At 42.7% G+C, this 72,089-nt stretch overlaps 2 protein-coding genes across 2 annotated transcripts; both read right to left on the bottom strand.

Moving 5' to 3' along the window:
* Positions 1-1,532: 1,532 nt before the first annotated feature.
* On the bottom strand, positions 1,533-2,447 carry LOC117500004 (protein ANTAGONIST OF LIKE HETEROCHROMATIN PROTEIN 1-like). The gene is made up of 3 exons (XM_034152718.1): positions 2,363-2,447; positions 1,648-2,277; positions 1,533-1,556 (listed from the first exon to the last, which is right to left on the bottom strand). Exons 1-3 carry the CDS (start codon positions 2,429-2,431, stop codon positions 1,533-1,535), a joined length of 723 nt encoding a protein of 240 aa, XP_034008609.1. The 5' UTR covers positions 2,432-2,447.
* A 33,068-nt stretch (positions 2,448-35,515) lies between these two features.
* Positions 35,516-63,848, bottom strand: LOC117500005 (NXPE family member 3-like). Its single transcript, XM_034152720.1, is given in 7 exon segments — positions 35,516-35,968; positions 35,971-36,062; positions 36,539-36,745; positions 56,310-56,377; positions 57,438-57,686; positions 58,438-58,496; positions 63,462-63,848. Coding segments are annotated over 7 exon segments (1,515 nt in total).
* Between the last annotated feature and the right edge of the window lie 8,241 nt (positions 63,849-72,089).

Genomic DNA, 72,089 nt, shown 5'->3' with positions numbered 1-72,089 from the left:
TTCAGATGCCTCATGAGGGCTGTTCAGATGCCTCATGAGGGCTGTTCAGATGCCTCATAAGGGCTGTGCAGATGCCTCATAAGGGCTGTTCAGATGCCTCATGAGGGCTGTTCAGATGCCTCATGAGGGCTGTTCAGATGCCTCATAAGGGCTGTGCAGATGTCTCATGAGGGCTGTTCAGATGCCTCATGAGGGCTGTTCAGATGCCTCATGAGGGCTGTTCAGATGCCTCATGAGGGCTGTTCAGATGCCTCATAAGGGCTGTTCAGATGCCTCATAAGGGCTGTTCAGATGCCTCATGAGGGCTGTTCAGATGCCTCATAAGGGCTGTTCAGATGCCTCATGAGGGCTGTTCAGATGCCTCATGAGGGCTGTTCAGATGCCTCATAAGGGCTGTTCAGATGCCTCATAAGGGCTGTTCAGATGCCTCATAAGGGCTGTGCAGATGCCTCATAAGGGCTGTTCAGATGCCTCATAAGGGCTGTTCAGATGCCTCATGAGGGCTGTTCAGATGCCTCATGAGGGCTGTTCAGATGCCTCATGAGGGCTGTTCAGATGTCTCATAAGGGCTGTTCAGATGCCTCATAAGGGCTGTTCAGATGCCTCATAAGGGCTGTGCAGATGCCTCATAAGGGCTGTTCAGATGCCTCATGAGGGCTGTTCAGATGCCTCATAAGGGCTGTTCAGATGCCTCATAAGGGCTGTTCAGATGCCTCATGAGGGCTGTTCAGATGCCTCATAAGGGCTGTTCAGATGCCTCATGAGGACTGTTCAGATGCCTCATGAGGGCTGTTCAGATGCCTCATAAGGGCTGTTCAGATGCCTCATGAGGGCTGTTCAGATGCCTCATAAGGGCTGTGCGCGTGTCTCATAAGGGCTGTTCAGATGCCTCATAAGGGCTGTTCAGATGCCTCATAAGGGCTGTTCAGATGCCTCATAAGAGCTGTTCAGATGCCTCATAAGGGCTGTTCAGATGCCTCATGAGGGCTGTTCAGATGCCTCATGAGGGCTGTTCAGATGCCTCATGAGGGCTGTTCAGATGCCTCATGAGGGCTGTTCAGATGCCTCATGAGGGCTGTTCAGATGCCTCATGAGGGCTGTTCAGATGCCTCATAAGGGCTGTTCAGATGCCTCATAAGGGCTGTTCAGATGCCTCATAAGGGCTGTTCAGATGCCTCATGAGGGCTGTTCAGATGCCTCATGAGGGCTGTTCAGATGCCTCATAAGGGCTGTGCGTGTGTCTTGCCCCCCAGCCTCGGCAATGGCTGGCGCTGGCCCATCAAGCTGGGTCGCCGGTAAGGCAGTCCATTCGTCCCTGTACTCATCATCATTACTTTCACAAAGGTTATGTAATATGCAACATGCTGCCACCTGGATTTTGATCTTGTCCATCTTGCAGTCGTTTCGCTTCATCAGGCACCACCACCTGCCCTTCAATCTGCCAAAAGCGTTCTCCACCACCACTCGTGCTCGGCTTGTTTTGTGATTGTACACAAGTTGCTGGGGTGTGAGCCTTCCTTGGAAAGGTTTCATCAGCCATCTTTGCAGGGTGTAGGCTGAGTCACCAAGGATATAGTAACCCACATCATGTCCACCAATATTCTTTGTTACATGAGGAAGTAGACCACCTCTATCCACACAACTAACCAGTGATGACAAGCTGAACACCCTGCTATCATGCATGCTCCCTGGTAAGCCAACAAAAACATTCCAAAAGAGGCCTCTACCATCCACAACACCCTGCAGGATGACCGAGTGCCAGCCTTTGCGGTTGAAATACTCGTTGTGGTATTCCTCTGGTCTCAGAATGGGGATGTGTGATCCATCTACTGCACCTACACACTGTGGCACACCCCATCTGCGCTCAAAATATAACGCCATCTCCTCTAACTTCTCAGCGTTCGGCCATGGCATGAACTCAGGAAGGAGTATGCTCACAACAGAGGAGCAGAACTCCTGCACACAGTAACACACTGTAGATCTGCCGACTCCAAACAAATGAGAGATGGTCCTGTACTCAGAGTTGGTCGCAAGTTTCCACAGTGCTATGGCGATTTTTTTAGCCACAGGGACACACTCCCGGAAGTTGGTGTCGCTTCTCCCCAACGTTGCTTCCAGGCGACTACAGAGGTATTGGAAAGAGTGCTTGGACATTCTGAAATCTTGGATCCACTGCACATCGGTGTACGTCGGCACCACGTTCTCCCACCAGGCTGAGGTTCTATTGTTCACCCAGAGAGAGCGCGGGACACGACGCGTCCCGTAGTATTTGCATATCTGGAACACATACAAAGACACAAATTAGCTCTACATAACTCCACAAATCCTACATTAGATAGTATTAATAATTTACTGAACTTACCATTGCTGTTCTTAGGGCGTGAAAACGCTCATCGTCATCAGCCATCCTACGGTGAAACATGGCAGTCATGTGTGCTTTCCGTCGGCCAATCCTTTTCCTAAAGCTTTTGAACTGCCTTTGATGCTGAAGAAACTTTGCGATTATAGCATTCGACGTGTGGCGGCTCCGGATTTGTGTCGGACGCCTAATAGGCTCAGGCTCTGGCTCAGGCTCAGGCTGCATTAACGAAGTTACACAGCTGTATAACATGAGCACAAACAGCACAACTTCAGTCGACTCCATCTCCATCATGTCTGAGGTCGGAAGGTAAACAACAGACGCCTAATGTACAGCGAGTGGGTGGGCGTCGCAGTATACCGCCACCTACTGTACTCGCCGTGAAGTGGTTTGTGGCCTGCCAGTAAAGCCAAAGCAGAAGAAGAAGAAGTGACGTCAGCGGCTCATTTGCGTAATCTTCCCTCAGGGAAAAGTACTCCGGTGTGAACGCGATCTGTACTAAGTGCCCTGGGGTTAAAAGCGCAGGGGCTCTTAGTGCCGGAACTAAGTACAGGAAAGTACTTGGTGTGAACGTGGCTAATGGGGATACTGAATGGCGGTTTCGAGTGATCTCAATCAATAAGGCATGACGCAGACCCAACGTTTCGTTGCTCTGATTGGCTGTAGGTCTATTCAAATTGCATTCGGAGGCATTTTGATCTGACCGCGGCCGCGCTGATATTATAACGCCAGAGAATTTCCACACCTTTAGTGTATAAAACTCCCCCACTACTTAGACTATTCCTTGCACCCCTCTTATAGCATAAACCCGAATGGTCTCAACCATATTGCATCAGTAACGTGCACTTGTTGTTACAGCAGGATCAGTTTGTGTGCTGTGGACACGACCCGTATATTTTCGCAATCCGTGTTCTCAACATTTAGCATTTCGCTTATTATTTAATTGAATTTGCATCACTTTTCATGGTGGGGCTAAGGTGGGGCTAAGGTGGGACTAAGGTGGGGCTAAGCCATTTCTTGGTATGGCCATACCCTGGCGCCGCCACTGCCTCCATGGGACCTTATTTCGGAAAAATGATGTATTGAAGTCAATGGAGAGAGAAAGATTATCTTCCGATCCCGTTTGAATTGAGCCACGAATTACACATATGATGTTTGTCAATTTAAAAGATCATTTTGCAAGTCAAAAAAAAAAAAATGTGTGGTAAAACTGTGAAGTAACACATTTGTTTGTGTGAAACGCTCAATGAACTACATCTCTGGTCAACAACACACGTCACCAAGATGGCCGTCACTACTGTCTTGTCAACAAAACGATTGACTACCCTCACTATCACCACAATGAAACAAGTCCTGAAGAAAGTCATGCAAAGCTGCCTGCCTGCCTTCCTTTGATTCTCTCTGAACTGCCTGGTCGTTTTAATGTTTAATGTCAACCATTTGTGCAGATAGCATGAAGTAGAGAAGATCGCTAGCGTTAGCGTTAGCATTTCTCCCCCGGGCTTAAATTGTGTATTATAGAATGATCACACCGGTGACAGTACTCTTCAAAGGGTTCACGAAATATGACTACTACTCTTACTGTTTAACATTTTGGGTTACTTAATGTTACTTCATGTTAAGGCTAATACAAATGACACGGCTGTAATGCTAACTAACGTGCTAGCTACTAGCTAGCTTGATCCAGACACTCCTGGTCCTTTCATCAGACGGGAAGCAAAAGAACGAGCAAGACCCATTGCTGGTATAACAACCTGGTACTAAGCACACAGGCATCTTGTTAAAGTTATCTGATCTTAGCCAGCGCCATATAGATAGATTATATCTATATGGCGCTGATCTTAGGTATCTCTTAGTGGAGGAAAACAATTGTGACATCACTTACGCGACTCTGGGATTTGTAGTCTTTCTAGTTGCGTATTTTTCATAGTCTTATATTTCAACAGTTTTACGACAAACTGTGACTTTTTTGACATGGAAATGATTTTTTAAGATTGACAAACATCATATGTGTAATTCATGGCACAATTCAAACGGGATCGAAAGATAAGTTTTCTCTCTCCATTGACTTCAATGCATAATTTTTCCGAAATAAGGTCCCAAGGAAGTAGATGGGCGTGACTTCGCCACTCTATCCAGTTCTTATTATACATCCATGGTGTGTATGAGCACAACCACGGCGGAATATTACTGCCAAAAGTCACATGAGTGAGTCACGTGACTTTTGGCAGTAATATTCCGCCGTGAGAAGAAAAAGTTTTGTACTTGTAAAAAAAAAGTTGTGTACTTGTAAAACCTAAGCTGAATTTGTCTCTGAAACATGATTTATTAGAAAAATGGTATGTGTTTGTTTGATAGATACGTTTTTTCTTTGCAAAACTAAATGCATTAGTTTGTAGATGGTGTTTTGTATTTGCAAACCACATTGTGTTTGTTAGTGAATCATGAGGCATTTGTAAAACCTGTTTAGTTTGTTTGTGGAGTTATGGCAGGAAATTAGCTCCATATGTTTCTTTATCCATCTTTACACACTAGACTAGTGTCTCCAGGAGATGCTAAACGAGGGGTTGGCTGTGCATCTAGGATAAGTAATAAGGGAGTTATTGTGAGTTTAAGTGCAGAGATAGGTTACATTTTTTTCGCTCGTGGCTAATTCAGAGGCTGAGTGTTAGCATTGTGGGGTTTTTGGAGAAAAAAAATTAAAAAGATCAGTTAGCTGAGTTTCTTCCCGTTACATGGATATAAAACATTCATAGTTTTATTAAATATTAAGATTCCTTAGACGTTGTTTCCTGCAAATGACGCGTTTATCCGCCCGGTACCGGGGGGATGGTGCGTAACAGGTTAAACAGTATTTTAAAGTGAGTTATATTTAGAGAATACAAGAGGAGTCTTTTCTCTCATGAAAGCAGTGTGGGTTTTTCTGTTCAGGACAAGATCAGCTTTATCAACATTAGAATGATGAACTATGAAATCATAGTTTAAGTGAAAGACAAAGAATATCTGTTTTGTTAAATGTATCATTTTGATTATGTTGGGAATATCCTATCGCTTATTTCAGCATTTGTTTATTTCCTTCTTTGTGCAGAACTCACAGCTCATGAATAAAAAGCTGCAGAACTTGTTTTGTTTGAGAGAATCACTGTTAACACCATTTAGTTGGAAATATTGCTGATGGTTATAAAGATGAAGCAACATCAGATTCCTGTAACACTTCAACATCTGGATATGTTCATTAAATAAAGAGACCTGACTTTACACTGAGGGCCAGTTGTTGGTATTTATTTTAAGAAAGTGTTTTATATTATGTTATAGTTTTAATTATGTTGTTTTGTGAAATCTAAATTCATATTAAACTTCCAAGGTTCTTTGACTGCAACACTTTTCCCATAGAAACATCTTTTATGGAAAGTTGCAAAGAGGAATTTTTGGTCAACAATATTATTATTCTTGGTACATTTTATAAACACAAATCTATGCATATGAAAGTGAATCTTAGGTTCTGTGTATATCATAATACGCTTATTTCCTTATCAAGAAGACCCTCCCCCTCCTGCACAAGATGCACCTGGATTCCAAGGACACGCTTTGCACCTTGATTCCAAGGACACGCTTTGCACCTGGATTCCAAGGACACGCTTTGCACCTGGATTCCAAGGACACGCTTTGCACCTGGATTCCAAGGACACGCTTTGCACCTGGATTCCAAGGACACGCTTTGCACCTGGATTCCAAGGACACGCTTTGCACCTGGATTCCAAGGACACGCTTTGCACCTGGATTCCAAGGACACGCTTTGCACCTGGATTCCCACGACACAGTAGATATTAATCTTTCTGATTGATGGTGTCAGTGGTTGAATTGAGGCATGAAGGGAGTGTTGGCATCTCATTGGTCTGCCTGAGGGTTAGGGTATGTCATGGGAATTATGATTATCAGAGAATTGAATGCTATGATGTTATTTAACATGTAAATAATAATATTCTGTAAGCCTTACATGGCAAGAGACAGTATTATTGTATTCTGGGAGGCAGTGTCACATTCACTATATTCTGACTAACGGGGTAAAATCCCCGCCTTACATTTTCTGCCACAGGTTTAGGGAAATTGGGCCGTGCGCAAAGCATTGTGGGGATTTTAAGGACTCGAAGTCTACCCATGTGCAGCCTCGATATTTCCCCCAAACCAAGGACGCGGCCTCTGTGGAATTCCAAGTATGCTGGACATTGGAACGGTCCTGCTGCGCCACTTGATGACGTAGCATCCTTGAAATATTGGCTTGGAAGCCAATATCCTCGCAATTGAGAAACGGCCAGTGTCCACAACAAGGCGGCCATCTTGAATTTGGTAAATCAGATGTTGTACTTGGTGCTTTGTGCTGATGATCCATTACAGAGCACTTTACATGTCCACATTATATACACCAGGTTCTTCTGGTAATAATTGATCTTGAAGATGATTTAAAGGTCTCAGAAATGTATTGATTTGATATCATTCAAATGAAGCTGGCGATGCCATGATAAGTATCAGCAATTCCTCTCTAACAGGAAGTGCAGAGACATTACACGATAATGTGGAGGAGCTCTAGCATCAAGTGCATTACCTTTGGGGTGGTAAATGAGCGACATTCTGAAATATAATTGTCACATAATGTAGTCAGAGTAATCAAGGAAGTACAACTCAGAAACCTACTTTCCATATTTGACATCAATACAGATCAAATGTGTAGCAGCTTGTTTCCCAACGTTGTGACGTTAAAAACAGAGATCCTTTTTACAGCAATTCGTGCACGTGTGATGTTGTGCACGTTACTGTTTCCCCAATACATACAACAAGCTGTGTTGACCTCATCCTGGCCTGTTGTCACTGTTCTAACTAGTCATATGTTAAGAAAGTGTTTTATATTATGTTATAGTTTTAATTATGTTGTTTTGTGAAATCTAAATTAATATTAAACTTCCAAGGTTTTTGGACTAAAACACTTTCCCCATAAATACACAAGTTGATAAGAGGATGTTTAGGACAATATTCTTATTCTTGAAACCTTTTATACACAAATCTACGCATATGGCAGTGCGTAGATAGATAAGTTCTGGGTATTTCATAATACACTTATTTCCTTATCAATAGGACCCCCCCCCCCCTCCTGTATTGCTCATCTAGACGCACCAGGCCTCTGAGGAATTCCTTAATCTCCGCAGCAGGAGGGAGCGGCTTCCAGAGCGATAACTGCTGCTGCTTCTCAACGTGGGATTTACTTTGCTCTTGTTGGTTTTTTGTAAATATCTTTTTTGATTTCCCCAGTTGTCTTCCACCAAAGCAAGTGATGCTTAGCATGCTCATTGGGTTTAGATTCACAAAGTAATGATACGTACGGCAGTTTACATGTTCTCACAAAGGTTTTAAAGCTTTACTCCTGTGTCTTGCTGTAAAGCGACCTTGAGTCCCCTGAAAGACGCTACTGTATATAAACCTATGGTATTATTATTATTATTGCTTTCAACAATTTAGCTTCTATGATGAAGTACTCTGGGGAGTGGTGTTCACTGCATTCTGGTTAGAGTTCCCATTCATTAACATTGTGCACAGTTATTGTCTGGTACAGGCCCGGCTCCAGGTACAGGCCCGGCTCCAGGTACAGGCCCGGCTCCAGGTACAGGCCCGGCTCCAGGTACAGGCCCGGCTCCTGGTACAGGCCCGGCTCCAGGTACAGGCCCGGCTCCTGGTACAGGCCCGGCTCCAGGTACAGGCCCGGCTCCAGGTACAGGCCCGGCTCCAGGTACAGGCCCGGCTCCAGGTACAGGCCCGGCTCCAGGTACAGGCCCGGCTCCTGGTACAGGCCCGCTCCAGGTACAGGCCCCGGCTCCGGGTACGGGCCCGGCTCCAGGTACAGGCCCGGCTCCTGGTACAGGCCCGGCTCCAGGTACAGGCCCGGCTCCTGGTACAGGCCCGGCTCCAGGTACAGGCCCGGCTCCTGGTACAGGCCCGGCTCCAGGTACAGGCCCGGCTCCTGGTACAGGCCCGGCTCCAGGTACAGGCCCGGCTCCAGGTACAGGCCCGGCTCCTGGTACAGGCCCGGCTCCAGGTACAGGCCCGGCTCCAGGTACAGGCCCGGCTCCAGGTACAGGCCCGGCTCCTGGTACAGGCCCGGCTCCTGGTACAGGCCCGGCTCCAGGTACAGGCCCGGCTCCAGGTACAGGCCCGGCTCCTGGTACAGGCCCGGCTCCAGGTACAGGCCCGGCTCCAGGTACAGGCCCGGCTCCAGGTACAGGCCCGGCTCCAGGTACAGGCCCGGCTCCAGGTACAGGCCCGGCTCCAGGTACAGGCCCGGCTCCAGGATGAAATGAATGAGGGGGCTGTTAACAAATCAGAGGGGGCGATTGTTTTTCACAACAACGAAATAAACTGTCAAAGTAATGAATTGACACACCAAGCTTTTTTCACTGCTCAACAATCTCTTTGCTTCTTTATTGTTATTCCGGGTGTACCCCTCTCGTTCTGCTCCTTCCCTCTGATCTTTAACGATAGATAGAACTTTATCAGATGGCTCACTTTGGTTAACAGACTAACATTGATTTCCTCCATTTATACATTGGCAGGCTCTGTAATTATACCATAACCTTTTCTCCTCTATCCCTTAACTCCTCTTCCTATCAGACTTACTATCTACTTTAGTCATGTCAGGATTAAAGAACAATTCATCTGGTTGATTTGTTATATCCAGGATTGAATGTTCAAACCAAGGCATTTCATAAGAAACTAATATATAAACCAAATGTAATATTGGATCAAACACTACACCAAATGGACCGACACAGATTAACATAAAGTCCCCTGGTTTGTCTCTAGTCTAACTGCCAGGAGAAAAATCAGATCACTAGATGTCGCTCATTGCACCTATACGGTTTATATAATACAGAACATATTATTATTCTAGTAAAAGGGCTCGCTTTGGCAGAAGCCTGATCCATACAGGCAGCGCTAAATAATAACAAGTAGCCATCATGTGTGGTGCTGTCTGGAGATGTCTGTCTTGTTTTTAGTTGATGTCATATTGTTTTCACAGAGCTGTGGACATGAGTTCCCCCTGGGGACAAATCATCTGAACTCATTTAATATTCAATCCCACACGTGGAGATTGAGAACATACATTTGTAATTTACCTCGTTTTAAAGCACTTTTGTTGTAATACTATGGATTTAGTTGACACTACTAGCCGAGTTTCTTTTGTCCAATATTTTGCGGGAAGGTACATTGAATTAGAAGTAGAAGAAGAAGAAGAAGAAGGAGAAGAAGAAGAAGAAGAAGAAGGAGAAGAAGAAGAGGTAGAAGAAGTAGTAGAAGAAGAAATACGCTAACGCTACAAACAGGCACAACACTGTTGCTCTGTTTTTACTGACATGTTGCTCTATGTTTTTTAACGCACATTCAAAAACGGGAACATTTTCTGGAGTTTGAACCGGGTACCGGCCACCGGAAACGGGGACTTTGCCCGGAAAACGGGGACTTTGCCCGGAAACGGGGACTCTGCCCGGAAACGGGGACGTCTTGGTCACCCATCCGACTGTGTTTACAGCTAAGCACACACGCTAACATTAAGACTACAAGCTCACTTGGGGTTGAGGCTTTTTTACACGTTGCTTGACTGCCTGCCCACATATCTGATCTAAACATAGTAATGTGTATTGGGGAAGATAATTATTTAAAGTTTTTATTTAATAATTGTGACATTTATTAATAATAATAATAGCTTTATTTTATATAGCGCCTTTCAAGGGACCCAAGGTCGCTTTACAACTAGTATAGGAAAAACAAACATAACAAAACAAAAGTCAGACAGACAAAACAACAGATCGATTAGGGCCCGAAAGCCTTGGCAAACAGATGGGACTTGAGGGCCCTTTTGAAGGCGTCGAGTGTGGGGATGTTGCGAATCTCCGCAGGGAGAGCATTCCAGAGGGTGGGGGCTGCCACACTGAAGGCTCTGTCCCCGAAGGTTCGCAGTTTGGTGCGGGGGGTGGTGAGCAGGCCAGAGTCTGAGGACCGCAGGTTCCGGGGTGGGGCATGTGGGTGAAGGAGGTCCGATAGGTACTGGGGGGCATGGGCATGGAGGGACTTGTAGGTGAGGAGGAGGACTTTGTAGGATATACGGGACTTGACCGGCAACCAGTGGAGGTGGATGAGGGTGGGAGTGATGTGCTGCCACGGCTTTGTGTGCGTGAGTACCCTAGCAGCACAGTTTTGGACATACTGGAGCCTGTCCGGGTTTTTTTTTGGGAACCCCGAACAGGACACCATTATTGTACTTTTTGATGGATGAATGATGCTCAAGGTGAGGGGGCAAATGCAAGCCCCCAGGAAGTGCGCTGGACTCTGAGTAGAATATTCGTGGTGGCCAAACGGCGGTACTACACTTCCTTTAGGTTGCCAGGTCCGGAAACACTTTTTCCCATTGACTTACATGGGGAAAGAGTGGTCTGTAAATCGTTGGATATTTTTTTTAAACTAAATAAAGTACCCAGTATGAACACTTGTATAGCCCTTATTAAAAACATTCGTTCCTCAAGTTGTAAAAATGTGCTAATAACGTTATTCTGCGAGTTATTTCCCTCTGCATTATGAACGCGCATCTAACCCACGGGACCGCGCCGCCCGGCACGTTCATGTTACGTGTTCAGCACTACATGCGTTTATCTTTACCCATGGATGCACAATAAGAACGGACCCATATCGCCTTACTGCCAGCCCACGGAGCTGTAATAATGGATATATTGCACATGTTTGCTGTAATTCATCATTTGTAAAATATTATACTACATGGGCTGCATTATTAAATCTTGTACCGTAAATGTTGTATTAAATAAAGTTAATATTACCGACGTGTAGCTTCTTATTGCACTTGCAATATACCATTAAAGTAGTTGAACGTAGCTGTTTGTTATTACTATAATACCACGCAGGGATAAGCCAGAGCGTACAACCTTTGCATATGGGCACAATTTATACATATATAAATAAAGATATATGTTTCAAAGCTCTAATCAAATCCACAGTTGTATTAATTATAATTGTATATATATATATATATATATATATATATATATATATATGTATATTGCCTGTGTTGTATATTTATACACACAAATGAACAACCTTGTGTGTGTCAAATAACAAGTTGTATTGTAGTGTTTATTTTAGTGTTGTGTTATGCTTATCCACATTTTGATTTCAGAGCACAGGAGAAGGGTTACATATAACCCACACACAAGTTTCATGCTAAATGAAGCTCTGCTGCTTGGATATCACTAGATCCTGTTACATCAGCGTAATATAAAAGTACATAACAACTGATGTGTAAATTAGCATAATTACTAGCTAACCGCTAGGTGCTAACTGCCGCCTCGTTAATATCAAATCTATCATAATAACAACCCATTACCATGCTGTCATGAACGTGCGGTGCTGTTACGTGTACGCAAATTTACGTGCTTCATGTGAACGAGCATTTTGGGGGGCGTGGTTAAAGTTGCGCATGCGCTATGAGCGCACATACGGGTACTTCTCAGGCATGACCAACCCAGTCTCACGGCATTTCGTGTTATTAGTCACGAAATTCATGTAATCTATTGATTCGTGTTCACCAACACGATTTTCACCTTTTTTTCGTGTCACACAGAACGATTTTAAAAGCAATGTATTTCTATTGGTAGTATGTTTCGTGCCTGCAACACGTCTTTTTGTCCGGTCGGGTCTTGGAAGACCAGAAGCTGTGTGGTTCATAAAAACATGTTCTTACTCAATATCTTACCCTAAGCCTAACCCTATCCCTTTTATTTTAAATTGTATAATGTCTGAGTTTTGTTGCCGTCAGTGAGGAAAAGAAATGTCTCAGAGCCTCAGAATACTGACATCTGTATTTTATGTCATCTTTTTTTCCTTCTAATTTGTTATTATTTGGTGCAGGCACGAAACATACTACCAATATAAATACATTGCTTCTAAAATCGTTCTGTGTCAGAATACTGAAATCTGTATTTTTTTAAATGTCTTTTTCCTTCTAATTTGTTATTATTTACATTGCTTTTAAAATCGTTCTGTGTGCCACGAAAAAAATGGCGAAATCGTGTTGGTGAACACGAATCAATAGATTCATTTCGTGACTATAACACGAAATGCCGTGAGACTGTGTTGGCATGCTGGGTAATCTGTGACGTTTCGCTCTCTCAAAAGTTGGGCCATTTTATCATCATGCGCCAATGAGCAGCTCTCATAGGAATGAATCAGGCCCCGCCTCCCACGCTGTATCCAGTTCTTATTATACATCCATGATGAAGCCCCGCCTCCCACGCTGTATCCAGTTCTTATTATACATCCATGGGGCAATGCCCCCTTTTGCCCCCTCGTGGCGCTAGGCCCGGTCTGGTATGAAGCGGGTAAACCTGTTGAACACCTGAGAGGTCAACATTTCCCAACTTCTCCCACTAAGGCAATGATGAAGAACTCTTAGCTTCTTGGTCGCTCTAAAGTTTTAAATGGCAACTTAAAAATGTACCCCCTTTGAAAAAAAATGTCAGCCAAGTACCCCCTGATCAGCACAACAACTATTTGTATTTTGTGTGTGTGTGTGTGTGTGTGTGTTGTACATTCCTGCTTCCTGGGTCTGTGACTTCCACAGAACTGACACAAACGCTCACACCCATAAACACACTTGATGCGGGCACTCATTTGGCTTTGGGGATTGTTTTGGCATGAATTCAGTATCACTTTCCGTGGGATATGCCTCCTCCCAGGTAACGATTGCACAATGACCCACAGCATCTCTGTTCTCTATATATACAGTATGCAGTACAATAGACTTCAGCACACCAGTTGACTTCTTACTGCCTATCATTCGCTGTCAGCAGACACACGTAAGTGTTCAACAAGGTCTTATTTTCTTGCTGTAATATCTTTTTTGTATTTCACAAACATTGTAATCAATACTTTTCAGAACTCTGTGCAGAATACATTTACTTGAACTTGTTTTAGATGTCATTGTTGTTTTCAAAATGCAACTCCTGATGGTTGAATTTGTCAGGATTATATTCTAGCTCAGCTGAAAAGTCAGATTGATTCAGTTAACTACAATTGTGATTACTCATGATGTGTCTTTCTTTAATGCAGGAACCCACAATGAGCTACATCTCAGAGCTTCAAGTGTCCCTGAATGAAACTGAGGAGCTAGAGTTTCAAAAAAAGGGCTGCAAGCTTGTCCATGGCAATCTGAACGAAGGAGCAGGAGGAAATGTCATCAAGCTTTGGTACCAACGTGGACCATTGGCGATCACCAAGGTTCAAGTTTCCTTCAACCATGTGATGATTCATGGTTTGATCAAAGCAGGGTACACAAAGATCGACAAAGATCTCAATGCTGGAGCAGGAGGTAGTAACCTCTACTTTTGGTACTCCAAAGAGTCCGGAGAGTTTGATATTCCCATAGTGGGCCTTCATGTCACTACAGTTGCAGCCAATGAAGCTGAGAAGTTTGCAAGTGATTGGGAGAGAGTGGCCTGTGATCTGAACCGCGAGGCTGGGGGGAACTGGATCCAGTTGTGGCTGAAGAGAGAGAAACAAACCTACATCTGTGAAGTCACTGCCGCTGATTCCTTTGGGTCAGACATGGACCTCTTTAAGAAAGGCTACATCCGTGTGGATGAAGATACTAACAGAGGTGCAGGAGGAGCCTATGTCTTCATCTGGTACCGTCAGACCACCGACCCCGAGAAGGGACTCAAAGATCTGCAAGTCTCCATCTCTGAGGATCAGTATCTGGAATATCAGCAGCTAAATTACGAGCCAGTGAGTGTTGACCTGAACGAAGGGGCCGGAGGAAACAAAGTGATCCTGTGGTACAAGAAAGAAGGAGCCAACCCAATAAAGGCCATCGGCCTGCTTCTCAACAAAGATGTGGTTAATGATTATCAGGAGGCTGGTATCAGTGTCATCCCGAAAAATCTCAACGCGGGCAACAAGGGCAGCGTTGAGCACCTGTGTTTCTATCAGTCAAGTCAGAGCTGAGAGTTCTCAACACTCACTGAAGTGGAACGTATCAACACTCACTGAAGTGGAACGTATCAACACTCACTGAAGTGGAACGCATCAACACTCACTGAAGTGGAACACATCTACACTCACTGAAGTGGAACACATCAACACTCACTGAAGTGGAACGTATCAACACTCACTGAAGTGGAACGTATCAACACTCACTGAAGTGGAACACATCAACACTCACTGAAGTGGAACACATCAACACTCACTGAAGTGGAACGTATCAACACTCACTGAAGTGGAACGTATCAACACTCACTGAAGTGGAACACATCAACACTCACTGAAGTGGAACGCTTCAACACTCACTGAAGTGGAACGCATCAACACTCACTGAAGTGGAACGCATCAACACTCACTGAAGTGGAACGTATCAACACTCACTGAAGTGGAACGTATCAACACTCACTGAAGTGGAACGCATCAACACTCACTGAAGTGGAACGTATCAACACTCACTGAAGTGGAACGCATCAACACTCACTGAAGTGGAACGCATCAACACTCACTGAAGTGGAACGCATCAACACTCACTGAAGTGGAACGTATCAACACTCACTGAAGTGGAACGTATCAACACTCACTGAAGTGGAACGTATCAACACTCACTGAAGTGGAACGTATCAACACTCACTGAAGTGGAACGTATCAACACTCACTGAAGTGGAACGCTTCAACACTCACTGAAGTGAAGTGGAACGTATCAACACTCACTGAAGTGGAACGTATCAACACTCACTGAAGTGGAACGTATCTACACTCACTGAAGTGGAACGTATCAACACTCACTGAAGTGGAACGCATCTACACTCACTGAAGTGGAACGTATCAACACTCACTGAAGTGGAACGTATCAACACTCACTGAAGTGGAACGTATCAACACTCACTGAAGTGGAACACATCTACACTCACTGAAGTGGAACGTATCAACACTCACTGAAGTGGAACGTATCAACACTCACTGAAGTGGAACGTATCAACACTCACTGAAGTGGAACACATCAACACTCACTGAAGTGGAACGTATCAACACTCACTGAAGTGGAACGTATCAACACTCACTGAAGTGGAACGTATCAACACTCACTGAAGTGGAACGTATCAACACTCACTGAAGTGGAACGTATCAACACTCACTGAAGTGGAACGCATCAACACTCACTGAAGTGGAACGCATCAACACTCACTGAAGTGGAACGCTTCAACACTCACTGAAGTGGAATCTACACTCACTGAAGTGGAACGTATCAACACTCACTGAAGTGGAACGCATCAACACTCACTGAAGTGGAACGCTTCAACACTCACTGAAGTGGAACGCATCTACACTCACTGAAGTGGAACGTATCAACACTCACTGAAGTGGAACGTATCAACACTCACTGAAGTGGAACGTATCAACACTCACTGAAGTGGAACACATCAACACTCACTGAAGTGGAACGCATCAACACTCACTGAAGTGGAACGTATCAACACTCACTGAAGTGGAACACATCAACACTCACTGAAGTGGAACGTATCAACACTCACTGAAGTGGAACGTATCAACACTCACTGAAGTGGAACGTATCAACACTCACTGAAGTGGAACGCATCAACACTCACTGAAGTGGAACGTATCAACACTCACTGAAGTGGAACTCATCAACACTCACTGAAGTGGAACGCATCAACACTCACTGAAGTGGAACACATCAACACTCACTGAAGTGGAACGTATCAACAGTCACTGAAGTGGAACGTATCAACACTCACTGAAGTGGAACTCATCAACACTCACTGAAGTGGAACGCATCAACACTCACTGAAGTGGAACACATCAACACTCACTGAAGTGGAACGTATCAACAGTCACTGAAGTGGAACACATCAACACTCACTGAAGTGGAACGTATCAACACTCACTGAAGTGGAACGTATCAACACTCACTGAAGTGGAACGCATCAACACTCACTGAAGTGGAACGCATCAACACTCACTGAAGTGGAACGCATCAACACTCACTGAAGTGGAACGCTTCAACACTCACTGAAGTGGAACGCATCAACACTCACTGAAGTGGAACACATCAACACTCACTGAAGTGGAATCTACACTCACTGAAGTGGAACGTATCAACACTCACTGAAGTGGAACGCATCAACACTCACTGAAGTGGAACGCTTCAACACTCACTGAAGTGGAACGCATCTACACTCACTGAAGTGGAACGTATCAACACTCACTGAAGTGGAACGTATCAACACTCACTGAAGTGGAACGTCTCAACACTCACTGAAGTGGAACACATCAACACTCACTGAAGTGGAACGCATCAACACTCACTGAAGTGGAACGTATCAACACTCACTGAAGTGGAACACATCAACACTCACTGAAGTGGAACGTATCAACACTCACTGAAGTGGAACGTATCAACACTCACTGAAGTGGAACGTATCAACACTCACTGAAGTGGAACGCATCAACACTCACTGAAGTGGAACGTATCAACACTCACTGAAGTGGAACTCATCAACACTCACTGAAGTGGAACGCATCAACACTCACTGAAGTGGAACACATCAACACTCACTGAAGTGGAACGTATCAACAGTCACTGAAGTGGAACGTATCAACACTCACTGAAGTGGAACTCATCAACACTCACTGAAGTGGAATGCATCAACACTCACTGAAGTGGAACACATCAACACTCACTGAAGTGGAACGTATCAACAGTCACTGAAGTGGAACGCTTCAACACTCACTGAAGTGGAACGTATCAACACTCACTGAAGTGGAACGCATCAACACTCACTGAAGTGGAACACATCAACACTCACTGAAGTGGAACGTATCAACACTCACTGAAGTGGAACGTATCAACACTCACTGAAGTGGAACGCTTCAACACTCACTGAAGTGGAACGTATCAACACTCACTGAAGTGGAACGCTTCAACACTCACTGAAGTGGAACGTATCAACACTCACTGAAGTGGAACGCATCAACACTCACTGAAGTGGAACACATCAACACTCACTGAAGTGGAACGTATCAACACTCACTGAAGTGGAACGTATCAACACTCACTGAAGTGGAACGCATCAACACTCACTGAAGTGGAACGCATCAACACTCACTGAAGTGGAACGCATCAACACTCACTGAAGTGGAACGCTTCAACACTCACTGAAGTGGAATCTACACTCACTGAAGTGGAACGTATCAACACTCACTGAAGTGGAACGCATCAACACTCACTGAAGTGGAACGTATCAACACTCACTGAAGTGGAACTCATCAACACTCACTGAAGTGGAACGCATCAACACTCACTGAAGTGGAACGCATCAACACTCACTGAAGTGGAACGCATCAACACTCACTGAAGTGGAACGCATCAACACTCACTGAAGTGGAACTCATCAACACTCACTGAAGTGGAACGCTTCAACACTCACTGAAGTGGAACTCATCAACACTCACTGAAGTGGAACGCATCAACACTCACTGAAGTGGAACACATCAACACTCACTGAAGTGGAACGTATCAACAGTCACTGAAGTGGAACGTATCAACACTCACTGAAGTGGAACTCATCAACACTCACTGAAGTGGAACATATCAACACTCACTGAAGTGGAACGTATCAACACTCACTGAAGTGGAACGTATCAACACTCACTGAAGTGGAACGCATCAACACTCACTGAAGTGGAACGTATCAACACTCACTGAAGTGGAACTCATCAACACTCACTGAAGTGGAACGCATCAACACTCACTGAAGTGGAACACATCAACAGTCACTGAAGTGGAACGTATCAACACTCACTGAAGTGGAACTCATCAACACTCACTGAAGTGGAACGCATCAACACTCACTGAAGTGGAACACATCAACACTCACTGAAGTGGAACGTATCAACACTCACTGAAGTGGAACGCATCAACACTCACTGAAGTGGAACACATCAACACTCACTGAAGTGGAACGTATCAACACTCACTGAAGTGGAACGTATCAACACTCACTGAAGTGGAACGCTTCAACACTCACTGAAGTGGAACGTATCAACACTCACTGAAGTGGAACGCTTCAACACTCACTGAAGTGGAACGTATCAACACTCACTGAAGTGGAACGCATCAACACTCACTGAAGTGGAACACATCAACACTCACTGAAGTGGAACGTATCAACACTCACTGAAGTGGAACACATCAACACTCACTGAAGTGGAACGTATCAACACTCACTGAAGTGGAACACATCAACACTCACTGAAGTGGAACGTATCAACACTCACTGAAGTGGAACGTATCAACACTCACTGAAGTGGAACACATCAACACTCACTGAAGTGGAACGTATCAACACTCACTGAAGTGGAACGTATCAACACTCACTGAAGTGGAACGTATCAACACTCACTGAAGTGGAACGTATCAACACTCACTGAAGTGGAACGCATCAACACTCACTGAAGTGGAACGTATCAACACTCACTGAAGTGGAACGTATCAACACTCACTGAAGTGGAACGTATCAACACTCACTGAAGTGGAACGTATCAACACTCACTGAAGTGGAACGCATCAACACTCACTGAAGTGGAACGCATCAACACTCACTGAAGTGGAACGCATCAACACTCACTGAAGTGGAACGCATCAACACTCACTGAAGTGGAACGTATCAACACTCACTGAAGTGGAACGTATCAACACTCACTGAAGTGGAACGTATCAACACTCACTGAAGTGGAACGCATCAACACTCACTGAAGTGGAACGCATCAACACTCAGTGAAGTGGAACGCATCAACACTCAGTGAAGTGGAACGCATCAACACTCACTGAAGTGGAACGCATCAACACTCACTGAAGTGGAACGCATCAACACTCAGTGAAGTGGAACGTATCAACACTCACTGAAGTGGAACGTATCAACACTCACTGAAGTGGAACGCATCAACACTCACCGAAGTGGAACGCATCAACACTCACCGAAGTGGAACGTATCAACACTCACCGAAGTGGAACGTATCAACACTCACCGAAGTGGAACGTATCAACACTCACCGAAGTGGAACGCATCAACACTCACCGAAGTGGAACGCATCAACACTCACCGAAGTGGAACGCATCAACACTCACCGAAGTGGAACGCATCAACACTCACCGAAGTGGAACGTATCAACACTCACCGAAGTGGAACGTATCAACACTCACCGAAGTGGAACGCATCAACACTCACCGAAGTGGAACGTATCAACACTCACCGAAGTGGAACGCATCAACACTCACCGAAGTGGAACGCATCAACACTCACCGAAGTGGAACGTATCAACACTCACCGAAGTGGAACGCATCAACACTCACCGAAGTGGAACGCATCAACACTCACCGAAGTGGAACGCATCAACACTCACTGAAGTGGAACGTATCAACACTCACTGAAGTGGAACACATCAACACTCACTGAAGTGGAACACATCAACACTCACTGAAGTGGAACGTATCAACACTCACTGAAGTGGAACGCATCAACACTCACTGAAGTGGAACGCATCAACACTCACTGAAGTGGAACGTATCAACACTCACTGAAGTGGAACACATCAACACTCACTGAAGTGGAACGCATCAACACTCACTGAAGTGGAACGCATCAACACTCACTGAAGTGGAACACATCAACACTCACTGAAGTGGAACGTATCAACACTCACTGAAGTGGAACTCATCAACAGTCACTGAAGTGGAACGCATCAACACTCACTGAAGTGGAACACATCAACACTCACTGAAGTGGAACGTATCAACAGTCACTGAAGTGGAACGTATCAACACTCACTGAAGTGGAACGCTTCAACACTCACTGAAGTGGAACGTATCAACACTCACTGAAGTGGAACGCATCTACACTCACTAAAGTGGAACACATCAACACTCACTGAAGTGGAACGTATCAACACTCACTGAAGTGGAACACATCAACACTCACTGAAGTGGAACGTATCAACACTCACTGAAGTGGAACACATCAACACTCACTGAAGTGGAACGTATCAACACTCACTGAAGTGGAACACATCAACACTCACTGAAGTGGAACGTGGAACGTATCAACACTCACTGAAGTGGAACGCATCAACACTCACTGAAGTGGAACGCATCAACACTCACTGAAGTGGAACGTATCAACACTCACTGAAGTGGAACGTATCAACACTCACTGAAGTGGAACGTATTAACACTCACTGAAGTGGAACGTATCAACACTCACTGAAGTGGAACGTATTAACACTCACTGAAGTGGAACGTATCAACACTCACTGAAGTGGAACACATCAACACTCACTGAAGTGGAACACATCAACACTCACTGAAGTGGAACACATCAACACTCACTGAAGTGGAACGTATCAACACTCACTGAAGTGGAACACATCAACACTCACTGAAGTGGAACGTATCAACACTCACTGAAGTGGAACGTATCAACACTCACTGAAGTGGAACACATCAACACTCACTGAAGTGGAACACATCAACACTCACTGAAGTGGAACACATCAACACTCACTGAAGTGGAACACATCAACACTCACTGAAGTGGAACGTATCAACACTCACTGAAGTGGAACACATCAACACTCACTGAAGTGGAACGTATCAACACTCACTGAAGTGGAACGTATCAACATTCACTGAAGTGGAACACATCAACACTCACTGAAGTGGAACGCATCAACACTCACTGAAGTGGAACGCATCAACACTCACTGAAGTGGAACGCATCAACACTCACTGAAGTGGAACGCATCAACACTCACTGAAGTGGAACGTATCAACATTCACTGAAGTGGAACGTATCAACACTCACTGAAGTGGAACACATCAACACTCACTGAAGTGGAACGTATCAACACTCACTGAAGTGGAACGTATCAACACTCACTGAAGTGGAACACATCAACACTCACTGAAGTGGAACACATCAACACTCACTGAAGTGGAACACATCAACACTCACTGAAGTGGAACACATCAACACTCACTGAAGTGGAACGTATCAACACTCACTGAAGTGGAACACATCAACACTCACTGAAGTGGAACGTATCAACACTCACTGAAGTGGAACGTATCAACATTCACTGAAGTGGAACACATCAACACTCACTGAAGTGGAACGCATCAACACTCACTGAAGTGGAACGCATCAACACTCACTGAAGTGGAACGTATCAACACTCACTGAAGTGGAACGCATCAACACTCACTGAAGTGGAACGCATCAACACTCACTTTAGTGGAACGCATCAACACTCACTGAAGTGGAACGTATCAACACTCACTGAAGTGGAACGTATCAACACTCACTGAAGTGGAACGTATCAACACTCACTGAAGTGGAACGTATCAACACTCACTGAAGTGGAACGCATCAACCACTCACTGAAGTGGAACGCATCAACACTCACTGAAGTGGAACGTATCAACACTCACTGAAGTGGAACGTATCAACACTCACTGAAGTGGAACGTATCAACACTCACTGAAGTGGAACGTATCAACACTCACTGAAGTGGAACGTATCAACACTCACTGAAGTGGAACGTATCAACACTCACTGAAGTGGAACGTATCAACACTCACTGAAGTGGAACGTATCAACACTCACTGAAGTGGAACGTATCAACACTCACTGAAGTGGAACACATCAACACTCACTGAAGTGGAACACATCAACACTCACTGAAGTGGAACGTATCAACACTCACTGAAGTGGAACACATCAACACTCACTGAAGTGGAACGTATCAACACTCACTGAAGTGGAACACATCAACACTCACTGAAGTGGAACGTATCAACACTCACTGAAGTGGAACGTATCAACACTCACTGAAGTGGAACACATCAACACTCACTGAAGTGGAACGTATTAACACTCACTGAAGTGGAACGTATCAACACTCACTGAAGTGGAACGTATTAACACTCACTGAAGTGGAACGTATCAACACTCACTGAAGTGGAACGTATCAACACTCACTGAAGTGGAACGTATCAACACTCACTGAAGTGGAACGTATTAACACTCACTGAAGTGGAACGTATCAACACTCACTGAAGTGGAACACATCAACACTCACTGAAGTGGAACACATCAACACTCACTGAAGTGGAACGTATCAACACTCACTGAAGTGGAACGTATCAACACTCACTGAAGTGGAACGTATCAACACTCACTGAAGTGGAACACATCAACACTCACTGAAGTGGAACGCATCAACACTCACTGAAGTGGAACACATCAACACTCACTGAAGTGGAACGTATCAACACTCACTGAAGTGGAACACATCAACACTCACTGAAGTGGAACGTATTAACACTCACTGAAGTGGAACACATCAACACTCACTGAAGTGGAACACATCAACACTCACTGAAGTGGAACGTATCAACACTCACTGAAGTGGAACGCATCAACACTCACTGAAGTGGAACGTATCAACACTCACTGAAGTGGAACGCATCAACACTCACTGAAGTGGAACGTATCAACACTCACTGAAGTGGAACGCATCAACACTCACTGAAGTGGAACGTATCAACACTCACTGAAGTGGAACACATCAACACTCACTGAAGTGGAACGCATCAACACTCACTGAAGTGGAACGTATCAACACTCACTGAAGTGGAACGTATCAACACTCACTGAAGTGGAACGTATTAACACTCACTGAAGTGGAACGTATCAACACTCACTGAAGTGGAACGTATTAACACTCACTGAAGTGGAACATATCAACACTCACTGAAGTGGAACACCTCAACACTCACTGAAGTGGAACACATCAACACTCACTGAAGTGGAACGTATCAACACTCACTGAAGTGGAACACATCAACACTCACTGAAGTGGAACGTATCAACACTCACTGAAGTGGAACACATCAACACTCACTGAAGTGGAACGTATCAACACTCACTGAAGTGGAACGTATCAACACTCACTGAAGTGGAACACATCAACACTCACTGAAGTGGAACGTATTAACACTCACTGAAGTGGAACGTATCAACACTCACTGAAGTGGAACGTATTAACACTCACTGAAGTGGAACGTATCAACACTCACTGAAGTGGAACGTATCAACACTCACTGAAGTGGAACGTATCAACACTCACTGAAGTGGAACGTATCAACACTCACTGAAGTGGAACACATCAACACTCACTGAAGTGGAACACATCAACACTCACTGAAGTGGAACGTATCAACACTCACTGAAGTGGAACGTATCAACACTCACTGAAGTGGAACGTATCAACACTCACTGAAGTGGAACGCATCAACACTCACTGAAGTGGAACGCATCAACACTCACTGAAGTGGAACGTATCAACACTCACTGAAGTGGAACACATCAACACTCACTGAAGTGGAACGTATTAACACTCACTGAAGTGGAACACATCAACACTCACTGAAGTGGAACACATCAACACTCACTGAAGTGGAACGTATCAACACTCACTGAAGTGGAACGCATCAACACTCACTGAAGTGGAACGCATCAACACTCACTGAAGTGGAACGTATCAACACTCACTGAAGTGGAACACATCAACACTCACTGAAGTGGAACGCATCAACACTCACTGAAGTGGAACGTATCAACACTCACTGAAGTGGAACACATCAACACTCACTGAAGTGGAACACATCAACACTCACTGAAGTGGAACGTATCAACACTCACTGAAGTGGAACGCATCAACACTCACTGAAGTGGAACGCATCAACACTCACTGAAGTGGAACGTATCAACACTCACTGAAGTGGAACACATCAACACTCACTGAAGTGGAACGCATCAACACTCACTGAAGTGGAACGCATCAACACTCACTGAAGTGGAACACATCAACACTCACTGAAGTGGAACGTATCAACACTCACTGAAGTGGAACTCATCAACAGTCACTGAAGTGGAACGCATCAACACTCACTGAAGTGGAACACATCAACACTCACTGAAGTGGAACGTATCAACAGTCACTGAAGTGGAACGTATCAACACTCACTGAAGTGGAACGCTTCAACACTCACTGAAGTGGAACGTATCAACACTCACTGAAGTGGAACGCATCTACACTCACTAAAGTGGAACACATCAACACTCACTGAAGTGGAACGTATCAACACTCACTGAAGTGGAACACATCAACACTCACTGAAGTGGAACGTATCAACACTCACTGAAGTGGAACACATCAACACTCACTGAAGTGGAACGTATCAACACTCACTGAAGTGGAACACATCAACACTCACTGAAGTGGAACGTGGAACGTATCAACACTCACTGAAGTGGAACGCATCAACACTCACTGAAGTGGAACGCATCAACACTCACTGAAGTGGAACGTATCAACACTCACTGAAGTGGAACGTATCAACACTCACTGAAGTGGAACGTATTAACACTCACTGAAGTGGAACGTATCAACACTCACTGAAGTGGAACGTATTAACACTCACTGAAGTGGAACGTATCAACACTCACTGAAGTGGAACACATCAACACTCACTGAAGTGGAACACATCAACACTCACTGAAGTGGAACACATCAACACTCACTGAAGTGGAACGTATCAACACTCACTGAAGTGGAACACATCAACACTCACTGAAGTGGAACGTATCAACACTCACTGAAGTGGAACGTATCAACACTCACTGAAGTGGAACACATCAACACTCACTGAAGTGGAACACATCAACACTCACTGAAGTGGAACACATCAACACTCACTGAAGTGGAACACATCAACACTCACTGAAGTGGAACGTATCAACACTCACTGAAGTGGAACACATCAACACTCACTGAAGTGGAACGTATCAACACTCACTGAAGTGGAACGTATCAACATTCACTGAAGTGGAACACATCAACACTCACTGAAGTGGAACGCATCAACACTCACTGAAGTGGAACGCATCAACACTCACTGAAGTGGAACGCATCAACACTCACTGAAGTGGAACGCATCAACACTCACTGAAGTGGAACGTATCAACATTCACTGAAGTGGAACGTATCAACACTCACTGAAGTGGAACACATCAACACTCACTGAAGTGGAACGCATCAACACTCACTGAAGTGGAACGTATCAACACTCACTGAAGTGGAACACATCAACACTCACTGAAGTGGAACACATCAACACTCACTGAAGTGGAACACATCAACACTCACTGAAGTGGAACACATCAACACTCACTGAAGTGGAACGTATCAACACTCACTGAAGTGGAACACATCAACACTCACTGAAGTGGAACGTATCAACACTCACTGAAGTGGAACGTATCAACATTCACTGAAGTGGAACACATCAACACTCACTGAAGTGGAACGCATCAACACTCACTGAAGTGGAACGCATCAACACTCACTGAAGTGGAACGTATCAACACTCACTGAAGTGGAACGCATCAACACTCACTGAAGTGGAACGCATCAACACTCACTTTAGTGGAACGCTCCGGAATCAACACTCACTGAAGTGGAACGTATCAACACTCACTGAAGTGGAACGTATCAACACTCACTGAAGTGGAACGTATCAACACTCACTGAAGTGGAACGTATCAACACTCACTGAAGTGGAACGTATCAACACTCACTGAAGTGGAACGTATCAACACTCACTGAAGTGGAACGTATCAACACTCACTGAAGTGGAACGTATCAACACTCACTGAAGTGGAACGTATCAACACTCACTGAAGTGGAACGTATCAACACTCACTGAAGTGGAACGTATCAACACTCACTGAAGTGGAACGTATCAACACTCACTGAAGTGGAACGTATCAACACTCACTGAAGTGGAACACATCAACACTCACTGAAGTGGAACACATCAACACTCACTGAAGTGGAACGTATCAACACTCACTGAAGTGGAACACATCAACACTCACTGAAGTGGAACGTATCAACACTCACTGAAGTGGAACACATCAACACTCACTGAAGTGGAACGTATTAACACTCACTGAAGTGGAAACGTATCAACACTCACTGAAGTGGAACACATCAACACTCACTGAAGTGGAACGTATAACACTCACTGAAGTGGAACGTATCAACACTCACTGAAGTGGAACGTATTAACACTCACTGAAGTGGAACGTATCAACACTCACTGAAGTGGAACGTATCAACACTCACTGAAGTGGAACGTATCAACACTCACTGAAGTGGAACGTATCAACACTCACTGAAGTGGAACGTATTAACACTCACTGAAGTGGAACGTATCAACACTCACTGAAGTGGAACACATCAACACTCACTGAAGTGGAACACATCAACACTCACTGAAGTGGAACGTATCAACACTCACTGAAGTGGAACGTATCAACACTCACTGAAGTGGAACGTATCAACACTCACTGAAGTGGAACACATCAACACTCACTGAAGTGGAACGCATCAACACTCACTGAAGTGGAACACATCAACACTCACTGAAGTGGAACGTATCAACACTCACTGAAGTGGAACACATCAACACTCACTGAAGTGGAACGTATTAACACTCACTGAAGTGGAACACATCAACACTCACTGAAGTGGAACACATCAACACTCACTGAAGTGGAACGTATCAACACTCACTGAAGTGGAACGCATCAACACTCACTGAAGTGGAACGTATCAACACTCACTGAAGTGGAACGCATCAACACTCACTGAAGTGGAACGTATCAACACTCACTGAAGTGGAACACATCAACACTCACTGAAGTGGAACGTATCAACACTCACTGAAGTGGAACACATCAACACTCACTGAAGTGGAACGCATCAACACTCACTGAAGTGGAACGTATCAACACTCACTGAAGTGGAACGTATCAACACTCACTGAAGTGGAACGTATTAACACTCACTGAAGTGGAACGTATCAACACTCACTGAAGTGGAACGTATTAACACTCACTGAAGTGGAACATATCAACACTCACTGAAGTGGAACACCTCAACACTCACTGAAGTGGAACACATCAACACTCACTGAAGTGGAACGTATCAACACTCACTGAAGTGGAACACATCAACACTCACTGAAGTGGAACGTATCAACACTCACTGAAGTGGAACACATCAACACTCACTGAAGTGGAACGTATCAACACTCACTGAAGTGGAACGTATCAACACTCACTGAAGTGGAACACATCAACACTCACTGAAGTGGAACGTATTAACACTCACTGAAGTGGAACGTATCAACACTCACTGAAGTGGAACGTATTAACACTCACTGAAGTGGAACGTATCAACACTCACTGAAGTGGAACGTATCAACACTCACTGAAGTGGAACGTATCAACACTCACTGAAGTGGAACGTATCAACACTCACTGAAGTGGAACACATCAACACTCACTGAAGTGGAACACATCAACACTCACTGAAGTGGAACGTATCAACACTCACTGAAGTGGAACGTATCAACACTCACTGAAGTGGAACGTATCAACACTCACTGAAGTGGAACGCATCAACACTCACTGAAGTGGAACGCATCAACACTCACTGAAGTGGAACGTATCAACACTCACTGAAGTGGAACACATCAACACTCACTGAAGTGGAACGTATTAACACTCACTGAAGTGGAACACATCAACACTCACTGAAGTGGAACACATCAACACTCACTGAAGTGGAACGTATCAACACTCACTGAAGTGGAACACATCAACACTCACTGAAGTGGAACGTATCAACACTCACTGAAGTGGAACGTATCAACACTCACTGAAGTGGAACGTATCAACACTCACTGAAGTGGAACGTATTAACACTCACTGAAGTGGAACGTATCAACACTCACTGAAGTGGAACACATCAACACTCACTGAAGTGGAACACATCAACACTCACTGAAGTGGAACGTATCAACACTCACTGAAGTGGAACGCATCAACACTCACTGAAGTGGAACACATCAACACTCACTGAAGTGGAACGTATCAACACTCACTGAAGTGGAACGCATCAACACTCACTGAAGTGGAACGTCTCAACACTCACTGAAGTGGAACGCTTCTTACCATTTTGTTAAATCATTCGGTGATGGCCACTTTCTTTTCCTTTTTAAATCAGTGCTACTAGTAATAATAGAAAGTATGAATATGTCATGCGTTCTTCTGTTAATCTCCCTGTCAATGAAATCAAACTATTCCAAATGTCTGTTTTTCAAATATAATCTGAACGAATGATTAAAAATAGAAGATATACATGTTGAATTTGACAAGATATTATATATATAAATATATATATACATAAATATATGACATATGGAATATTATTATTATTATTGTGAGTGGTGTTGTTGTTATTGTTGTGCTGAAAACAGGAGGCAGAGTTCAATATTCCTGACGCCTCCGTCCTACTTTAGTCCAGTTTCTCTCCAGATTGGGTCATCTTGTGTCGGTGCCAGAGACATCGTGCAGAGAACTCACTGATCCTGGAACAGGCAGAAACAGGCTCTAAATGTCAGCGTTTACACGAGCTGCACATTTTTAACCCAGTCTGAACTCGAGGGTAACACTTCTAGAAGCTGCTGCTGCTGAAAACCGTTTAATTTAACATTAAAGCAACTAAGTCTCTCATGTCTGATGTTTGTTAAAACCACCTTTATTTTGGTTAAAAAAAAATTGAATTATTATGTCGAAATCAATATAGACATTTTTTTTAAAAGCTAAATAACATGGATGGAGCCAAATATTTGAAAGAAAATTAAATACAAATATTTTAAATAATATAACAACCTATTTTAAATAAAAAAACATATTTAAAATCCATAAAAAAACAATTAAAAAACAGGAGAAAACATAAATATAATTATTTAAGAAATTCACAAGTCAGGATAACAACAGGCAGTAAAAAAAGTAAGAAATATCTATAATGTTGTGGGTCCATGCTCAGTATTTTGTGTTCCAACGTTTATTTAACAAAATCAGGTCAAGTTTCTGTCCATAGTTAAATAATGAAAAGCTTCCTTTACCTCTGAGCTCTGCATCAGATTTCATTATTCAATCCTCTGGCGCCCTCTGGTGTCTGCTGGGTGAACAGCGCATTTATAAATAAAATACAGTAAATACAAGTCTCTATTTTTCTTTATTTTAGGACGTTTTGGAAAACCTTGAATCTTGTGATCTGGACGATGACGACCTCATGTTGGATGAAGATCTGCCGGAGGATGACTCCCTGCGCAGCGGTACATTTAGATCTAATAAAGTCACATAAAGTACAATTATGGATCCCCAAAAAGAATATTTAAGAGCTGTGATGTACCATACAATCCACCAGAATCTGCTTTATTTTGTATAAATGTCAAATTAGGCAAATAACCCAAAGCAGACAGAGCAATCTATTCTCAGTTTAGCTGCTAAAAAATATATATATTTTTAAATTTGGGTTCAATTTCTGACCATTCAGCCGTCGAGAGTGTTCACGTCTCTAGTTTAGCATATTCAGCCCGGTTGTTGGAGGGCCAGAAAAAAGGTGAAAAAGTCGCCCTGAGCCGGAACTACCCCTAGTGGGTTTGGCCCGGCCCGATTAAACCGTGCTACGTGCTGCAGTGGGAAAGCACCTTGTGTTGTGTTGGCAGCTCATTCCTTCAAACAGGAGCTTCAGATTGATGAGAATCAGAGGAAATGTGAAGGGAGATCTCAGCTTGATATGTGAAGGTGTTATTGGGCTTTGTTAGATTTGTTAGAAAATGTTTTCAACTTTAATCGACTGAATTCACTTGAAAATTGGGCTCTTATTAACACATGAATAATACTGTGTAATATATTTGAACATGTTTATTTAAGAAGTACAATTTAAGACAAGCAGAAGTTTGTCCATTTGTTTTCACAACGAAAACATCCCAGACTTTGAGCCCAGAAAATGAATGTTATTAAGCGCTGTGAATATATTAGGCCTGTGTCTGAAATGGACAACATTGTTAGGAGATTTAAACTATACAGCGATTCTGCGCTCAGCTCAGCCGTCTCTCCAGTTTGTCATCATTTTTTCTGCCATTAGTTCTTCGTGAGATCGATCCTGTTGGACTCAGTAGGCTAGTAGTGAAACTACTCCCACAAGTACTATGAAGTACTTACTGTGTACTTTTTGAGTAACCCTCTGTCAGAGTCCCCTCCTGAGAACAAGAATGCATGTTTCTCTGCTATTTTTAATAAGCGTTAAAACACATTTCTTCCTGAGACTGATATTGTTGGACAGAGTATTTTAAGAGGATGGTAGACATGATATCAGCAATACTTCCAGTCAGTACTCCGGCAGCAGCATTTTCACACCTTGGAAAGTCTTTAGAGTCTGGCCTGGATAGGCTACTATGGAGGGGACTCTGACAGAGGATTACTCACAAAGTACACAGTAAAAGTACTTCATTTCATTTCTGGTAGTGTAGCACCCATAAGGTTGAGGTTGTCTACCTGCACATGCATGTTTATACCACAAGGGGGCAGATCACCTGATGGTTCTTCATTGTTTTATGCTGGAGATGAACAGAAGAAGTGTGTCTGTGTGTTGTGCTTTGAGATCGTTTGAGATGCTGACATCTTGCACATGTGCCTTGTGGAAGTTAATAAATGAACGTTTTCTACACCTATAATACCCTTGCGGTCTGAGTGGTGTAACAGTAGCAGTCAAATTAGTACAGAGTCCAACAGTGTCAGTTTTATTAAGAACTTGTGGACAAAAATATTTGTATCACTCATTGAATATAGCAGGGAAAAAAATGAAGAGCAGCTGATTTGAAAAATCAAACTGGAGAGACGGCTGAGGTGACCAGGTGCCAGAAAGCCTCAAACTGGAGAGACGGCTGAGGTGACCAGGTGCCAGAAAGCCTCAAACTGGAGAGACGGCTGAGGTGACCAGGTGCCAGAAAGCCTCAAACTGGAGAGACGGCTGAGGTGACCAGGTGCCAGAAAGCCTCAAACTGGAGAGACGGCTGAGGTGACCAGGTGCCAGAAAGCCACAAACTGGAGAGACGGCTGAGGTGACCAGGTGCCAGAAAGCCTCAAACTGGAGAGACGGCTGAGGTGACCAGGTGCCAGAAAGCCTCAAACTGGAGAGACGGCTGAGGTGACCAGGTGCCAGAAAGCCTCAAACTGGAGAGACGGCTGAGGTGACCAGGTGCCAGAAAGCCTCAAACTGGAGAGACGGCTGAGGTGACCAGGTGCCAGAAAGCCTCAAACTGGAGAGACGGCTGAGGTGACCAGGTGCCAGAAAGCCTCAAGTGGGACAGAGCTCTGTACCACTTGTGGCACAAACATACTCTAGAGTTTTTTACCACAAGTTCAGTGGCGTTTTTATATGTACAAAAGTGGTGGGGCACAAAAAACTTAGATGTCTATATATAAGCTTCTGCAGTGACGTGCAGTGAGGTTCATGGCTGCTGAGGCTCTGACTCTTCAGGTTTACAAATATTATATTTTGACCTAAACCAAAATATAATATTATTTTCAAAAGCTTTTTTTGTCTGATGCTTCGATTAATTTTAAACAGACAGTTCAACAAAAGGATACCCAAAAAATGTCATTTGATCATTTAAATATTGAATTGTTCTCTCTTAGTAAGATCCCATTTTCAATCAAATGGTGGTCTTACCTTGACTTGAAGATGAAGTCCATTTTCCTATCCTTCTGGACAAACATTTCTATTACTTTTTTGTAAAAGTCCTCCTTATGTTCTTGTAGTTTCAAAAGTCTATCATAAATCTAATCCATAGATTTATGATAAAAAAATGATAAAAGTAGGGTAGACATGTGGATGTTATCCGGCTGAACAAAACGTGCATTTATCTAACAGGTACGTTTCCCACAGATCTTATTTCCAGCTATTTTCTAAAATCCTCTGGAGAAATCTCATTGCTTTTTTGTCGAGGGAAGCCATGCGCAGCTTACTTCCTGGTTTTAGGACGCGTCACTGCAGCTCTCTCGTCTCCTCTTCACACACCACACTTTTCGCGGCACACGTACTTACAGCCAATCAGCTCTGAATGATGTGAGATGACGTATGGTGGGGATGGCAGCTCAGTGCCCCTCTGGTCATTATTTTTTTGCCACACACATTAAATAGGAAAATACTCTGAGCATGCGCAGTGTAGTTTTTACAGTCACCGTTCACTTCACAGTGAGAGGAAGGGGCATGATCAGGTTTTGTCCCACATGGCTCTAAACAGCTCAATAGGCACACACTGTGACTGTCAGCGGGGGGGGGGGGGGGGGGGGGGATACACTGTGGGTGGGACTAAGACACGAGGATAGGAGTCGAGGAGGGGAGTCGAGGAGGGGAATTGGTGAAATGAGAAAGGGCCCCTGAACACACCACAGTGTTATCTATCTAGTGTTAAAGATGTGACCCTGAACACATCACAGTGTTATATATCTGGAGTTAAAGATGTGACCCTGAACACACCACAGTGTTATCTATCTGGTGTTAAAGATGTGACCCTGAACACACCACAGTGTTATCTATCTAGTGTTAAAGATGTGACCCTGAACACACCACAGTGTTATCTATCTAGTGTTAAAGATGTGACCCTGAACACACAACAGTGTTATCTATCTAGTGTTAAAGATGTGACCCTGAACACACCACAGTGTTATCTATCTAGTGTTAAAGATGTGACCCTGAACACACCACAGTGTTATCTATCTAGTGTTAAAGATGTGACCCTGAACACACAACAGTGTTATCTATCTAGTGTTAAAGATGTGACCCTGAACACACCACAGTGTTATCTATCTGGTGTTAAAGATGTGACCCTGAACACACCACAGTGTTATCTATCTAGTGTTAAAGATGTGACCCTGAACACACCACAGTGTTATCTATCTGCTGTTAAAGATGTGACCCTGAACACACCACAGTGTTATCTATCTGGTGCTAAAGATGTGACCCTGAACACACAACAGTGTTATCTATCTAGTGTTAAAGATGTGACCCTGAACACACCACAGTGTTATCTATCTGCTGTTAAAGATGTGACCCTGAACACACCACAGTGTTATCTATCTGGTGCTAAAGATGTGACCCTGAACACACCACATTGTTATCTATCTGTTGTTAAAGATGTGACCCTGAACACACCACAGTGTTATCTATCTGCTGTTAAAGATGAACACCACAGTACAATAAGTGTAAAAATCACTGATTAGAGAAAAAGCAAAGAACACACCATGTGACTGCAGCGTGACACAGCGTCAGATAACAGGAAGTGTGTCTGGATCTGAGACAGCAGACTATTGATCCTGATGAAAGAACATACATAACACTCATCTGTTTGCAACTCACATATATCTTATCAATATTCCAATGACTGTATATAAACTATTCTGCACAGTTTCTATCATATTCTGTTTCTACTATATTCTATTTTATTTTACTTACTTGTACTATTCGATCTGTGTTATTGGGTAGCTCTGTGGGAGGAGCCTGGGTCCTCAGATGTTCATTGTCATGACTACACTGTAGCTCTGTGGGAGGAGCCTGGGTCCTCAGATGTTCATTGTCATGACTACACTGTAGCTCTGTGGGCGGAGCCTGTGACCTCAGATGTTCATTGTCATGACTACACTGTAGCTCTGTGGGAGGAGCCTGTGACCTCAGATGGTCATTGTCATATCTACACTGTAGCTCTGTGGGAGGAGCCTGGGACCTCAGATGTTCATTGTCATGACTACACTGTAGCTCTGTGGGAGGAGCCTGGGACCTCAGATGTTCATTGTCATGACTACACTGTAGCTCTGTGGGCGGAGCCTGGGACCTCAGATGTTCATTGTCATGACTACACTGTAGCTCTGTGGGAGGAGCCTGGGACCTCAGATGTTCATTGTCATGACTACACTGTCGCTCTGCACACATGACACTAAAAGCCTTGAACCTTGAGATGAGGAGTGTGTGTCCACAGCAGAGGACTCCACTGAGCAGCACACACACACTGTCCCTACTCCACGGTGCAGAGGACACATGAGGGAGCCATCCTCCTGACAGACTCTCATCCTCCAGAGGCTGGAGGGCAGCCAATGAGCCGTCTGACAGCTCCGGCCAATGGCTGCTCTCTGTCGCCACCATGATCGATACACATATGCAGGTATAAGTGTTTTAAAAGCACAGAGGGAGAGTGCTACTCCATTTCCCTCTGCTTCATTTATTAATGCACTTCCACTTTGCTCTCATTGGTGGGAAGTTACAAAGTACTTCACTTCAGTCTTTCTTCAGAATCAGAATCCTTTATTTGTCCCTCAACAGAGAAATGACCAATATTACAACAGCAGAAACCCCATTCAAAAAAAGAATATATACGTACTAACATTTGATCCTTTTTGTATCAATGCAAATGTATTCCATTAGTTTAGCCCAAGCCGTTTAGTCCTTCCTTTAGAAAATAAAAGCACACCACCCGATGAAATGTCTCCCTGTGATTCTCATTACCTTCACCCTTAAAGCAGTCCCATGCAGTACAAGAGCACAGAGCAGAAAACCCACTATCCCACGTATCGTATTTCTACTTCACAGTTTGGGATAACGTCTCTGGGAGGCTTCATTCAGAAGTTACAATCATTTCACATTTTGAACATCCATGTCTTACTTCAAATGAAGTATTCACCAGTTCAATAAATATCCTATGAGCTCATAGTCATGTGACTTTTTCCCACTTCGCAATTTTGCAAGGTTAGCCCAAAACGTTTAAATGGATGTGAAGTCGTGACAATACTAAAAGTATTACTATAACTTCTTTTAAATTAGTTTGATTAATGTCTCCTTATAGCTTTGTGAAGCACCTTGAGATGACGCTGTTTTTAAAGTGAGCTATATGCATGTATTATTATTACTGAGGTTTCATGTTTTTAACCCACTGATTGAATTAGAATAGTCCAACGAATCAAAGAATCCTTGTGTTCCTAATTTGTATAAATGAACAGAAATCTCTCAACCCTTTATGGGGCACACGTGGGTCAACAGAACGTCCACCATATTCTTAATAATGGGAGGTAGCGGGTGGATGTTGTGACCCAAGTCATGGGCAAGAACCATCTCCCAGGCATCGACCCAGTGAACATTCAGTCCTTTGAACACGGATCTGAGCACACGATCAATCTGCATGGAGTACCAGTCGCTGTATGATTGCGACATATAAAGAGTCATATCTGTGGGGGCTCCGCTCCGCATGATGACCACGGTGTTCGGAGCGCGCTCCAGCAGCTGCTGCACCGCACTGCGGATGCTCAGCAGCCTCCGGATGTACATCTCTATTGGTAATGGGCCGAAGTGTGCCCAGACGCCAACGACCACAACAGTGTCTGCGCCTCCCATCAAGCCATGGAGTTCGTTGGCGATGTAGCGCAGCTGTCTGACCAGCACCGTGCTGGTAGTGAGCGGGGGGGGGCGTGGCAGCGCCACGTCATCAGGATGTTGTGCGCATGGTCCACGAGCATCAGGGGGCCAACCTTCACCGTCACGTGAAGGTTGGCCTGACCTACAAGGACACAGAAAAGATATGTGAAGAATTCAAGACACATCTTTTTAGATCAGCTTTTTATTAGCAACTTGAAATGTTCTTTTAGTCTTCATTATTTACTTTTATATTGTTTCATTCATTTTATATATTTTTATTTTATTTCTGTTGTTCACTTTGTTTTATGGGGTTTTATGTTACACTGCTGCATCGACTCAGTTGTCTTGTCTCTTATCTGTCGGAGAGAAACCGTATTGTATTTGTATCATCATGCCTCTCACCTCCTTGTGTTCAACTGATCACATGTTATATGTTTCGCTGCATGGACCTTTTAAACCTCTCAAATCATCTGAGGGGAATTCCTAGTTGTTTGTTTTGAACTTGTGAAGTGTCATTTTGTACTTTGAGCTGCATGTGTTGTATGAAAAGTGCTATATAAATAAAGCTTTATTATTATTAAATGCAACAGTTGCCAGGCCTTCATGTGGATCACTAACTACCTGGTATCTTCTGGCTTAAGAATTCAAACCACTGCCTGACGGTGGAGTCTCCGTAAAGGTGGAGTTTCTTGGCCTTCAGACACTTTATGGTGGCAGGGTTGTCAAACTGGCGAGCTGTGGGGCTCCCTCGTGCCTTCCAGACTCCCTTGTAGTAATGGCCGCTGGGTCCGGGTGTCACGATGAGGCTCTTATGCTCTGCTTGATCTGAGAGGGAGTTAGAGGACAACGGTTTTATTAGAGGAACATATTCTGCTGATGTTCAGGTGTATATCAGTGTGTAGTGTCTCTACTTTAAAGAGTTCAGCTTCCCTGCTGATGTTCAGGTGTATAGTCAGTATGTGTGTCTCTACTTTAAAGAGTCCTCTCCTGCTGATGGTTCAGGTGTATATCAGTGTGTAGTGTCTCTACTTTAAAGAGTCCTCTCCTGCTGATGTTCAGGTGTATATCAGTATGTAGTGTCTCTACTTTAAAGAGTCCTCTCCTGCTGATGTTCAGGTGTATATCAGTATGTAGTAGTCTCTACTTTAAAGAGTCCTCCTCTGCTGATGTTCAGGTGTATATCAGTATGTAGTGTCTCTACTTTAAAGAGTCTCTCCTGCTGATGTTCAGGTGTATATCAGTATGTAGTGTCTCTACTTTAAAGAGTCCTCTCCTGCTGATGTTCAGGTGTATATCAGTATGTAGTGTCTCTACTTTAAAGAGTCCTCTCCTGCTGATGTTCAGGTGTATATCAGTATGTAGTGTCTCTACTTTAAAGAGTCCTCTCCTGCTGATGTTCAGGTGTATATCAGTATGTAGTGTCTCTACTTTAAAGAGTCCTCTCCTGCTGATGTTCAGGTGTATATCAGTATGTAGTGTGTCTCTACTTTAAAGAGTCCTCTCCTGCTGATGTTCAGGTGTATATCAGTATGTAGTGTCTCTACTTTAAAGAGTCCTCTCCTGCTGATGTTCAGGTGTATATCAGTATGTAGTGTCTCTACTTTAAAGAGTCCTCTCCTGCTGATGTTCAGGTGTATATCAGTATGTAGTGTCTCTACTTTAAAGAGTCCTCTCCTGCTGATGTTCAGGTGTATATCAGTATGTAGTGTCTCTACTTTAAAGAGTCCTCTCCTGCTGATGTTCAGGTGCTATATCAGTATGTAGTGTCTCTACTTTAAAGAGTCCTCTCCTGCTGATGTTCAGGTGTATATCAGTATGTCGTGTCTCTACTTTAAAGAGTCCTCTCCTGCTGATGTTCAGGTGTATATCAGTATGTAGTGTCTCTACTTTAAAGAGTCCTCTCCTGCTGATGTTCAGGTGTATATCAGTATGTCGTGTCTCTACTTTAAAGAGTCCTCTCCTGCTGATGTTCAGGTGTATATCAGTATGTTGTGTCTCTACTTTAAAGAGTCCTCTCTTGCTGATGTTCAGGTGTATATCAGTATGTAGTGTCTATACTTTAAAGAGTCCTCTCCTGCTCATGTTCAGGTGTATATCAGTATGTAGTGTCTCTACTTTAAAGAGTCCTCTCCTGCTGATGTTCAGGTGCATATCAGTATGTAGTGTCTCTACTTTAAAGAGTCCTCTCCTGCTGATGTTCAGGTGTATATCAGTATGTAGTGTCTCTACTTTAAAGAGTCCTCTCCTGCTCATGTTCAGGTGTATATCAGTATGTAGTGTCTCTACTTTAAAGAGTCCTCTCCTGCTGATGTTCAGGTGTATATCAGTATGTCGTGTCTCTACTTTAAAGAGTCCTCTCCTGCTGATGTTCAGGTGTATATCAGTGGTGTAGTGTCTCTACTTTAAAGAGTCCTCTCCTGCTGATGTTCAGGTGTATATCAGTATGTTGTGTCTCTACTTTAAAGAGTCCTCTCCTGCTGATGTTCAGGTGTATATCAGTATGTAGTGTCTCTACTTTAAAGAGTCCTCTCCTGCTGATGTTCAGGTGTATATCAGTATGTAGTGTCTCTACTTTAAAGAGTCCTCTCCTGCTGATGTTCAGGTGTATATCAGTATGTAGTGTCTCTACTTTAAAGAGTCCTCTCCTGCTCATGTTCAGGTGCATATCAGTATGTAGTGTCTCTACTTTAAAGAGTCCTCTCCTGCTGATGTTCAGGTGTATATCAGTATGTCGTGTCTCTACTTTAAAGAGTCCTCTCCTGCTGATGTTCAGGTGTATATCAGTATGTAGTGTCTCTACTTTAAAGAGTCCTCTCCTGCTGATGTTCAGGTGTATATCAGTATGTAGTGTCTCTACTTTAAAGAGTCCTCTCCTGCTGATGTTCAGGTGTATATCAGTATGTAGTGTCTCTACTTTAAAGAGTCCTCTCCTGCTGATGTTCAGGTGTATATCAGTATGTAGTGTCTCTACTTTAAAGAGTCCTCTCCTGCTGATGTTCAGGGTGTATATCAGTATGTAGTGTCTCTACTTTAAAGAGTCCTCTCCTGCTGATGTTCAGGTGTATATCAGTATGTAGTGTCTCTACTTTAAAGAGTCCTCTCCTGCTGATGTTCAGGTGTATATCAGTATGTAGTGTCTCTACTTTAAAGAGTCCTCTCCTGCTGATGTTCAGGTGTATATCAGTATGTAGTGTCTCTACTTTAAAGAGTCCTCTCCTGCTGATGTTCAGGTGTATATCAGTATGTAGTGTCTCTACTTTAAAGAGTCCTCTCCTGCTGATGTTCAGGTGTATATCAGTATGTAGTGTCTCTACTTTAAAGAGTCCTCTCCTGCTGATGTTCAGGTGTATATCAGTATGTAGTGTCTCTACTTTAAAGAGTCCTCTCCTGCTGATGTTCAGGTGTATATCAGTATGTAGTGTCTCTACTTTAAAGAGTCCTCTCCTGCTGATGTTCAGGTGTATATCAGTATGTAGTGTCTCTACTTTAAAGAGTCCTCTCCTGCTGATGTTCAGGTGTATATCAGTATGTAGTGTCTCTACTTTAAAGAGTCCTCTCCTGCTGATGTTCAGGTGTATATCAGTATGTAGTGTCTCTACTTTAAAGAGTCCTCTCCTGCTGATGTTCAGGTGTATATCAGTATGTAGTGTCTCTACTTTAAAGAGTCCTCTCCTGCTGATGTTCAGGTGTATATCAGTATGTAGTGTCTCTACTTTAAAGAGTCCTCTCCTGCTGATGTTCAGGTGTATATCAGTATGTAGTGTCTCTACTTTAAAGAGTCCTCTCCTGCTGATGTTCAGGTGTATATCAGTATGTAGGTCTCTACTTTAAAGAGTCCTCTCCTGCTGATGTTCAGGTGTATATCAGTATGTAGTGTCTCTACTTTAAAGAGTCCTCTCCTGCTGATGTTCAGGTGTATATCAGTATGTAGTGTCTCTACTTTAAAGAGTCCTCTCCTGCTGATGTTCAGGTGTATATCAGTATGTAGTGTCTCTACTTTAAAGAGTCCTCTCCTGCTGATGTTCAGGTGTATATCAGTATGTAGTGTCTCTACTTTAAAGAGTCCTCTCCTGCTGATGTTCAGGTGTATATCAGTATGTAGTGTCTCTACTTTAAAGAGTCCTCTCCTGCTGATGTTCAGGTGTATATCAGTATGTAGTGTCTCTACTTTAAAGAGTCCTCTCCTGCTGATGTTCAGGTGTATATCAGTATGTAGTGTCTCTACTTTAAAGAGTCCTCTCCTGCTGATGTTCAGGTGTATATCAGTATGTAGTGTCTCTACTTTAAAGAGTCCTCTCCTGCTGATGTTCAGGTGTATATCAGTATGTAGTGTCTCTACTTTAAAGAGTCCTCTCCTGCTGATGTTCAGGTGTATATCAGTATGTAGTGTCTCTACTTTAAAGAGTCCTCTCCTGCTGATGTTCAGGTGTATATCAGTATGTAGTGTCTCTACTTTAAAGAGTCCTCTCCTGCTGATGTTCAGGTGTATATCAGTATGTAGTGTCTCTACTTTAAAGAGTCCTCTCCTGCTGATGTTCAGGTGTATATCAGTATGTAGTGTCTCTACTTTAAAGAGTCCTCTCCTGCTGATGTTCAGGTGTATATCAGTATGTAGTGTCTCTACTTTAAAGAGTCCTCTCCTGCTGATGTTCAGGTGTATATCAGTATGTAGTGTCTCTACTTTAAAGAGTCCTCTCCTGCTGATGTTCAGGTGTATATCAGTATGTAGTGTCTCTACTTTAAAGAGTCCTCTCCTGCTGATGTTCAGGTGTATATCAGTATGTAGTGTCTCTACTTTAAAGAGTCCTCTCCTGCTGATGTTCAGGTCCTGCTGATGTTCAGGTGTATATCAGTATGTAGTGTCTCTACTTTAAAGAGTACTCTCCTGCTCATGTTCAGGTGTATATCAGTATGTAGCGTCTCTACTTTAAAGAGTCCTCTCCTGCTGATGTTCAGGTGTATATCAGTATGTAGTGTCTCTACTTTAAAGAGTCCTCTCCTGCTGATGTTCAGGTGTATATCAGTATGTCGTGTCTCTACTTTAAAGAGTCCTCTCCTGCTGATGTTCAGGTGTATATCAGTATGTAGTGTCTATACTTTAAAGAGTCCTCTCCTGCTGATGTTCAGGTGTATATCAGTATGTAGTGTCTCTACTTTAAAGAGTCCTCTCCTGCTGATGTTCAGGTGTATATCAGTATGTAGTGTCTCTACTTTAAAGAGTCCTCTCCTGCTGATGTTCAGGTGTATATCAGTATGTAGTGTCTCTACTTTAAAGAGTCCTCTCCTGCTGATGTTCAGGTGTATATCAGTATGTAGTGTCTCTACTTTAAAGAGTCCTCTCCTGCTGATGTTCAGGTGTATATCAGTATGTAGTGTCTCTACTTTAAAGAGTCCTCTCCTGCTGATGTTCAGGTGTATATCAGTATGTAGTGTCTCTACTTTAAAGAGTCCTCTCCTGCTGATGTTCAGGTGTATATCAGTATGTAGTGTCTCTACTTTAAAGAGTCCTCTCCTGCTGATGTTCAGGTGTATATCAGTATGTAGTGTCTCTACTTTAAAGAGTCCTCTCCTGCTGATGTTCAGGTGTATATCAGTATGTAGTGTCTCTACTTTAAAGAGTCCTCTCCTGCTGATGTTCAGGTGTATATCAGTATGTAGTGTCTCTACTTTAAAGAGTCCTCTCCTGCTGATGTTCAGGTGTATATCAGTATGTAGTGTCTCTACTTTAAAGAGTCCTCTCCTGCTGATGTTCAGGTGTATATCAGTATGTAGTGTCTCTACTTTAAAGAGTCCTCTCCTGCTGATGTTCAGGTGTATATCAGTATGTAGTGTCTCTACTTTAAAGAGTCCTCTCCTGCTGATGTTCAGGTGTATATCAGTATGTAGTGTCTCTACTTTAAAGAGTCCTCTCCTGCTGATGTTCAGGTGTATATCAGTATGTAGTGTCTCTACTTTAAAGAGTCCTCTCCTGCTGATGTTCAGGTGTATATCAGTATGTAGTGTCTCTACTTTAAAGAGTCCTCTCCTGCTGATGTTCAGGTGTATATCAGTATGTAGTGTCTCTACTTTAAAGAGTCCTCTCCTGCTGATGTTCAGGTGTATATCAGTATGTAGTGTCTCTACTTTAAAGAGTCCTCTCCTGCTGATGTTCAGGTGTATATCAGTATGTAGTGTCTCTACTTTAAAGAGTCCTCTCCTGCTGATGTTCAGGTGTATATCAGTATGTAGTGTCTCTACTTTAAAGAGTCCTCTCCTGCTGATGTTCAGGTGTATATCAGTATGTAGTGTCTCTACTTTAAAGAGTCCTCTCCTGCTGATGTTCAGGTGTATATCAGTATGTAGTGTCTCTACTTTAAAGAGTCCTCTCCTGCTGATGTTCAGGTGTATATCAGTATGTAGTGTCTCTACTTTAAAGAGTCCTCTCCTGCTGATGTTCAGGTGTATATCAGTATGTAGTGTCTCTACTTTAAAGAGTCCTCTCCTGCTGATGTTCAGGTGTATATCAGTATGTAGTGTCTCTACTTTAAAGAGTCCTCTCCTGCTGATGTTCAGGTGTATATCAGTATGTAGTGTCTCTACTTTAAAGAGTCCTCTCCTGCTGATGTTCAGGTGTATATCAGTATGTAGTGTCTCTACTTTAAAGAGTCCTCTCCTGCTGATGTTCAGGTGTATATCAGTATGTAGTGTCTCTACTTTAAGAGTCCTCTCCTGCTGATGTTCAGGTGTATATCAGTATGTAGTGTCTCTACTTTAAAGAGTCCTCTCCTGCTGATGTTCAGGTGTATATCAGTATGTAGTGTCTCTACTTTAAAGAGTCCTCTCCTGCTGATGTTCAGGTGTATATCAGTATGTAGTGTCTCTACTTTAAAGAGTCCTCTCCTGCTGATGTTCAGGTGTATATCAGTATGTAGTGTCTCTACTTTAAAGAGTCCTCTCCTGCTGATGTTCAGGTGTATATCAGTATGTAGTGTCTCTACTTTAAAGAGTCCTCTCCTGCTGATGTTCAGGTGTATATCAGTATGTAGTGTCTCTACTTTAAAGAGTCCTCTCCTGCTGATGTTCAGGTGTATATCAGTATGTAGTGTCTCTACTTTAAAGAGTCCTCTCCTGCTGATGTTCAGGTGTATATCAGTATGTAGTGTCTCTACTTTAAAGAGTCCTCTCCTGCTGATGTTCAGGTGTATATCAGTATGTAGTGTCTCTACTTTAAAGAGTCCTCTCCTGCTGATGTTCAGGTGTATATCAGTATGTAGTGTCTCTACTTTAAAGAGTCCTCTCCTGCTGATGTTCAGGTGTATATCAGTATGTAGTGTCTCTACTTTAAAGAGTCCTCTCCTGCTGATGTTCAGGTGTATATCAGTATGTAGTGTCTCTACTTTAAAGAGTCCTCTCCTGCTGATGTTCAGGTGTATATCAGTATGTAGTGTCTCTACTTTAAAGAGTCCTCTCCTGCTGATGTTCAGGTGTATATCAGTATGTAGTGTCTCTACTTTAAAGAGTCCTCTCCTGCTGATGTTCAGGTGTATATCAGTATGTAGTGTCTCTACTTTAAAGAGTCCTCTCCTGCTGATGTTCAGGTGTATATCAGTATGTAGTGTCTCTACTTTAAAGAGTCCTCTCCTGCTGATGTTCAGGTGTATATCAGTATGTAGTGTCTCTACTTTAAAGAGTCCTCTCCTGCTGATGTTCAGGTGTATATCAGTATGTAGTGTCTCTACTTTAAAGAGTCCTCTCCTGCTGATGTTCAGGTGTATATCAGTATGTAGTGTCTCTACTTTAAAGAGTCCTCTCCTGCTGATGTTCAGGTGTATATCAGTATGTAGTGTCTCTACTTTAAAGAGTCCTCTCCTGCTGATGTTCAGGTGTATATCAGTATGTAGTGTCTCTACTTTAAAGAGTCCTCTCCTGCTGATGTTCAGGTGTATATCAGTATGTAGTGTCTCTACTTTAAAGAGTCCTCTCCTGCTGATGTTCAGGTGTATATCAGTATGTAGTGTCTCTACTTTAAAGAGTCCTCTCCTGCTGATGTTCAGGTGTATATCAGTATGTAGTGTCTCTACTTTAAAGAGTCCTCTCCTGCTGATGTTCAGGTGTATATCAGTATGTAGTGTCTCTACTTTAAAGAGTCCTCTCCTGCTGATGTTCAGGTGTATATCAGTATGTAGTGTCTCTACTTTAAAGAGTCCTCTCCTGCTGATGTTCAGGTGTATATCAGTATGTAGTGTCTCTACTTTAAAGAGTCCTCTCCTGCTGATGTTCAGGTGTATATCAGTATGTAGTGTCTCTACTTTAAAGAGTCCTCTCCTGCTGATGTTCAGGTGTATATCAGTATGTAGTGTCTCTACTTTAAAGAGTCCTCTCCTGCTGATGTTCAGGTGTATATCAGTATGTAGTGTCTCTACTTTAAAGAGTCCTCTCCTGCTGATGTTCAGGTGTATATCAGTATGTAGTGTCTCTACTTTAAAGAGTCCTCTCCTGCTGATGTTCAGGTGTATATCAGTATGTAGTGTCTCTACTTTAAAGAGTCCTCTCCTGCTGATGTTCAGGTGTATATCAGTATGTAGTGTCTCTACTTTAAAGAGTCCTCTCCTGCTGATGTTCAGGTGTATATCAGTATGTAGTGTCTCTACTTTAAAGAGTCCTCTCCTGCTGATGTTCAGGTGTATATCAGTATGTAGTGTCTCTACTTTAAAGAGTCCTCTCCTGCTGATGTTCAGGTGTATATCAGTATGTAGTGTCTCTACTTTAAAGAGTCCTCTCCTGCTGATGTTCAGGTGTATATCAGTATGTAGTGTCTCTACTTTAAAGAGTCCTCTCCTGCTGATGTTCAGGTGTATATCAGTATGTAGTGTCTCTACTTTAAAGAGTCCTCTCCTGCTGATGTTCAGGTGTATATCAGTATGTAGTGTCTCTACTTTAAAGAGTCCTCTCCTGCTGATGTTCAGGTGTATATCAGTATGTAGTGTCTCTACTTTAAAGAGTCCTCTCCTGCTGATGTTCAGGTGTATATCAGTATGTAGTGTCTCTACTTTAAAGAGTCCTCTCCTGCTGATGTTCAGGTGTATATCAGTATGTAGTGTCTCTACTTTAAAGAGTCCTCTCCTGCTGATGTTCAGGTGTATATCAGTATGTAGTGTCTCTACTTTAAAGAGTCCTCTCCTGCTGATGTTCAGGTGTATATCAGTATGTAGTGTCTCTACTTTAAAGAGTCCTCTCCTGCTGATGTTCAGGTGTATATCAGTATGTAGTGTCTCTACTTTAAAGAGTCCTCTCCTGCTGATGTTCAGGTGTATATCAGTATGTAGTGTCTCTACTTTAAAGAGTCCTCTCCTGCTGATGTTCAGGTGTATATCAGTATGTAGTGTCTCTACTTTAAAGAGTCCTCTCCTGCTGATGTTCAGGTGTATATCAGTATGTAGTGTCTCTACTTTAAAGAGTCCTCTCCTGCTGATGTTCAGGTGTATATCAGTATGTAGTGTCTCTACTTTAAAGAGTCCTCTCCTGCTGATGTTCAGGTGTATATCAGTATGTAGTGTCTCTACTTTAAAGAGTCCTCTCCTGCTGATGTTCAGGTGTATATCAGTATGTAGTGTCTCTACTTTAAAGAGTCCTCTCCTGCTGATGTTCAGGTGTATATCAGTATGTAGTGTCTCTACTTTAAAGAGTCCTCTCCTGCTGATGTTCAGGTGTATATCAGTATGTAGTGTCTCTACTTTAAAGAGTCCTCTCCTGCTGATGTTCAGGTGTATATCAGTATGTAGTGTCTCTACTTTAAAGAGTCCTCTCCTGCTGATGTTCAGGTGTATATCAGTATGTAGTGTCTCTACTTTAAAGAGTCCTCTCCTGCTGATGTTCAGGTGTATATCAGTATGTAGTGTCTCTACTTTAAAGAGTCCTCTCCTGCTGATGTTCAGGTGTATATCAGTATGTAGTGTCTCTACTTTAAAGAGTCCTCTCCTGCTGATGTTCAGGTGTATATCAGTATGTAGTGTCTCTACTTTAAAGAGTCCTCTCCTGCTGATGTTCAGGTGTATATCAGTATGTAGTGTCTCTACTTTAAAGAGTCCTCTCCTGCTGATGTTCAGGTGTATATCAGTATGTAGTGTCTCTACTTTAAAGAGTCCTCTCCTGCTGATGTTCAGGTGTATATCAGTATGTAGTGTCTCTACTTTAAAGAGTCCTCTCCTGCTGATGTTCAGGTGTATATCAGTATGTAGTGTCTCTACTTTAAAGAGTCCTCTCCTGCTGATGTTCAGGTGTATATCAGTATGTAGTGTCTCTACTTTAAAGAGTCCTCTCCTGCTGATGTTCAGGTGTATATCAGTATGTAGTGTCTCTACTTTAAAGAGTCCTCTCCTGCTGATGTTCAGGTGTATATCAGTATGTAGTGTCTCTACTTTAAAGAGTCCTCTCCTGCTGATGTTCAGGTGTATATCAGTATGTAGTGTCTCTACTTTAAAGAGTCCTCTCCTGCTGATGTTCAGGTGTATATCAGTATGTAGTGTCTCTACTTTAAAGAGTCCTCTCCTGCTGATGTTCAGGTGTATATCAGTATGTAGTGTCTCTACTTTAAAGAGTCCTCTCCTGCTGATGTTCAGGTGTATATCAGTATGTAGTGTCTCTACTTTAAAGAGTCCTCTCCTGCTGATGTTCAGGTGTATATCAGTATGTAGTGTCTCTACTTTAAAGAGTCCTCTCCTGCTGATGTTCAGGTGTATATCAGTATGTAGTGTCTCTACTTTAAAGAGTCCTCTCCTGCTGATGTTCAGGTGTATATCAGTATGTAGTGTCTCTACTTTAAAGAGTCCTCTCCTGCTGATGTTCAGGTGTATATCAGTATGTAGTGTCTCTACTTTAAAGAGTCCTCTCCTGCTGATGTTCAGGTGTATATCAGTATGTAGTGTCTCTACTTTAAAGAGTCCTCTCCTGCTGATGTTCAGGTGTATATCAGTATGTAGTGTCTCTACTTTAAAGAGTCCTCTCCTGCTGATGTTCAGGTGTATATCAGTATGTAGTGTCTCTACTTTAAAGAGTCCTCTCCTGCTGATGTTCAGGTGTATATCAGTATGTAGTGTCTCTACTTTAAAGAGTACTCTCCTGCTCATGTTCAGGTGTATATCAGTATGTAGTGTCTCTACTTTAAAGAGTCCTCTCCTGCTGATGTTCAGGTGTATATCAGTATGTAGTGTCTCTACTTTAAAGAGTCCTCTCCTGCTGATGTTCAGGTGTATATCAGTATGTCGTGTCTCTACTTTAAAGAGTCCTCTCCTGCTGATGTTCAGGTGTATATCAGTATGTAGTGTCTCTACTTTAAAGAGTCCTCTCCTGCTGATGTTCAGGTGTATATCAGTATGTAGTGTCTCTACTTTAAAGAGTCCTCTCCTGCTGATGTTCAGGTGTATATCAGTATGTAGTGTCTCTACTTTAAAGAGTCCTCTCCTGCTGATGTTCAGGTGTATATCAGTATGTAGTGTCTCTACTTTAAAGAGTCCTCTCCTGCTGATGTTCAGGTGTATATCAGTATGTAGTGTCTCTACTTTAAAGAGTCCTCTCCTGCTGATGTTCAGGTGTATATCAGTATGTAGTGTCTCTACTTTAAAGAGTCCTCTCCTGCTGATGTTCAGGTGTATATCAGTATGTAGTGTCTCTACTTTAAAGAGTCCTCTCCTGCTGATGTTCAGGTGTATATCAGTATGTAGTGTCTCTACTTTAAAGAGTCCTCTCCTGCTGATGTTCAGGTGTATATCAGTATGTAGTGTCTCTACTTTAAAGAGTCCTCTCCTGCTGATGTTCAGGTGTATATCAGTATGTAGTGTCTCTACTTTAAAGAGTCCTCTCCTGCTGATGTTCAGGTGTATATCAGTATGTAGTGTCTCTACTTTAAAGAGTCCTCTCCTGCTGATGTTCAGGTGTATATCAGTATGTAGTGTCTCTACTTTAAAGAGTCCTCTCCTGCTGATGTTCAGGTGTATATCAGTATGTAGTGTCTCTACTTTAAAGAGTCCTCTCCTGCTGATGTTCAGGTGTATATCAGTATGTAGTGTCTCTACTTTAAAGAGTCCTCTCCTGCTGATGTTCAGGTGTATATCAGTATGTAGTGTCTCTACTTTAAAGAGTCCTCTCCTGCTGATGTTCAGGTGTATATCAGTATGTAGTGTCTCTACTTTAAAGAGTCCTCTCCTGCTGATGTTCAGGTGTATATCAGTATGTAGTGTCTCTACTTTAAAGAGTCCTCTCCTGCTGATGTTCAGGTGTATATCAGTATGTAGTGTCTCTACTTTAAAGAGTCCTCTCCTGCTGATGTTCAGGTGTATATCAGTATGTAGTGTCTCTACTTTAAAGAGTCCTCTCCTGCTGATGTTCAGGTGTATATCAGTATGTAGTGTCTCTACTTTAAAGAGTCCTCTCCTGCTGATGTTCAGGTGTATATCAGTATGTAGTGTCTCTACTTTAAAGAGTCCTCTCCTGCTGATGTTCAGGTGTATATCAGTATGTAGTGTCTCTACTTTAAAGAGTCCTCTCCTGCTGATGTTCAGGTGTATATCAGTATGTAGTGTCTCTACTTTAAAGAGTCCTCTCCTGCTGATGTTCAGGTGTATATCAGTATGTAGTGTCTCTACTTTAAAGAGTCCTCTCCTGCTGATGTTCAGGTGTATATCAGTATGTAGTGTCTCTACTTTAAAGAGTCCTCTCCTGCTGATGTTCAGGTGTATATCAGTATGTAGTGTCTCTACTTTAAAGAGTCCTCTCCTGCTGATGTTCAGGTGTATATCAGTATGTAGTGTCTCTACTTTAAAGAGTCCTCTCCTGCTGATGTTCAGGTGTATATCAGTATGTAGTGTCTCTACTTTAAAGAGTCCTCTCCTGCTGATGTTCAGGTGTATATCAGTATGTAGTGTCTCTACTTTAAAGAGTCCTCTCCTGCTGATGTTCAGGTGTATATCAGTATGTAGTGTCTCTACTTTAAAGAGTCCTCTCCTGCTGATGTTCAGGTGTATATCAGTATGTAGTGTCTCTACTTTAAAGAGTCCTCTCCTGCTGATGTTCAGGTGTATATCAGTATGTAGTGTCTCTACTTTAAAGAGTCCTCTCCTGCTGATGTTCAGGTGTATATCAGTATGTAGTGTCTCTACTTTAAAGAGTCCTCTCCTGCTGATGTTCAGGTGTATATCAGTATGTAGTGTCTCTACTTTAAAGAGTCCTCTCCTGCTGATGTTCAGGTGTATATCAGTATGTAGTGTCTCTACTTTAAAGAGTCCTCTCCTGCTGATGTTCAGGTGTATATCAGTATGTAGTGTCTCTACTTTAAAGAGTCCTCTCCTGCTGATGTTCAGGTGTATATCAGTATGTAGTGTCTCTACTTTAAAGAGTCCTCTCCTGCTGATGTTCAGGTGTATATCAGTATGTAGTGTCTCTACTTTAAAGAGTCCTCTCCTGCTGATGTTCAGGTGTATATCAGTATGTAGTGTCTCTACTTTAAAGAGTCCTCTCCTGCTGATGTTCAGGTGTATATCAGTATGTAGTGTCTCTACTTTAAAGAGTCCTCTCCTGCTGATGTTCAGGTGTATATCAGTATGTAGTGTCTCTACTTTAAAGAGTCCTCTCCTGCTGATGTTCAGGTGTATATCAGTATGTAGTGTCTCTACTTTAAAGAGTCCTCTCCTGCTGATGTTCAGGTGTATATCAGTATGTAGTGTCTCTACTTTAAAGAGTCCTCTCCTGCTGATGTTCAGGTGTATATCAGTATGTTAGTGTCTCTACTTTAAAGAGTCCTCTCCTGCTGATGTTCAGGTGTATATCAGTATGTAGTGTCTCTACTTTAAAGAGTCCTCTCCTGCTGATGTTCAGGTGTATATCAGTATGTAGTGTCTCTACTTTAAAGAGTCCTCTCCTGCTGCATGTTCAGGTGTATATCAGTATGTAGTGTCTCTACTTTAAAGAGTCCTCTCCTGCTGATGTTCAGGTGTATATCAGTATGTAGTGTCTCTACTTTAAAGAGTCCTCTCCTGCTGATGTTCAGGTGTATATCAGTATGTAGTGTCTCTACTTTAAAGAGTCTCTCCTGCTGATGTTCAGGTGTATATCAGTATGTAGTGTCTCTACTTTAAAGAGTCCTCTCCTGCTGATGTTCAGGTGTATATCAGTATGTAGTGTCTCTACTTTAAAGAGTCCTCTCCTGCTGATGTTCAGGTGTATATCAGTATGTAGTGTCTCTACTTTAAAGAGTCCTCTCCTGCTGATGTTCAGGTGTATATCAGTATGTAGTGTCTCTACTTTAAAGAGTCCTCTCCTGCTGATGTTCAGGTGTATATCAGTATGTAGTGTCTCTACTTTAAAGAGTCCTCTCCTGCTGATGTTCAGGTGTATATCAGTATGTAGTGTCTCTACTTTAAAGAGTCCTCTCCTGCTGATGTTCAGGTGTATATCAGTATGTAGTGTCTCTACTTTAAAGAGTCCTCTCCTGCTGATGTTCAGGTGTATATCAGTATGTAGTGTCTCTACTTTAAAGAGTCCTCTCCTGCTGATGTTCAGGTGTATATCAGTATGTAGTGTCTCTACTTTAAAGAGTCCTCTCCTGCTGATGTTCAGGTGTATATCAGTATGTAGTGTCTCTACTTTAAAGAGTCCTCTCCTGCTGATGTTCAGGTGTATATCAGTATGTAGTGTCTCTACTTTAAAGAGTCCTCTCCTGCTGATGTTCAGGTGTATATCAGTATGTAGTGTCTCTACTTTAAAGAGTCCTCTCCTGCTGATGTTCAGGTGTATATCAGTATGTAGTGTCTCTACTTTAAAGAGTCCTCTCCTGCTGATGTTCAGGTGTATATCAGTATGTAGTGTCTCTACTTTAAAGAGTCCTCTCCTGCTGATGTTCAGGTGTATATCAGTATGTAGTGTCTCTACTTTAAAGAGTCCTCTCCTGCTGATGTTCAGGTGTATATCAGTATGTAGTGTCTCTACTTTAAAGAGTCCTCTCCTGCTGATGTTCAGGTGTATATCAGTATGTAGTGTCTCTACTTTAAAGAGTCCTCTCCTGCTGATGTTCAGGTGTATATCAGTATGTAGTGTCTCTACTTTAAAGAGTCCTCTCCTGCTGATGTTCAGGTGTATATCAGTATGTAGTGTCTCTACTTTAAAGAGTCCTCTCCTGCTGATGTTCAGGTGTATATCAGTATGTAGTGTCTCTACTTTAAAGAGTCCTCTCCTGCTGATGTTCAGGTGTATATCAGTATGTAGTGTCTCTACTTTAAAGAGTCCTCTCCTGCTGATGTTCAGGTGTATATCAGTATGTAGTGTCTCTACTTTAAAGAGTCCTCTCCTGCTGATGTTCAGGTGTATATCAGTATGTAGTGTCTCTACTTTAAAGAGTCCTCTCCTGCTGATGTTCAGGTGTATATCAGTATGTAGTGTCTCTACTTTAAAGAGTCCTCTCCTGCTGATGTTCAGGTGTATATCAGTATGTAGTGTCTCTACTTTAAAGAGTCCTCTCCTGCTGATGTTCAGGTGTATATCAGTATGTAGTGTCTCTACTTTAAAGAGTCCTCTCCTGCTGATGTTCAGGTGTATATCAGTATGTAGTGTCTCTACTTTAAAGAGTCCTCTCCTGCTGATGTTCAGGTGTATATCAGTATGTAGTGTCTCTACTTTAAAGAGTCCTCTCCTGCTGATGTTCAGGTGTATATCAGTATGTAGTGTCTCTACTTTAAAGAGTCCTCTCCTGCTGATGTTCAGGTGTATATCAGTATGTAGTGTCTCTACTTTAAAGAGTCCTCTCCTGCTGATGTTCAGGTGTATATCAGTATGTAGTGTCTCTACTTTAAAGAGTCCTCTCCTGCTGATGTTCAGGTGTATATCAGTATGTAGTGTCTCTACTTTAAAGAGTCCTCTCCTGCTGATGTTCAGGTGTATATCAGTATGTAGTGTCTCTACTTTAAAGAGTACTCTCCTGCTCATGTTCAGGTGTATATCAGTATGTAGCGTCTCTACTTTAAAGAGTCCTCTCCTGCTGATGTTCAGGTGTATATCAGTATGTAGTGTCTCTACTTTAAAGAGTCCTCTCCTGCTGATGTTCAGGTGTATATCAGTATGTAGTGTCTCTACTTTAAAGAGTCCTCTCCTGCTGATGTTCAGGTGTATATCAGTATGTAGTGTCTCTACTTTAAAGAGTCCTCTCCTGCTGATGTTCAGGTGTATATCAGTATGTAGTGTCTCTACTTTAAAGAGTCCTCTCCTGCTGATGTTCAGGTGTATATCAGTATGTAGTGTCTCTACTTTAAAGAGTCCTCTCCTGCTGATGTTCAGGTGTATATCAGTATGTAGTGTCTCTACTTTAAAGAGTCCTCTCCTGCTGATGTTCAGGTGTATATCAGTATGTAGTGTCTCTACTTTAAAGAGTCCTCTCCTGCTGATGTTCAGGTGTATATCAGTATGTAGTGTCTCTACTTTAAAGAGTCCTCTCCTGCTGATGTTCAGGTGTATATCAGTATGTAGTGTCTCTACTTTAAAGAGTCCTCTCCTGCTGATGTTCAGGTGTATATCAGTATGTAGTGTCTCTACTTTAAAGAGTCCTCTCCTGCTGATGTTCAGGTGTATATCAGTATGTAGTGTCTCTACTTTAAAGAGTCCTCTCCTGCTGATGTTCAGGTGTATATCAGTATGTAGTGTCTCTACTTTAAAGAGTCCTCTCCTGCTGATGTTCAGGTGTATATCAGTATGTAGTGTCTCTACTTTAAAGAGTCCTCTCCTGCTGATGTTCAGGTGTATATCAGTATGTAGTGTCTCTACTTTAAAGAGTCCTCTCCTGCTGATGTTCAGGTGTATATCAGTATGTAGTGTCTCTACTTTAAAGAGTCCTCTCCTGCTGATGTTCAGGTGTATATCAGTATGTAGTGTCTCTACTTTAAAGAGTCCTCTCCTGCTGATGTTCAGGTGTATATCAGTATGTAGTGTCTCTACTTTAAAGAGTCCTCTCCTGCTGATGTTCAGGTGTATATCAGTATGTAGTGTCTCTACTTTAAAGAGTCCTCTCCTGCTGATGTTCAGGTGTATATCAGTATGTAGTGTCTCTACTTTAAAGAGTCCTCTCCTGCTGATGTTCAGGTGTATATCAGTATGTAGTGTCTCTACTTTAAAGAGTCCTCTCCTGCTGATGTTCAGGTGTATATCAGTATGTAGTGTCTCTACTTTAAAGAGTCCTCTCCTGCTGATGTTCAGGTGTATATCAGTATGTAGTGTCTCTACTTTAAAGAGTCCTCTCCTGCTGATGTTCAGGTGTATATCAGTATGTAGTGTCTCTACTTTAAAGAGTCCTCTCCTGCTGATGTTCAGGTGTATATCAGTATGTAGTGTCTCTACTTTAAAGAGTCCTCTCCTGCTGATGTTCAGGTGTATATCAGTATGTAGTGTCTCTACTTTAAAGAGTCCTCTCCTGCTGATGTTCAGGTGTATATCAGTATGTAGTGTCTCTACTTTAAAGAGTCCTCTCCTGCTGATGTTCAGGTGTATATCAGTATGTAGTGTCTCTACTTTAAAGAGTCCTCTCCTGCTGATGTTCAGGTGTATATCAGTATGTAGTGTCTCTACTTTAAAGAGTCCTCTCCTGCTGATGTTCAGGTGTATATCAGTATGTAGTGTCTCTACTTTAAAGAGTCCTCTCCTGCTGATGTTCAGGTGTATATCAGTATGTTGTGTCTCTACTTTAAAGAGTCCTCTCCTGCTGATGTTCAGGTGTATATCAGTATGTAGTGTCTCTACTTTAAAGAGTCCTCTCCTGCTGATGTTCAGGTGTATATCAGTATGTAGTGTCTCTACTTTCAAAGAGTCCTCTCCTGCTGATGTTCAGGTGTATATCAGTATGTAGTGTCTCTACTTTAAAGAGTCCTCTCCTGCTGATGTTCAGGTGTATATCAGTATGTAGTGTCTCTACTTTAAAGAGTCCTCTCCTGCTGCATGTTCAGGTGTATATCAGTATGTAGTGTCTCTACTTTAAAGAGTCCTCTCCTGCTGATGTTCAGGTGTATATCAGTATGTTGTGTCTCTACTTTAAAGAGTCCTCTCCTGCTGATGTTCAGGTGTATATCAGTATGTAGTGTCTCTACTTTAAAGAGTCCTCTCCTGCTCATGTTCAGGTGTATATCAGTATGTTGTGTCTCTACTTTAAAGAGTCCTCTCCTGCTGATGTTCAGGTGCATATCAGTATGTAGTGTCTCTACTTTAAAGAGTCCTCTCCTGCTGATGTTCAGGTGTATATCAGTATGTCGTGTCTCTACTTTAAAGAGTCCTCTCCTGCTGATGTTCAGGTGTATATCAGTATGTAGTGTCTCTACTTTAAAGAGTCCTCCCCAGCTGATGTTCAGGTGTATATCAGTGTGTAGTGTCTCTACTTTAAAGAGTCCTCTCCTGCTGATGTTCAGGTGTATATCAGTATGTAGTGCCTCTACTTTAAAGAGTCCTCTCCTGCTGATGTTCAGGTGTATATCAGTATGCAGTGTCTCTACTTTAAAGAGTCCTCTCCCGCTGATGTTCAGGTGTATATCAGTATGTAGTGTCTCTACTTTAAAGAGTCCTCTCCTGCTGATGTTCAGGTGTATATCAGTATGTAGTGTCTCTACTTTAAAGAGTCCTCTCCTGCTGATGTTCAGGTGTATATCAGTATGTAGTGTCTCTACTTTAAAGAGTCCTCTCCTGCTGATGTTCAGGTGTATATCAGTATGTAGTGTCTCTACTTTAAAGAGTCCTCTCCTGCTGATGTTCAGGTGTATATCAGTATGTAGTGTCTCTACTTTAAAGAGTCCTCTCCTGCTGATGTTCAGGTGTATATCAGTATGTAGTGTCTCTACTTTAAAGAGTCCTCTCCTGCTGATGTTCAGGTGTATATCAGTATGTAGTGTCTCTACTTTAAAGAGTCCTCTCCTGCTGATGTTCAGGTGTATATCAGTATGTAGTGTCTCTACTTTAAAGAGTCCTCTCCTGCTGATGTTCAGGTGTATATCAGTATGTAGTGTCTCTACTTTAAAGAGTCCTCTCCTGCTGATGTTCAGGTGTATATCAGTATGTAGTGTCTCTACTTTAAAGAGTCCTCTCCTGCTGATGTTCAGGTGTATATCAGTATGTAGTGTCTCTACTTTAAAGAGTCCTCTCCTGCTGATGTTCAGGTGTATATCAGTATGTAGTGTCTCTACTTTAAAGAGTCCTCTCCTGCTGATGTTCAGGTGTATATCAGTATGTAGTGTCTCTACTTTAAAGAGTCCTCTCCTGCTGATGTTCAGGTGTATATCAGTATGCAGTGTCTCTACTTTAAAGAGTCCTCTCCTGATGATGTTCAGGTGTATATCAGTATGTAGTGTCTCTACTTTAAAGAGTCATCTCCTGCTGATGTTCAGGTGTATATCAGTATGCAGTGTCTCTACTTTAAAGAGTCCTCTCCTGCTGATGTTCAGGTGTATATCAGTATGTTGTGTCTCTACTTTAAAGAGTCCTCTCCTGCTGATGTTCAGGTGTATATCAGTATGTAGTGTCTCTACTTTAAAGAGTCCTCTCCTGCTGATGTTCAGGTGTATATCAGTATGTAGTGTCTCTACTTTAAAGAGTCCTCTCCTGCTCATGTTCAGGTGTATATCAGTATGTTGTGTCTCTACTTTAAAGAGTCCTCTCCTGTTGATGTTCAGGTGTATATCAGTATGTAGTGTCTCTACTTTAAAGAGTCCTCTCCTGCTGATGTTCAGGTGTATATCAGTATGTAGTGTCTCTACTTTAAAGAGTCCTCTCCTGTTGATGTTCAGGTGTATATCAGTATGTAGTGTCTCTACTTTAAAGAGTCCTCTCCTGCTCATGTTCAGGTGTATATCAGTATGTTGTGTCTCTACTTTAAAGAGTCCTCTCCTGCTGATGTTCAGGTGTATATCAGTATGTAGTGTCTCTACTTTAAAGAGTCCTCTCCTGCTGATGTTCAGGTGTATATCAGTATGTAGTGTCTCTACTTTAAAGAGTCCTCTCCTGCTGATGTTCAGGTGTATATCAGTATGCAGTGTCTCTACTTTAAAGAGTCCTCTCCTGCTGATGTTCAGGTGTATATCAGTATGTAGTGTCTCTACTTTAAAGAGTCCTCTCCTGCTGATGTTCAGGTTCAGGCGACCTCAGTGCGATCTCAGTGCGACCTCTGTGCGACCTCAGTGCGATCTCAGTGTGACCTCAGTGCGACCTCTGTGCGACCTCAGTGCGACCTCAGTGCGACCTCTGTGCGACCTCAGTGCGATCTCAGTGTGACCTCAGTGCGACCTCAGTGCGACCTCAGTGCGACCTCTGTGCGACCTCAGTGCGACCTCAGTGCGACCTCAGTGCGACCTCAGTGCGACCTATTGCCTATAGCATCGTTAGCAGAAGTTTACTTCACCTCTCCTCTCCTCCACGGTGACAGAGTCCGGTCCTGAAGCCTTAATGTAGACTTTCATGTTGACAGACCTGAAGGAAAGCACACTTAGTCAAATACTCACTAACAGAACAACACTATCAAAACAAGAACATACATTTAAAATGATTGAATGAATTTAGAACTAGAAAAACAATGCAATAAAATGAGAAACTGCTATAAACAAATGTGTGAGTAACATTAAAGCTGCACTGTTTCATACTTTTATAAACCCATGTGACAATCACCGGAAACAACCCAAGTGTGTGTGGTGTTAACAAACAGTGAAGATAATATCACTATGAGCACGCTGGCTGGTATTGTTCACACAATGAAACCACAGCAGAGAGTTAGCAGAGTGTGCAGCTCCCCTCAGCTCGACAGAGGGAGCATCTTTCCCGCTCGCTTGGTTTGACTTAACCTTTTGAGTCTCACTTCTCTTATCAACGTATTTGATCAAATGTTAACAAACACCTGAAAGCCTGCACCCATGAGATACACATCTCACACTGCTCTGTCACTTGTATTCATGTGCCTGTGTTATTCCTGTTGTGTTCACTTTGCTTTGAAATGAGTGTTTTAAATGTTATGATATGTTTCTGCTGCACTATTTCTTAATGCTCTTAATGTCTTTCATGTGTGTAAAGCACTTCAACTTGCCTGGTGTTGAAAGGTGCTGGATGCCTTGCCCTCTAAGTATGTTGTGGGGCAAGGCCAACCTGTTAACCCTAACCCAACCCTGTGCACGGTTAACCCTTTAGTAACCCTCTGCAGGCTTTCTAAGCAATCCCATACCCATCCCAAATGTTATCAAGATGAATGTATGGCTTAAAAAAAACTTAAATGTACCTACAATTTAAATTGAACAGACATTTATTCTAATTTAAAAAGAGGTCAAAAATGAAATCTCATAATAAAATATTCTATTGATGATGAAAAATGACAAACTAATGCTTTTGACCAGAGAGGTTAATAATGAAGTGGAAATGAGCAATCCTTTCACACAGACTTCTATACAGACATATCTGAGCCTCCCTCTGCTACGTATGAAGGGAATGCAAGTCTACGGCAACATAGACATCATTCTGACACCTTTTCTCCTTGTCCCCTCACTTTTGAAAGAGCAGATCCTCCTTGGGCTTGAGAAAGCGGATTTGATTAAAGTTCACACTCAGTTGACGGAACCTGGTTTCACAGCTCAGTGTCTGTGGCTTGAAGCAGAACCAAGGCTCGCCTGTACGACTGTCGGTGAAGTTGCACAGCGGCAGGGGGGTGGGCTGCAGGCAGACCCCACACATGGTGGTTGCAGAAACGTTGCCTGAACGGAAGATGCTCTTCCAGGCAGTCCTGTAAGGATGCTCCCTAGCAGTGGCGGCGCCAGGGTATGGCTGGGGTAGGCTACAGCCATACCAAGAAATGGCTTAGCCCCACCTTAGCCCCACCTTAGCCCCACCTTAGCCCCACCATGAAAAGTGATGCAAATTCAATTAAATAATAAGCGAAATGCTAAATGTTGAGAACACGGATTGCGAAAATATACGGGTCGTGTCCACAGCACACAAACTGATCCTGCTGTAACAACAAGTGCACGTTACTGATGCAATATGGTTGAGACCATTCGGGCTTATGCTATAAGAGGGGTGCAAGGAATAGTCTAAGTAGTGGGGGAGTTTTATACACTAAAGGTGTGGAAATTCTCTGGCGTTATAATATCAGCGCGGCCGCGGTCAGATCAAAATGCCTCCGAATGCAATTTGAATAGACCTACAGCCAATCAGAGCAACGCAACGTTGGGTCTGCGTCATGCCTTATTGATTGAGATCAATCGAAACCGCCATTCAGTATCCCCATTGGATCTTCAACGTGTACTATCATACGTCACGTTCACAGTGATCCCTTTTTATTTACTACAAGACAAATGTGCCGTTTTATTTCATACAGTTCCATTTTGATTGAGACGGGGAAATAATCTAAACCTCACGCGTGGCGTTTCACTGTCAAGGGGGGCGATATAGCGTGTATGTAATTACATTGCAAATACTGACTTGAGCACCACCATGTATGGGTTAGCCCTACCAGAGATTACCCAACAAAAATGCTCTGGCGCCGCCACTGCTCCCTAGTCAGCCTCTGCAGCACAGAGATGGCCTCAGCAGAATGAACCATTGTCACCTGAGTGGGCAGAGAACCAGTCAGTAGAGCGGTTATAGTTACCTAGAGATGTTCTCACACACACACACACACACACACACACACACACACACACACACACACACACACACACACACACACATACATTAAACATTACACATCTGTCGTAGTTCTTTATTTATCTACAGAGATCGGGCCTCAGAATAGACCGAAAACTATTCTTTTACCGTTCTGTTTTAATTTCACAATAAAGTTCGTAGTAATAATTTGTTTTGATATTATTGTTTTTTATGAACTATAGACCGCTGGGTCATGTTAAGACCATCTTTTCTGTGTTGCTGTGGGTTTTTCACATCTCTTTTGTGTTACAAATATCAAAACAATAACAGAATATATCCGTCGTAAACTAAACCAGAAACAGCAGTATATTTTATTTTGTTAACACTGTAAACTTGACAGCTTTTGAACCCGCACCTCCTGCTGGTTAAAGCACGGTATTACACCTTTAGAGTCATTGCAATGCAGGTAGATTGGGTTGCTTTTTAATGTTTAAAATGCCTTTTTCTTAATGTCTTTCATTTTTGTAAAGCACTTTTGAATGTGTTATATTTTATGAAAACATTTAAATATTAAGAGTGTTAAGGAATAATTCTTCTAGATATCTAACCTTTTGCTCTGTGACGTTTTATGATCTACTCTGACGTCTGTTATCTCCTTTAAGGAAAGGCCTTGGTGCCATATGTGTTGTTGTCACCAGTGTGTGACCGGTCAACTTGTCTGGCACGAAGGGTAATTGTTGTGAGAACGCTGAGGCACTTCTTTATCGGTGTTTGTGGACTCTAAGATGTGAAATCTTTGAGGCCATGAGTGTCGGACGCAGGTGGCTCAGTGTTCCCAGCTGTTTAGTCTACTCCTTCAGAGATGTTGATCTCTCTCTGTGAACCAGTTCAAAGGTCTAGCATAGAGAGAGGTTCTTCAGAATTGACGTGGCAACTCTACCGTGTGGTCAGAACCTCTGACTCTTTGATTTGTGATGTGAATCCTCCGGCCGAATACTCTGAATAAACCCATCAGTGTTTGACATCAAAAGCTCCAACTCTCACCGTGTCTCCTTCCTGAGTCGGTGACTCCATGCATTGCTACACAGAAGTTTCCCCCACAATGAGTACATACAAAATAGGAGGAAAGTAGAAGGTCAATGATAGAAATATAGAATAGAAAATATCTAGAAGAAACTGTAAATGGTATCTAGAATAAAACAGTTTAGTGCCGGATGTACAAAGATATGAATAGGAGGATGTGCAAAGATATGAATAGGAGGATGTACAAAGATATGAATAGGAGGATGTACAAAGATATGAATAGGAGGATGTACAAAGATATGAATAGGAGGATGTACAAAGATATGAATAGGAGGATGTACAAAACAGACAAACTAATTAGGCTTTATTTCAACATTAAATAATACTTAAGGTTAAGGTCTTCTTTGAAATACATGTAAGCAAAAAGCTTTGGGGGTATCTATATGAAGATCTATATTTGTTTTGGGACTTGACAATCAACTTTCCTGAGTGGGCAGAGAACCAGTCAGTAGAGCGGTTATAGTTACCTAGAGATGCTCTCCAAGTTAAAAAACAAACATCCTGCATTCAAATCCTGTTAGGAGAGCACACACACACACACACACACACACACACACACACACACACACACACACACACACACACACACACACACACACACACACACACACACACACACACACACACACACACACACACACACGCCACTGAAAGTAGTCCCTCATCTGTGTTGTATGATATTAAAACCCTGTAAAGCACATTTTCTAGGGAATGTATCATTTTATTTCAACATTAAATAATATTTTAGGTTAAGGTCTTCTTTGAAATACATGTAAGCACAAAGCTTTGGGGGTATCTATATTAAGCCTGACAAAGTACTTAACGTTTAATATATTGCATGGTTTGTTTTGGGACTTGACAATCAACTTTCCTGCAATGTTAACTATGTTGAAGCACTTATTTTAACTGATATTATACATATTTATTACACTCTTATAAGATGTATGTAGATAGAATAAGAAATGTGCAGAATATGTTTAATGGTGGAGGTACACACATATTGATAGATCTCTTGTTGAGGAACCTATGACCCCAGTGTGTCATCATTGCATAACTACACCGTAGTTGTGTTTATGATATTTCAATAAACCTTTGAACATCTTGAAATCTTGAAAGGGATGTGCAAAATAGCCATTATATACAGTTTGATGAACAATTAGAGAATAACGAGTAATGAATATACTTTATAGAGATCTGCAGATACCTGATTGTTTGCACTCACCTTCACTGAATTTCACTCAGGTGTAACTAAAGTCTGATTTAAAGGTGGGGTAGGTAAGTTTGAGAAACCGGCTCGAGATACACTTGTTGTTATATTCCATGGAATGCTCTTAACATCCCGATAGCAATGAATATCTGAAGTGCTTTGACAACAAATCCATAAATAAATATCATCAGTGGAAGCTGTAGTACTGTAAAAAGCACGACCAATCATCTGAGCCGGCCCGGCTAAAATAACTGGATGGCCTACCTGCCTGTCAGCCTTCCATCTGGGCACAAACTTATCTCGTGCCCTCATTGGTCATGTGCGCGTTCGTGTGTTGGAGGAGGGGCTCTGTGAGGAAGTGGCAGATTCTTTCCGGCTGTGTATTTTCAGATTCTAGCGATCTCGAGCTGGTTTCTCAAACTTACCTACCCCACCTTTAAGGGTTGTTTATATTTCACATCATTAATCCAAATCTGTAAAGTAACTAAAATAAATGTAGTAAAAATACCAGGTTAACCTTAAAGAAAGCCCTCAGGATTATAAAAGACCCCCATCATCCCAGCCACAAACTGTTCAGTCTGCTGCCGTCTGGCAGGCGGTACCGCAGCATCTGGACTGAAACCACCAGACTCAGGGACAGCTTCATCCCACAGGCCAGAAGACTATTAAACACCTGAACTTAGAAACAACATCCATAACATTCATCTGGCTGCTACTTAGAAATGATTTGTCTAATATATCATATTCAATCACTTGTATATAGACTCTTATTGCACTATTTCACTTTTTACTATTTTACTATTTTTCTTTTTGTATTTACTGCACTATTTTTTCTGTGTATCTGTTTTATTGTGTTGCACTGTTGGAGGAGCCTGTGACCTAAGGGGGGGGGGGGGGGGGGGGGGGGGGGGGGGGGGGGGGGGGGGGGGTAGGACACGTTGGAGTCTTGTTCTGGATAGTGTGCCGTCGATGGGTTTCATTCCATTTCAAAGTGCTGTTTGTGTGTAAACTTTGCGCACTGCCACTCCAACATCCAATCACAGAGCTTGAGAACTAATCACGGGGTTTGTCAAACAGAGCACATGGTGTAGTCCTAAACGATAGCTGGGGATTCTGGGTAGTGTAGTGTCTTCTGCCATCCAAAACTCCGAAAAGATATTTGTTTCTCCAAATCGAAGGGGAAACATACAAAAGCATTGCACACAATTTAAACCAATCAATGTTGAGTAATTCGTAATCAGATCAAAAATAGTCCGTTGTTACCGTTTGATCTACGTAGCAACGGCAGGAAATGCTTCGATAGCGTTTTTGAGGACCTTTTTGATTACAGATTTGAAAACATGGTTGCTTGCTTTAAAAGTAGCACACTTCATGATGTCAGACCTTGGGAAGTATCTAGATACCCCTGCCCTCATGCCAAAGGAACTGCACACTGAATATGTTTTGCCGTTTGATGTCTATGTCTGGACCGCTGCGTAAAAAGGAGGGTTTCTGCCCCGTTACTTCTCCGCTGCTTTCTTGTCCCAGTTTGAAAAGCAAGCAGCATGCTGTTTGCTTTTCAGACCAACTGTACACTGTTAAATCGACCAGACTTCTTTCTGCAGATGTGAGCGTCCTTAACAACGGTCAATACGTCCTTGCTGCACATGATCCCTTACATGTTTCTTGAGCTTTGTTAGTTAGTTAGTTTCCTAACGGACGAAATGTAACAGCTGTAGCTTTTCTCAGACGTGGAGGGATACTGACTTGTTGTGAAAAGTAACTACAATTCTACCCGTGGTATACGCTCATTATATCACGGCTAAGAACCAATCAGATTGCTTGATTTGACTTGTCCGTTTTATAAATAAATATATATATTGTACATGTATTACAATGTATTATACAATGTATGTATTGTTGACATTTACGTTTAGTGTTGATTTTTGTTTTGTTCTGTTGTAGCGCCTGGTGCGGAGTGCGTTGCCTTCTATGTTTAAGATAACCCTTTGTATTTGATTGTATTGTTTTCATTACATTTGACCTTTTAGCAATTCTGATAACAGACATCTAGAATCCATTTGTCACCAGCGAAAATGTTGGTTCTTGATATCATCAATTGACTTGACTATTGGAAGTGTTCAATGCAGATATCTGTAGGTTGAATACATCAACAGGTACGTTTCCCTGGGACACTTAGCTTTAAGTAGTAGTAGTAATTTAAGTAGCCGTAAAGTGCACATTTAAAGTTATTCTATGTTGGCCGAGTGATATAATTGGATCGGCTTATTACAGGCCTGCAACGAAAATGTTTCCCCTTTTTATAATTTTTTTATTTCGATTGCTGATTGGTTTAAAAAACAAACTAAATTGCCTCCACCAGCTTTTAGACTCATTTTACAGAGCGCTCACATCATTCAGCTGACAAAAAAAGTCATCGCGACTCTTAGAGCTAATGTTGCTATGGATGACTTCAGTTGCTTTAAAGGGGAAACCCTACTGTTTCTAAAAAGACCAACTTATCCTGAGCTTTCATCTGCCTGGTCATTCCAAGCAGCAGGAGCCAAAGAAAGCGGGACTTCTCAAACAGCTCAGTTCCAAGACAGATTCAAACGTACGGTACAATTACATTTAATATAATGGTGTCTATAGCATTACCTCAACCACTGCATCTCCTTCCCAGACCAATGAGAACACAGCGGAGCAGCTCCCGTTGAGATGATCCACCACTTTTCCAACCACGCCTGCTTGAAGCTTGGAGTTTTTCAGCCGTGCGAGTAAGAAGGCTCCTCCAGAAGTCTTGGGGCGGCCATTGAAGTCAGACATTTCGATCATGACCCTCAGCTGATCCCCGATCTGCCACTGTCCTCCTCCTCTCCTTGGTAAGATGGTGAAGGAGCTGTGAGCTGGATCACAGGTGGTCTCTATGGATATAGGAGTGGGCCAAGGTGGGATTTCCGGCCAAGCAATGGAGGCCAGTATGAGGCGTTCCTCTTCAGCCTCCTTAGGGGACAGTGGCTTAAAGGTGCACACGCCCTGTTGCATTGTGGAGCCATTGGTGAGTGCAGGGCTGCCCAGCTTTGAGTTCAGCTTGGAGTGAGATGTTTGTTTTGGGGGGGGGGGGGGGGGGGGTGGAAGGGCTGAACACAAACAAGAAACTTTCATGTGTCCAGTGTTACAAATGTATTGACCATGTACAAACTATTTACATAAACAATTGACAAACATAACTTGACAGGGAGGTCGCTTCTGGACCCAACGACTCGGACACTAGTTCTACCAAGGCTTATTATGGCGCATTTCCACCATGGCGCGGAGCGCGGTTTAAGCGTGCCGTGTCGTGCCGTGCCCGTTTTTGGTTGCGCTTCCACTAGGCCTAGTTACGGCCCGGCCCGGCCCGGGGCCACTTTTTCACCTCTTTTCTGGCCCGACAAAATTGTGGTTCTATCGGGGCCAACAAACAGGGCTGAGTCGGGCTGAGTATGCTAAACTAGAGAGAGGAGCGCTGGCAAGGGGGCTACAACTACAACAAGATGGACATATTTGACCGTGATTTAATTGTAATACACGTTTCAAAATGATGAAGTAACAACATACTGATACCGGTTAGTAAAAACCATGAATTAATGCTTTGTCAAGTCTGCAGACAGACGGCAGGCGAAACACCTTTTAAAATGCGTGTTTTCTAAATGGAGATTGGCTAAGCTAACGCAGCATATGCTCCGACCGTCCACACTCACAACAACGGCCTACAGACATAAATAAAGCAGCGACTGTATTCACCATGACACAGGCAGTCTGTGGTTTGTACTTGTTTAACTTTTGTCTAGTTTCTGAACAGATATAAGGAGCTGTGAGCTCTGAGTGCTAACAGCTAACGGCTGTGTTGTTTTTCTGGGGTTCTCATTGAAGATGACGTCACGGCTCCGCCTACACTGCGTTACTATAGTAACTACCCCAGTTCCTAAACTGTAATGGAAATGCAGCATGAAGTGAGCCGGCCCTGTTAAGGCCCAACGCGGCCAAGCCGTACCGAGCGAGGCCGACCGTGTGGTGGAAATGCGCCATTAGAGGTAAGAGTGAGAGGAGAGGAGTTCTCTTTGTATTTAGGCTGCAAGTCGACAAAGGTGATCAAATGCTGATGCTAATAATGATCCGGTTCATTTGATATTGATTGTCTGCCGATACCGAATCCTGATCCGATTCTTCTATTCCCCAGATAATACAGCTGCACCGTGTACACTAGCTCTATATGTCTATGTCTAGGGGTAGACATTAAGGGTACATCCACTGGCCCGGAGCATTCGTCTAAATCGACTAATAATGAAGAAACTGAACACATTGGTTGCAATAGTAATTTGTGCACAAACTACATTACTACTTGTACTACAACATTTGAATCATCAGTTCTTCCTCATTTTCCTCAATTGTTCATATTTGGTTTATTAAAATAATAACTTTCTTTTAGGAAACCGGGGGTCCAAACAGTGCTTCCGGGCCAGCGGGCCATTTATTTATAATGTCGAGCCCTGCATTGTAATTCACCATAAGCAATTGTTGACTGTAACGTCTCGGCCAACAAACTGTCATTTGTAATGTATTTGACTTTAACGGTCAAGTTCTGGCATCCACAGCAGCCCAAATGTTAACGTTAATGTCAAGTTTTCTTTTTACAGTGTACTTATATCTGTACATTTCTTTTCAGCTTGCTTGAAGAAGTGGCTTCAACAGACAGAGATGCAGACAGATTGGGAAAGGCTGGACGCTACACAACGGGAACATTATGGACATGAACAATCTCATCATACATAGTGTTACTGTTTTTGTTACCATTTAAATATTGAATTCTATTTATTACTTTTATTTTCAATCAAATGCACCTGTTTTAGATAATATATGTATTTTGATGTATAGGTTGATTTGCATGTTGGTTGTTATTTGTATAATTATTGTATTGTTACTGTGTCTTTTATTATATAGCTATTTATTAAATTAAAATACTGTAATGAACACTATACAATGTCTTTGTTTTGGTAGATACCAGAACACATGACACAATGAATCTTTGTAATATATTTATGTTCTCTGGTTGAAATAATCATACCAGTATTTAATGTATGCTGGTGACCTTAGCTGGTCAGGCTGGTGACCTTAGCTGGTCAGGCTGGTGACCTTAGCTGGTCAGGCTGGTGACCTATAGCTGGTCAGGCTGGTGACCTTAGCTGGTCAGGCTGGTGACCTTAGCTGGTCAGGCTGGTGACCTATAGCTGGTCAGGCTGGTGACCTTAGCTGGTCAGGCTGGTGACCTTAGCTGGTCAGGCTGGTGACCTATAGCTGGTCAGGCTGGTGACCTTAGCTGGTCAGGCTGGTGACCTTAGCTGGTCAGGCTGGTGATCTTAGCTGGTCAGGCTGGTGACCTATAGCTGGTCAGGCTGGTGACCTTAGCTGGTCAGGCTGGTGACCTATAGCTGGTCAGGCTGGTGACCTTAGCTGGTCAGGCTGGTTCAGCAGGGTTGTTGCTGAATTTGTCAGAAAGTCAAGAGAGAGATGGTGTCAGAAGCACATGAACTAAAAAGAGTATAAATACAAATGGATAAAGACATTTCTGTTTTTTTAATTTTTGTGTTATTTGTATCTATATGCACCAAAACACCAAGTCAAATGCCTCGTATGTGTTACCTGGTAAACGTGTTTCTGATTCTGAAAACAATATCTGGACTTCTGACGATCACAAACAGTTATAGTGTAACAGACACATTCCTTACCTCGATGAGCTTTTCTTGCTGTAGCGCAAAAAATATGAAAGCAAAAACCACGATGAGAAAGAAGGCTAAGCACTGCCTTCTGGAAAACAAGTTCATGATAGTCAGATTATTGTTCAATGGCAAACTAAAATATTAGATCGCTGGCATGGCCTGCTCAGCGGCTTTCTCCTGTTCTGAGCACAGAGAAAGTCAATATGTGGCATCCTCCTCGCAGAGGGGCGTGGTGAACATTCAAACTCACCTTGCACACACACTACTGAAAACATCTCACCTTGCACACACACTACTGAAAACATCTGGCCTTGCACACACACTACTGAAAACATCTGGCCTTGCACACACACTACTGAAAACATCTGGCCTTGCACACACACTACTGAAAACATCTGGTCTTGCACACACACTACTGAAAACATCTGGCCTTGCACACACACTACTGAAAGCATCTGGCCTTGCACACACACTACTGAAAACATCTGGCCTTGCACACACACTACTGAAATACTCTGGCCTTGCACACACACTACTGAAAGCATCTGGCCTTGCACACACACTACTGAAATACTCTCACATTCACTACTGTAGTGGCATCCAAGGTTTCCCTTTGCCTCTATAGAGCGGGGTTGACGACACGCAATCCAAAGCAATAAGCAGCCGAAGGTTTTCAGTCAAAAAATGTAATTTATTAACAAAAAAGTATTGACTTAAATTGTCTCAAAATAGCAAATTTAAATCAATATTTCGGCGATATACTTTCTTATATAAACTATACTTTGCAGTCCAATTTGCAACACTAATTTCTGTTTACAATTTGCGGTGTAAAAACTGTTCCGCTCCCCGTCTCATCAGGTCTCATCAGGTCTCAGGTCTCATCAGGTCTCAGGTCTCATCAGGTCTCATCAGGTCTCATCAGGTCTCATCAGGTCTCATCAGGTCTCATCAGGTCTCATCTGGTCTCATCAGGTCTCATCAGGTCTCATCAGGTCTCATCAGGTCTCATCAGGTCTCATCAGGTCTCATCAGGTCTCATCAGGTCTCAGAGCACCGCGGCTGTCCTCAATTACCTCACTTAAAAAAACACCGGAAGGTACAAGGAAACAGATCATATTTACGATTTAAAATAAACAATCATTTCATCAAAAGATATTCACCATGGCAATATAAATCATTTTACATCATTAATTATCAAATTATGAATCTAAATAATAACGTTGACTTCATTGTGGCTCTAACAACTACTGAACACCTCACACACACACAACTGAAAAGTAAACCTCACACACATACTACTAAAAATGAACCTCACACACACACAACTGAAAATGAACCTCACACACACACTACTGAAATACTCTCACATTCACCAGTGAACACCTCACACACACGCAACTGAAAATCAACCTCACACACACACACACACAACTGAAATACTCTCATATTCACTACTGAAAACCTTACACACACACACACACACACACACACACACACACACACACACACACACACACACACTCACACACACACACACACACACACACACACACACACACACACACACACACACACACACACACACCACACACACACACACACTCACACACACACACACACACACACACACACTCACACACACACACACACACACACCACACACACACACACTCCTGAAAACATGTTACTGAAAGCTTCTCAGTTGGGAATGTGCATGTGTTTCACCTGTGTGTGTGAGGGGGATTCTTGCTGTCATTGTAATGAAACGGAAGTACCAAACTGCTAGTGATCGCTTTGCTAGCTCCGTTAGCTCCGTTAGCTCCAGGGTGCTACAGCTGCTTGGCTGATCCGGAGAACACAACTTGAACTCGGACGTGTTTGTTGTGTTGAGGCCTGGTGGAGTATTCTTCATTTAAATATCGGACTTATCTTAGGGCTCTGCGGTTAAAACAGACCGTCCATTAATGCAGTTTCTTCGGTAAGTGAGATTCAAGCACTTTCTTTCTCACTGGTGTTTTTATTCAGCTAAGCTACATCTGTGCTAAGGATGCTATCCGTAGCATCCAAGTTAAAACATAATAGAGAGAAGTACATCATAGAGAAGTGTAAAACATTAAGAAGGATTATACTGTAGAACAAAAGGCTTATGTGTGAGGTTGGTAAAATGAGGTCATGCTTGTACATTAGTTAGTTTGCTAGTTAGGTAACTGTATGCATTGATATTGTTAATTTAAAATAGCTATGCTCGACGATGCAGACAGCTAGCGTCACAGTAGTGTTGAAGACCAGCGTACTGTATATGAGATTAACCTCACTATAAGATCTGTGTATCTGAAAAATATGAATCTCACATTTCCAGTTGGTTCCAGAAATAACGTTAACGTAGAGATTGCAATATGGTTTGATGAGCTGGAGTTGATTATTGAAGCTTACTGGTTAACGTTCATCATATTAAACGAACGAACCCAAACGTTGTTGTTTTTATTAATATTATTACCAATACTTACTAAGCATTATCCTTACACTGGAGAAACCGACTTGTTGTGGCAGCAGAACGTGAACATGTAACTGAATGCCTGCATTTAACGAAGATAGCGTAGTCAATGCTTTAGGGACAAGGACATGATTTGTTTAAATATTAGATATGACGTTATGTGTGCTTCTGTGACAATTAAGCTTATTCATTGCATTACATTTGTTAAAGATGTTTGTCTTTTAGCCTTACGTGTGTGTTACAAATGAATGTGAATATGGCAGTATGTTCCCTGACAGTAGTAGTTGACTTCTCAGCTTGTCACTCAGAGGGGGGTGGGGGCTGGTGAACGGTAAGGTCAATGTTTGTTTGTTTAAAAATGTTTGCAGTCGCGAAAGGTCTAAGCCAATCAGACATGGACAAAAGGATCAGTCTATGTGTCGAGAGGGGGAACTAGACACCCCTCGTCAGGGCTTGACAGCCATGATCCGGTCTGACAGCCCTCAGCTGTCTGCGGGAGAAAGGAAGAGACAGATCACTGTCAGCATACATATGCTAATTCAAACCTACAGTTAAACTGTACAGCTGTGGCTGATGGGCCATTAGGTGTGTAAACTAAGCGAGTCACACACACAGCTGATCACCTGAGAGCTGCTGAGTTTTCATTCACATTGCACAACAATGAACTCAATGTGTGAACTATTAACAATAGTATAATATTATAGTAAATATTATTGTTTGCCCGTGGAGAGATGGCGAGGCTCCATTAAAAATAAACCTCTTTTTAGTGAATTACTGAGTTTAGGCACGTTAATAAAGTTGTAATGAAGTTGACTCCAGTATATTCACATTTATTAGTGCTTTCATGTCAATTCGGCGAACATATGATACATTAAATGATTGTGAGGATGATGATTAAAAATCGTTTGTTTGAGCCGGTGTTCCGGTTGAACTGGTTTCCAGATCAACTGGGGCACAGGCATGGCCTTCGACTGAAATACACATTTAGATCGCTTCTTCTGTCGTTTCTTCTGCTCGGTAGGAACACTTTGATGCACATTCAGTACCAGTGTGTGAGGTTGTGGTTACGATGCCGATATCCGGACGCGAACAGCGAGGACTACAAAAAGACACATGAGGTGACTGGGGATGTGTGTTCAAAACATTGCGAGCTCCAATAAATCATTTAAACCAGTTATTGTTGCCAGACTTATTGCTCAATATCGTTCTTAATGTGATACCAAGTCCATCTGAGACCCGTGTACACCTTCAGACAGCCTCCAAGTGAAGCACACGGTGTTTACTCACAGTTTGAAAGCAGCGTGGAGAAGTCTTCAGCTGTGGAGCTGTGATCCTCTCAGGTAAACTGTGATCCTCTCAGGTAAACTGTGATCCTCTCAGGTAAACTGCGATCCTCTCAGGTAAACTGTGATCCTCTCAGGTAAACTGTGATCCTCTCAGGTAAACTGTGATCCTCTCAGGTAAACTGTGATCCTCTCAGGTAAACTGCGATCCTCTCAGGTAAACTGCGATACGCCCAGGGAACTGGGACCTGCCCATGGTCAACTGTGTTACGACTTCTGTGGCTATCTACCAGCGACCATGTTTAATCTGAAAGACTACACACACATGTATCCCTCATAAAAACAGTATTCTGCAGCACTCATCCAGATAAGATGTGACTGTTAACTCGTTTTACAAAGACAGCAGCAGAAATGTCATTGCTGCATGTGCAGGGATACTTAGACTTTAAAATGCTGATGGGTCATTAATGTTGGTCTCCGCAAACAATATTAGGAGTCCTCTATTCAAACTTAATATTCAGGGTCCATCGACATGAAAATAACAAAAAAGTTCATGCTGGACTCAAACCCGAGTCCCAACAGCATAAATCACTCGAGCCTTGCACGCTATGAGTGCGCCACAAATCAATACGACATCTCCATCCACCACAAGTTATCTTGTTAAAAAGTTCCAGAAAAATGCAACTCGACCATCATTTATAATGTGAGTGAATGTATGTACACTTTAAGCCATATAATATGTAATATACATATTATAGTAGGCATTTGCTTATAAATAGTATACGGCCTGAGGTCTGTTCAAGCCTCATTAAGACCCACCCAGATCAGATACCCTTCATCAGCCTGCGAGCACACATCATGTTGTGATAAGTGGTCATTTGACATATGTGTTCTAATGCTTGGAAATATGCCTGGCGGCGATTTCGGGGGGACGGTGCAAAACGAGAAGCATTCGGACCCAAGTAGACGGAAGGAGGTATTAGCGGTCTACAATGACAGAGAAGAGCCCGTCAAGTGTGGCTGTACTCAGCATTGAATCAAAACGCACTAAAGCTTTGGATCTTAAGAAGTTTGTGAGGCGTTTTGCTGAACAACATGGTGATCGCTGCATTCAGCTGTAATAGGCAACTTGATGCTCTGATCACGGATGACTCGATGAGCATAACAAACTGTTAAAGGTGGGGTAGGTAATTCACTTCAGATACACCTTTTGTTATATTCCATGGAATGCTCTCAACATCCTGATAGCAATGAATAATTAAATGCTTTGACAAAAAATACATAAAAACATGTAATCAGTGGAAGCCGTGGTACTGTGAAAAGCACGACCAATCATCTGAGCCGGCCCGGCTAAAATAACTGGATGGCCTACCTGCCTGTCAGCCTTCCATCTGTGCACAAACTTATCTGGTGCCCTCATTGGTCATGTGCGCGTTCGTGTGTGTTGGAGGAGGGGCTCTGTAAGGAAGTGGCAGATTTTCTCTGGTTGTGTATTTTCAAACACTCGAGCTGGTTTCTCCATTCTTACCTACCCTACCTTTAAGATGATGACCTTATGTGTGTATATTTGTTTTTTCTTTGTGGGGGTCTGCCCCCAACAAACAGTTTTAAGTCCTGAGAAAGTCAAATAAGACGGTGTGTAAAACTACACTGCCCAGCCCAAAAAAAAGTAACCACTTTGATGTAACCAGGCCAGTAGGTAAGGACTCTCCACTGGATGATAACTGCAGTGATGTTTTAGCTGAATGCACGT

The sequence above is a fragment of the Trematomus bernacchii genome, unplaced genomic scaffold, assembly GCF_902827165.1.
Source record: "Trematomus bernacchii unplaced genomic scaffold, fTreBer1.1, whole genome shotgun sequence".
Classification (NCBI taxonomy): domain Eukaryota; kingdom Metazoa; phylum Chordata; class Actinopteri; order Perciformes; family Nototheniidae; genus Trematomus; species Trematomus bernacchii.
Note: the sequence above shows the minus strand (reverse complement) of the source record. Positions and strands in the feature narration are given on the sequence as shown.

Excerpts from the sequence above, each read along its gene's own strand:
- LOC117500004 (XM_034152718.1), bottom strand. The coding sequence starts at position 2,431 with ATGACTGCCATGTTTCACCGTAGGATGGCTGATGACGATGAGCGTTTT. Across the intron at positions 2,278-2,362 it reads ACGCCCTAAGAACAGCAATG|ATATGCAAATACTACGGGAC; the intron begins GTAAGTTCAGTA and ends TATGTGTTCCAG. Across the intron at positions 1,557-1,647 it reads TGTTCAGCTTGTCATCACTG|CCTACACCCTGCAAAGATGG; the intron begins GTTAGTTGTGTG and ends TTGGTGACTCAG.